The sequence below is a fragment of the Triticum aestivum genome, chromosome 2D (assembly GCF_018294505.1).
Source record: "Triticum aestivum cultivar Chinese Spring chromosome 2D, IWGSC CS RefSeq v2.1, whole genome shotgun sequence".
NCBI lineage: Eukaryota > Viridiplantae > Streptophyta > Magnoliopsida > Poales > Poaceae > Triticum > Triticum aestivum.
Window position 1 is genome coordinate 315636110 of NC_057799.1, and position 72089 is coordinate 315708198.

The window sequence follows — 72089 nt, forward strand, 5'->3', positions numbered from 1 at the left end:
TGTACACTCTGCAGAGGTTTGTGCACTTTTCCCCACAAGACTCGATCGCCTCCGCTTGATTCTCGCACTGCATGATGTTTGAGAAACGGATGACCGAGACACAGTCTTTCAGAAGCGTTAACTCTCTACTCTGGGTAGACCGTACCACCTACATCCCCTACATCTGCTAGTCTACCTCTTCAAGAGCTCACACAACTTAATCAACTATGCTAGAGCCCATAATAGCTTGTGGCTGCACACGGAAGTTTCTAGCATGAATAATCTCATGATCCCTTTGAGCCTGGGTGGCGGTCCATAGGATGATCACACGGGTACTCCGGGATATCCAAAAATACAGGCAGCACTGGGTTCTCCAGGTGCCTCAATCCACCCAGATGTGAGTTTTAGTTGCCACCTTAAGTAAACCATTAATTAACAATCTCACATCTGTCATGAATATCTCTCAAACCCAATCCACGTCTACGAGCATAGCATGGCAATATAAGCAAACGTAGAAGTAACTCCCAAGGGTTTGATAATAAAACAGGTAATAGGTACTACCTCAACTACTTCCCAATACCCACAGTTTAATTAGATCCTAACCATGCAATGTTTGAGGATTGATCTAATGCAATAAAAACTGGGTATGGAAAAGTATGATCAAAGTGTTACTTGCCTTGCTGATGATCCGCGTAACCTAGAGATTCGAAGTAACAAGCGGCGCACTCCGGGTACTCTATCGCAAACAAACAAGCAAACAATAAGTACTCATCTAATGCACAGGTAAAACTCGAATAAAAGATCCAACCAGAAATTTCAACTTAAGAACTCCGGTTTGCAAAAAGAATCAAATCGAACGAAGCAACGAAAATCAAATGGCGAAAGAAACAAGCTTTGTTTACTAATCTGGATCTAGGTCAAATTTTATAGTAGAAAAAACTTGTTTGAGTAGGTTAACCGGAAAGAGAATTTCGAGACGAAACTCTAGGCGCTTGAATCGCCTGATTCCGATAAACGAGCGAAAAGTTAAACGAAAACGAAGATCTGATCGGAAATCGCGATCTGGAATAATCTCGGAATATCCGACGAAAAAGAAAAACTGACGAACAGTTAAACGAACGAACGTCCGTTAACAGCGACAATCCGACGAACACATTCGTTAAAACGAACGGGTCGGTGAACGTTCACTAAATAATAAAACCGAAAAAAAATAAACCGATCTGAGAAAAAAACTAGGGTTTAGAAAAAAAATAAACCGAATCGGTTTTTTTTTAAAACCGGACTCGGCGGCAGCGGCTTCGGCTACCTCGGCGGGCAGCTCCGGCGGGGCTCCGGCGAGGCCGCGGAGCTCGGGCGAGGCTCGGGCGGCGGCAGGGTGACGGCGGGAGGCGGCGGCGCGGGCGCTCCTGCGGGCGGCGGCGGTGCGGGTCGGGGGCGGCGGGGGTGAGGAGGGGTGGCGGGGAGGGGGGTATATAAGGAGGGGGAGGGGGTGGCGTGGAGGAGGGGGCAAGGCGGCGGCGGCGAGGCGTGCTCGAGGCGGACTCGGGCGGCGGCGGCCGTGCGCGCGAGGGAGACGACGCGGGGAGGTGGGCCGGCCTGGCTCGGCTGGGCCTCGGCCCGGTCGGGCGCGGGTTTTTTTTTAAATATTCGCCGAATCTAAAAAAATCACAGAAAAATAAATAAAAATCCAAAAAATGTTAAAACAAAATTTCCCCGTCTAATTAAAATAATTAGAACAAGGTGAACATTTTCTTGGCCCAAAAATGGAGTTTTGAAAACGTGCAATTTTTTTAATGCAATTAAAATTGCAAATAAAATCCGAATAAAATCCAATATTTGATTTTAATATTTTTCCTCCAATATTTCAATTATTTTGGAGAAGTCTTATTTTCTCGTCTCATTGATTTTAATATGAAATATTTTTCGGAGAGAAAATAATTAAAACCAAAAATCCTCGTTTTATTATTTGATAAAAATCAAATATGAAAAATCGGGAAAATCCCCAACTCTCTCCGAGGGTCCTTGAGTTGCTTAGGGTTTATCGAGGATTTGCCAAAATGCAATAAAATATGCTATGCAATGATGATCTAATGTATAACATTCCAAATTGAAAATTTGGGATGTTACATATTTGAATCATGAGCATAATTGCAAGGTTGTTAGTATGAATTCTTTGAATATCCAAAATGCTAATGATGATTGCACAAGTCATGACAAAAATGTTTCTTATAAGCATGTCACTTTTTGCGGAGTGAATTGGGAGTGCGATTGTGCACCAAAAAGGAAGATAGATTTTCTAAGAAGCATAAATATTTAGAAACAAGAAAGTTGCAAGAGAGGCTAGATGATTGTGCTGAAAGATTTAATTTTTTCACCATCCTTGTGAACTTTGAAATGAACATGGTCATTTAAACCTCCAATGCAAATTATTTCATGATCAAATTGTGTCCAAAAATTGTGATAACTTGATTACCCTTGAGCATCATAAAGAGCTTAGTCTTCTTTTGGGGTATGAAGAAATGAAACGTATAACTAAGGGTATTCCAAAACTTAATCTCGAGAGATTTCTTGATTTTGATCTAGAAGAAATTTGTATGTTTTGTGCGGTAAATTGCATTGAGAATCCTTATATTGCCAACTATCTAAAGTCAAGGGAACAAATAGAATATGAAGAGAGTACTAATGAAAGGGAAAATGTTTCCCAAAACCCACCTAGTGTTTATTACGACGAATCAGGTAACGAGGAGGAGCTTCCTATCCAACCAATCTCATCAATAATAAGCTTGAAAAGATTAATTAGACCCACACATGATGTGGTGAAGAAAATAAAAGAAGAAATAAGAGAGGTAAAAAGGTATCTCTCCCAAATAATGTTGCTCCTATTATTGTTGTGCCTCATGAAAATGAATCAAATTTGTTGATGGAGGATGATGCTATTGAGTATGATTTTGTGATACATACTACTTTTTGTAATGATTATGATTGGAAAGACAATGATATCCCTTGTGATCTTGAAAATCTTTTTCGCACTTGCTTGGAAGAATATGGTAATAATGTTTGCTATACTATTGGTGCCATTCATGCTATTGATAGGAATGATTGTGATGATATTCAAAACCACAAGCTTGGGGATGCTATGTTTAATGAGTATGACATGTTTGAAGATTTATTTGCTGGAAATAATGCTTGTCCTAAGCTTGGGGATGCTTTGCTTAATGAATATGATCCTTTGATTCCTTCTACTTTCGATGAGAAAATTTATTATGATGATAGCATGCCTCCTATTTATGATGATTACATTGATAAAACTGGGTTTGGAAGAGTATCAACTCTAGGTAGTAGTGATCCCACTATTTTGGAGGGTGTTGAATCTTATTAAAATTTTGATGAAAGTGGATTTGGAGAGTTCATGACTTTATTTAGTGATACATCCACTATTTTGGAAGAGGTTTCAATTGATTATTACAATGAAGTTGCTATCTATGATGATTATTATGATGACATGTATGCCATAAAGAGTGATAAATATTATATGCTCGTGCATCATGAAAAGAGTGTTGTATGTGATGGTTATATTGTTGAATCCATTCATGATGTTTCTGAAAATTATTATGAGGAAGGAACTTATGCTCTTACATGTCTCAATAATATCAAGTTTCTTCTCTATGTGTTGATTGTTTTGAAGTTGCACTTGTTTTGCCTTCCTATGCTAGTTGATTCTTGCTCCCATAAGTTGTTTGCTCACAAAATCCCTATGCATAGGAAGTGGGTTAGACCTAAATGTGCTAGTCATATGCTTCATCATTCTCTCTTTATGTTTCATTCTTATCTTTTATGCGAGCATCATTGAAATCATCATGCCTAGCTTAAAAGGCATTAAAGAAAAGCGCTTGTTGGGAGGAAACCCAACACTTTTGCCTACTATTTTTGTGTGTTCACATGATTATGATACTGTATTGATCATGTTTTATTGCTTTTGTTTCAATAAAGTGCAGAGTAAAGCCTTTGGGATCATGTTGGCTGATAGTTGATTTAACCCTGCTGAAAAATAGAAACTTTTGCACTCACGAAAATAAGTCTCATTTTTAACAGAGGAGTGTTTTTGAGTTGATTCTTTTTGCAGAAGTTTAATATACAAATTTCTCACGTGGTCCTAATTATTTCATAATTTTTGGAGTAGCAGCAGTATTGTTTGAGTACAGATTACTACAGACTGTTTTATTTTTGACATATTTTGTCTTCAATGCATAGTTTGCTTGCTTTCTAGTTTCTATGGCTTATATTGCTCAATATAAATTGTGGAAATGATATGCTACAGTAGGTATTGTGTAAGAAAAATTATGGATCTTGTCTTTGACATTACCAAAACTGAAATGGTTTGCTCTTTATCATACTAACCTATCTCACAAAGTTCCGTTAAGTTTTGTGTGATTGAAATTTTTAAGTTTAGCGTGAGATGTCGATATGAGGAGAATAAGGGGTGACAAGACCCTAAGCTTGGGGATGCCCAGGGCACCCCAAGGTAATATTCAAGGAAGATCCAAGCAACTAAGCTTGGGGATGCCCCGGAAGGCATCCCCTCTTTCGTCTTCAACATTATCGGTAAGCTCACTTGGAGCTATGTTTTCATTCGTCACATGATTTGTGTTTTGCTTGGTGCATGACACGTCTCCATCGTATCTACTTTTCCAAACACTTTTGCCCTTGTTTTGGACTCTAACTTGCATGATTTGAATGGAACTAACCCGGACTGACGCTGTTTTCAGCAGAATTGCCATGGTGTTATTTTTGGCGGAAATAAAAGTTCTCGGAATGACCTGAAACTTCACGGAGAATATTTTTGGAAGTAATAAAAAATACTGGCGAAAGAATCAACACCAGGGGGCCCACACCCTATCCACGAGGGTGGAGGGCTCGCCCACCCCCTGGGGCGTGCCCCCTGCCTCGTGGGCCCCCTGGGACTTCACCGACCTCAACTCCAACTCTATATATTCATGTTCGGGGAGAAAAAAACCAGAGAGAAGGATTCATCGCGTTTTACGATACGGAGCCGCCGCCAAGCCCTAATCTCTCTCGGGAGGGCTGATCTGGAGTCCGTTCGGGGCTCCGGAGAGGGGAATCCGTCGCCGTCGTCATCATCAACCTTCCTCCATCACCAATTTCATGATGCTCACCGCCGTGCGTGAGTAATTCCATCGTAGGCTTGCTGGACGGTGATGGGTTGGATGAGATTTATCATGTAATCGAGTTAGTTTTGTTAGGGTTTGATCCCTAGTATCCATTATGTTCTGAGATTGATGTTGCTATGACTTTGCTATGCTGAATGCTTGTCACTAGGGCCCGAGTGCCATGATTTCAGATCTGAACCTATTATGTTTTCATGAATATATGTGAGTTCTTGATCCTATCTTGCAAGTCAATAGTCACCTACTATGTGTTACGATCCGGTAACCCCGAAGTGACAATAATTAGGACCACTCCCGGTGATGACTGTAGTTTAAGGAGTTCATGTATTCACTAAGTGTTAATGCTTTGGTCCGGTACTCTATTAAAAGGAGGCCTTAATATCCCTTAGTTTCCAATAGGACCCCGCTGCCACGGGAGGGTAGGACAAAAGATGTCATGCAAGTTCTTTTCCATAAGCACGTATGACTATATTCGGAATACATGCCTACATTACATTGATGAACTGGAGCTAGTTCTCTGTCACCCTATGTTATAACTGTTGCATGAGGAATCGCATCCGACATAATTATCCATCACTGATCCAATGCCTACGAGCTTTTCACATATTGATCTTCGCTTAGTTACTTTTCCGTTGCCACTGTTACAATTACTACAAAACTGCTACTGTTACTTCCATACTACTTTGCTACTAAATACTTTGCTACAGATATTAAGTTTTCCAGGTGTGGTTGAATTCACAACTCAACTTATAATACTTGAGAATATTCTTTGGCTCCCCTTGTGTCGAATCAATAATTTTGGGTTGAATACTGTACCCTCGAAAACTGTTGCGATCCCCTATACTTGTGGGTTATCAGTGCATCATTTTATTTTGTTAGGATTTGCTTGCTGTTATTAGAATAATTTTTTGCATCTTTTATTTCAATAAAAGTGGCAATGATAGCCTTTGCCATGTTTATTTTGCAAGTATACATGTTGCTGTTTGAAAACAGAAAGTTTACCGCTGTTGCAAAAATCGAAAAGTCAGAATGTGATAAAATGTTGAAACTTTTTGCACAATAAGCTGTGATAAATTTTATACAGTGTGGTAGAATTTCATAATGTTTTAAGTTGAATAAGTATTGATACTCTTGCATTCTTTACAGATTGTACTGTTTTGGCAGATTGCTGTTATGTTTGCATTGTTTGCATATGCTTGCTTGTTTAATGAATTTATTTGAGGATAGGAGTATTAAATATGCAGAGGCATTTAGTATGCAATCTTGAATAATAATTTTAGTGATTTGCTATAGTAGATATTGATAAGGTTTTTGCATTAGTTTATACTAACTTATCTCATGAGTTCTTTTTGAGTTTTTGTGTGGATGACACTTTTGAGATTTAGGAAAACCGTGATATGAGAGGAATTAAGGAGACACAAAAGCTCAAGCTTGGGGATGCCCAAGGCATCCCAAGATAATATTTCAATAAGTCTCAAGCATCTAAGAATGGGGATGCCCCGGTAGGCATCCCACCTTTTTCCTTCAACAATTATCGGTTAGCATCGGTTGAGCCTAAGCTTTTGCTTCTTCACATGAGTTGTGCTATTCTTAGAATGTCATTTTATTTTTGTTTTACTTGTTGTTTTAATAAAATACTTAGATCTGAATTTTTTTAAATAAAATAGAGTCCTCAAATAGTTGCCAATGAGGCTAAGTAAGTGGCATTCACATCCTGTCAACGAAGCTCTTTTCTTTGGAATTGCTCTTGTGCTTCACTTATATCCTATGAGTAAATTGTTGAATAAATTGAATGTCATGAAGTTGAAATCATATCATGCCTAGTGGTAGCTTCACATTGGGTTTAGAAAGTGAAATCTTTTGAGGCTTGACAATCACAATTTTGGTCATACAAGCAATTCACGAATAATTAGTATAAGGAAGAGAACTTTCACATGCAAATACATCATCCTGGAAATCTTTTGTGATTGTGAGCCCCCATCAAAATATTATATGCCAAAATTGTTGACGTTGGACAAGGAAGACAACGTAATGATTTATGTTTATTCATATTCACATAGAAGTTATATTGTCATAGATCCTTCAACATGTGGTGCTTGCCCCCCATCTTTGCTAGCCAAAAATTCCGCACCAAGTAGAGATACTACTTGTGCATCCAAAAACCCTTAAACCCAAATCTTATTTTCAAGAGTCCACCATACCTACCTAAGGATTGAGCAAGATCCTTCAAGTAAGTTGTCCTCGGTGCAATAAGGCAATAAAAATTGCTTCTAAAAGTGTTAGATCATTCAGTGTAAGAGAAAATTGAGCGTTGTACGAACTTGTGATGGCAAAGAATAAAAGCGACAGACTGCATAATAAAGGTTGCTATCATAAGGGGCAATACAACGTGACGTTCTTTTGCACTAAGGGGTTGAGCATACAAACAAATAAGCGCATGGCAACCTCTACTTCCCTCTGCGAAGGGCCTATCTTTTACTTTTCAGTATTTACTTTTATGCAAAGAGTCAAAGTTTATCTCTCTATTCCTTTTTTTCTCTTTTGGAAAGCATCATATGGTGAGGAAAGATCTAGGAACATATGTCCAGTTGAATATGGGTAGCATGAGTTATTATTGTTGACATCACCCTTGAGGTGAATATGTTGGGAGGCAAAACAATAAGCCCCTATCTTTCTATGTGTCCGGTAGAAACATTTTGCTCATGTGTATGCGGTGAGTGTTAGCAATCATAGAAGACTATATGATTGTTGAGTATGTGGAGCTCTTACTTAGATTCCATTGAATAAGTTGAATTGCAATTGCTTGTTAACTAAGAACATAGGTTGTTGGGTTTCAAGATAATTCATTGTTTGAACCTTAACATGTGAAGTGGTTGCTACTTTGACATGAGAAATTTTATGAGAAAGAATTGTTGTTATGATGCTAGGAAAAGTGATTGAAATTGTCACTGATCAAACTTGTGCACTTTGCTAGCATTCACACTTCATAAATTATTTCTTTTATCATTTACCTACTCGAGGACAAGTAGGAATTAAGCTTGGGGATGCTGATAAGTCTGATACGTCTCCGTCGTATCTATAATTTTTGATTGTTCCATGCCAATATTATACAACTTTCATATACTTTTGGCAACTTTTTATACTATTTTTGGGACTAACATATTGATCCAGTGCCCAGTGCCAGTTCCTGTTTGTTGCATGTTTTTTGTTTCACAGAAAATCCATATTAAACGGAGTCCAAACGGGATAAAAATTAACGGAGATTTTTTTTGGAATATATGTGATTTTTGGGAAGAAGAATCAACGCGATACGATGCCCGAGAGGGCCACGAGGCAGGGGGGCGCGCCCCTGACCCTCGTGGACACCCCGTAAGGCGGTTGGAGCCCTTCTTTCATCACAAGAAAGCTAATATCCGGATAGAGATCGTGTCCAAAATTCAGCCCAATCGGAGTTACGGATCTCCGGGAATTTAAGAAACGGTGAAAGGGCAGAATCAGGGAACGCAGAAACATAGAGAGACAGAGAGACAGATCCAATCTCGGAGGGGCTCTCACCCCTCCCACGCCATGGAGACCATGGACCAGAGGGGAAACCCTTCTCCCATCTAGGGAGAAGGTCAAGGAAGAAGAAGAAGGAGGGGGCTTTCTCCCCCTCTCTTCCGGTGGCGCCAGAACGCCGCCGGGGCCATCATCATCACCGCGATCTACACCAACACCTCCATAATCTTCACCAACATCTCCATCACCTTACCCATCTATCTACAGTGGTCCACTGTCCCGCAACCCGCTGTACCCTCTACTTGAACATGGTGCTTTATGCTTCATATTATTATCCAATGATGTGTTGCCATCCTATAATGTCTGAGTAGATTTTCGTTGTCCTATCGGTAATTGGTGAATTGCTATGATTGGTTTAATTTTCTTGTGGTTATGTTGCTGTCCTTTGGTGCCCATCATATGAGCGCGCGCGTGGATCACACCATAGGGTTAGTTGTATGTTGATAGGACTATGTATTGGAGGGCAAGAGTGACAGAAGCTTCAACCTAGCATAGAAATTGATGCATACAGGATTGAAGGGGGACCAATATATCTTAATGCTATGGTTGGGTTTTACCTTAATGAATGTTAGTAGTTGCGGATGCTTGCTAATAGTTCCAATCATAAGTGCATAGAATTCCAAGTCAGGGATGACATGCTAGCAGTGGCCTCTCCCACATAAAACTTGCTATCGGTCTAGTAAAGTAGTCAATTGCTTAGGGACAATTTCGCAACTACTACCACCACTTTTCCACACTCGCTATACTAACTTTATTGCTTCTCTATCTAAACAGCCCCTAGTTTTTATTTACGTGCTCTTTATATTCTTGCAAACTTATCCAACAACACCTACAAAGTACTTCTAGTTTCATACTTGTTTTGGGTAAAGCGAACGTCAAGCATGCGTAGAGTTGTATCTGTGGTTGATAGAACTTGAGGGAATATTTGTTCTACCTTTAGCTCCTCATTGGGTTCGACACTCTTACTTATCGAAAGAGGCTACAATTGATTCCCTATACTTGTGGGTTATCAAGACCTTTTTCTGGCGCCGTTGCCGGGGATCAATAGCGTGGGGTGAATATTCTCGTGTGTGCTTGTTTGCTTTATCACTAAGTAATTTTTATTTGCTGTTCTTAGTTGTTCTTTATCTTTAGTTATGGATATGGAACACGAAATACCAAAAAAAATAGGTGTACTTGTTGCTCATGGAGATGGGGAACCTCCTAAAACCCTCGATGCTTGTTATGTGAAAGATATTATGTACTACTTTGATAATCCCGAGAAAACCCCATTCAATTATGTAATGGGAGACACGTTGGATCAACGTGAATATTTTAGGGATTATTGCTTGACTCAAAAAGGGAAACTATTATGGGATCAAATTCATATGTTGAAGTGGTATGCTAGGCAACTATGCTTGAGATATGATTATACTTGTTGCTCTAGGATGAAGTCTCCACACCTTCCCTTTTCATGCAAATTTAATGATAATAAAACATTGGCTTCTTATGCTAATGGTATATATGATTACTATGATGTGGAACAAATAGAAGAAGTTGTTGCTTTTATGGGTGCTTATGAAATTGAATCTTTGTTCAAAGAGTGTGAAAATCTTTATGATGTTGTTTATAGACCTGAAAATTTAGCTATCCTTAAATATTGCTATAAGAATTATGAATTCAATTCCGATATTAATGAATTTATTGAGAAAGTCTCCGCTGTCCAAGAAGAGACTAATATTTTGCAGGAGCCTATGGAAGAAGAAATTAATGACATTGTGAGCTCATAGGATGAAAAAGATGAGGAGGAGAGCGAAGAACAAAAGGAGGAAGAGCGGATTGATCACCCGTGCCCACCTTCTAATGAGAGTAACTCTTCAACTCATACATTGTTTAATTTCCCTTCGTGCTTACCGAAGGATGGTTGCTATGATGACTGTTATGATCCCGTTGATTCTCTTGAAATATCCCTTTTTGATGATGCTTGCTATGCTTGTGGCCAAGATGCCAATATGAATTATGCTTATGGAGATGAACTTGCTATAGTTCCTTATGTTAAACATGAAATTGTTGCTATTGCACCCACGCATGATAGTCCTATTATCTTTTTGAATTCTCCCGACTACACTATATCGGAGAAGTTTGCACTTATTAAGGATTATATTGATGGGTTGCTTTTACTGTTGCACATGATGATTTTGATGAATATAATATGCATGTTCTTGCTGCTCCTACTTGCAAATATTATGAGAGAGGAACTACATCTACGCCTCTTTATGTTTCCAACACGAAAAAATGGCAAGAAACTGTTTATACTATGCATTGGCCTTTACTTTGTGTGCATGAATTGTTCTTTTATGAAGTGCCGATGCATAGGAAGAGAGTTAGACTTCGTTGTTGCATGATATATGTTATTTTGTGCTCACTACTAAAATACAAATCATTGTTAATTAAAATTGGCTTTGATATACCTTGGGATCCGGGTGGATCCATTACTTGAGCACTATATGCCTAGCTTAATGGCTTTAAAGAAAGCGCTGCCAGGGAGACAACCCAGAAGTTTTAGAGAGTCATTTATTTCTGTTGAGTGCTTTAATATAGTTTAAAAACAAAAAAAAATAAAGAGGGGAACCCAAAACTTTTCAAAAAGGGAAGTGAAAGTGAGAGAGACAAGCATTGTTGAAGTGGGAGCTAGCCTTGAACTTTGTTCATGCTCACGGAAACTTTGTGAATCTTGATTACAGAAAATTTTCAAAAAAATAATTATCCCCTTGTTCAATTCCATTGTATTATAAAAATAATGTGCCAAGGTTTGCCTTTAGGATGTTTACAATGCTTGTTGGTTTGTACGGTGCAGGACAGAAACTTTGGCTGCAGTGCGCGATTTTTAATTTTTTTACTGGAACGTCAATTGGTTCTGATTATTTTTGAACTGTCTTTATATACAAATTGTTTATTTTTCCTAATTGTTTCAGAATTTTTCAAGTACCAGAAGTATGGTTAATGTTCAGATTGTTACAGACTGTTCTGTTTTAGACAGATTCTGTTTTTGATGCATAGTTTGCCTGTTTTGATGAAACTATCGACTCCTATCAGTGGATTAAGCCATGGAAAAGTTATATTACAGTAGCTACAATGCAAAAACAAAATATGAATTGGTTTGCAACAGTACTTAGAGTAGCGATTTGCTTTATATACTAACGGATCTTACCGAGTTTTCTGTTGAAGTTTTGTGTGGATGAAGTGTTCGATGATCGAGAAGGTCTCGATATGAGGAAAAGGAGGAGAGGCAAGAGCTCAAGCTTGGGGATGCCCAAGGCACCCCAAGTAAATATTCAAGGAGACTCAAGCGTCTAAGCTTGGGGATGCCCCGGAAGGCATCCCCTCTTTCTTCAACAAATATCGATATGTTTTCGGATTCGTTTCGTTCATGCGATATGTGCAATCTTGGAGCGTCTTTTGCATTTAGTTTTCATTTTTCTTTTATCCACCATGCTGGTATGAGATAGTCCTTGGTTGATTTATAGAATGCTCTTTGCACTTCACTTATATCTTTTGAGTATGGCTTTATAGAATGCTTCATGTGCTTCACTTATATCATTTGAAGTTTGGATTGCCTGTTTCTCTTCACATAGAATACCGCCATTTGTAGAATGCTCTTTTGCTTCACTTATATTTGTTAGAGCGTGGGCATATATTTTGTAGAAAGAATTAAACTCTCTTGCTTCACTTATATCTATTTAGAGAGATGACAGGAATTGGTCATTCACATGGTTAGTCATAAAATCCTACATAAAACTTGTAGATCACTGAATATGATATGTTTGATTCCTTGCAATAGTTTTGTGATATAAAGATGGTGATATTAGAGTCATGCTAGTGTGTAGTTGTGGATTAGTAGAAATGCTTGTGTTGAGGTTTGTGATTCCCGTAGCATGCACGTATGGTGAATCGTTATGTAACGAAGTCAGAGCATGAGGTATTTATTGATTGTCTTCCTTATGAGTGGCGGTCGGGGACGAGCGATGGTCTTTTCCTACCAATCTATCCCCCTAGGGGCATGCATAGTAGTACTTTGCTTCGAGGGCTAATAAACTTTTGCAATAAGTATGTGAGTTCTTCATGACTAATGTGAGTCCATGGATTATACGCACTCTCACCCTTCCATCATTGCTAGCCTCTTCGGTACCGTGCATTGCCCTTTCTCACCTCGAGAGTTGGTGCAAACTTCGCCGGTGCATCCAAACCCCATGATAGGATACGCTCTATCACACATAAACCTCCTTATATCTTCCTCAAAACAGCCACCATACCTACCTATCATGGAATTTCCATAGCCATTCCAAGATATATTGCCATGCAACTTCCATCATCATCATATACATGACTTGAGCATCTATTGTCATATTGCTTTGCATGATCGTAAGATAGCTAGCATGATGTTTTCATGGCTTGTCCTTTTTTGATATCTTTGCTACGCTAGATCATTGCACATCCTGGTACACCGCCGGAGGCATTCATATAGAGTCATATCTTTGTACTAGAGTTGTAATATTGAGTTGTAAGTAAATAAAAGTGTGATGATCATCATTATTAGAACATCGTCCCATGTGAGGAAAGGATGATGGAAGCTATCATTCCCTCACAAGTTGGAATGAGTCTCCGGACTTTACAAAAAAAATAAAAGAGGCCAAAGAAGCCCAAATAAAAAAAAGAGGCCAAAGAAGCCCACCAAAAAAAGAGAAAAATATATATAAAAAAATATAGAAAATGAGAGAAAAGAGAGAAGGGGCAAAGTTACTAAGGGAGTCATGGACTAAGGGGTCCTCGGGCGTCCGGCCTGCTATCCATGGGCGGGACTGATGGGCTGTGAAGACACGAAGACCGAAGACCATACTCATGTCCGGATTGGACTCTACTTGGCGTGGAAGGCAAGCTAGGCGATCAATTATGAAGATTCCTTCTTATGTAACCGACCCCATGTAACCCTAGATCTCTCCGATGTCTATATAAACCGGGGAGCATAGTCCGAATAGGACACATTCATTACCATATACACATAGGCTAGACTTCTAGGGTTTAGCCATTACGATCTCGTTGTAGATCAACTCTTGTAATACTCATATTCATCAAGATCAATCAAGCAGGAAGTAGGGTATTACCTCCATAGAGAGGGCCCGAACCTGGGTAAACATCGTGCCCCCCGTCTCCTGTTACCATCAATCCTAGACGCACAGTTCAGGACCCCCTACCCAAGATCCACCGGTTTTGACACCGACATTGGTGCTATCATTGAGAGTTCCACTGTGCCGTCATCAAAAGGTTTGATGGCCTCTTCAACCGTCAGTAATGGCGCCGTTCAGAGAGAAACCTTCCTCCCCGGACAAACTTTTGTGTTCGGCGACTTCGTACTGCGGGCCGACTCGTTTGGCCATCTGGAGCAGATCGATAGTCACGCCCCTGGCCATCAGGTCAGGTCCGGAAGCTTGAAATGCATCGCGGATACTCGTGGAGACTTGATCTTCGATGGATTCAAGACTGCGGCAGTCGCTCCCCCTCCCTTTGATGAACATGACTTAAATATGTCATCGGATCACACCCAGGAGATGGATCCTGTTGCTGCAACAGTCTGCGAACTGAAGCAGATCGTGCCCTTCGAGGCCATAAAGTCCATGGTGTTGGAGCCGCACATGGACTCGACATCCTACAATACTTGCGTCAATGGAACTCCAGACTCGTTTTCGGCTACACGTTCTAGGTCAGGCGCGCCTGCGGACACCGAGCTGGATCGGTTATCAATTTTCGAATTTAGCGCCGCAGACCTCTTCCAGCACTCACCTTTCGGCGACATGCTAAATTCTTTAAAGAACTTATCCTTGGAGGAGGACTCGCAGCCGAACTATGTTCGGGTCGAGCTAGAGACGGATGACGAGGAATTTTGCTTCCCACCCGCCACCCACTTCATAGCCACTGTCGATGACTTAACCGACATGCTCGACTATGGCTCCGAAGACATCGACGATATGGACAACGATGCCGATATGGAGCAAAGCCAAGACCCGCCATTCACCGGACGTTGGACAGCTACCTCTTCATACGACGTGTACATGGTTGATACACCCAAAGGATCTGGCAACGACAACGAAAAGCCAGATGCGAATAAAACCTCTGAGAAGCAGTCCAGGCGCCGACGCCCCAAGCGCCGTTCTAAGCCTCGTCGCTCAAAGGACGGCAACACCGGCACCGAAGAGAATAGTACCCCAGGCGATGCCAAAAACAATGAAGACCCTGTCGGAGCTACATCCGAACAGGAGGAACATGACAACAGGCAAGACAACCCTGACGAACAGGCCATAGAAGATGACTCGGAGGACGACAGCTACCGCCCACCCTCCAAAGAGGAGACAAGCCTCGGCAATGAAGACTTCATTGTGCCTGAGGATCCTCTGGAGCAGGAGCTCTTTAAGCTTCAGCTCATAGCCACTACGAGGAGCCTGAAAAAGAAGCAGCAACTTCAAGCTGAACAAGATCTGCTCGTCGACAGGTGGACTGATGTCCCGACAGCCGAAAAATACGGCCTCAGGCGCCCAACAAAGAGCTACCCGAAACGCAGACTGCTACCTCAATTTGATGAGGAAGCACCGGAGCACACATCTCCCTTGCGTAATGCGGAATGACCACCACGTAGTCGAGATAGGGCGGCCGACCGGCCACCCCACAGCCGGGATAAAGCGGCAACTCAGGCCAAACAGCAGCCTGCCCCACCGCCTCGTAAAAACAGAGACGGAAGAGTTCGGGGTCACACGTATGACCTCCGGCAGATCCTGGACGATAGAGCAGGACATACAAGATCGATCTATGGATCGCGAGGGCGTGCCTCGAGGCACGACGACGGCTACCTATTCGGACGTGATAAATCTAACCACGCCCGGGCCGAATACTGCACACGGACTCCGTCAGAGCTACGCCACGACGCGGCCTGATATAGAGGCACCGCACACCCTCTCTGCTTCACAGATGAAGTACTGGATCACGAATTCCCCGAGGGGTTCAAGCCTGTCAACATTGAATCATACGACGGCACAACCGATCCCGTAGTATGGATCGAGGATTTCATTCTCCATATCCATATGGCTCGAGGAGATGACCTCCACGCCATTAAATACCTCCCACTAAAGCTCACAGGGCCAGCTCAGCACTGGCTTAAGAGCCTGCCTGAAAATTCTATCGGCAGCTAGGAGGACCTGGAAGAGGCCTTCCTGGACAACTTCCAGGGAACATATGTCCGGCCACCAGATGCCGATGACTTAAGCCACATAGTTCAACAACCTGGAGAATCAGCCAGAAAGTTCTGGACTAGGTTCCCAACCAAAAAGAACCAGATCATTGACTATCCGGATGCCGAGGCCTTAGCAGCCTTCAAACACAGCATCCGTGACAAATGGCTAGCACGCCACCTCGGCCAAGAAAAGCCGAAGTCCATGGCAGCTCTCACGGCACTCATGACCCGCTTTTGCACGGGAGAGGACAGTTGGTTGGCCCATAGTAACAACACAGCTAGCGAGACAGGCCCCGCCGAGGCCAAGAATAGCACTAGCAAGCTCCGGCGCAATAGACACAAACGCCGAAGCAATGGCAACAACACCGATGACAACACGATCAACACCGGATTCACTAGCTCCAAGTCTGGCCAACGGAAGAAACCCTACAAAAGGAACAATGAAGGACCTTCCAGCCTGGATCGCATACTCGACCGTCCGTGCCAGATACACGGCACCCCGGATAAGCAAGCTAATCATACCAACAGAGATTGTTGGGTTTTCAAGCAGGCTGGCAAGTTAAATGCCGAAAACAAGGAAAAGGGATCACAAAGTGAGGACGAGGACGAAGAGCCCCGGTGGCCAAACACTAGGGGGCAGAAGAAATTTCCCCCTCAAGTCAAAACGGCGAACATGATATACTCTACGCACATCCCCGAAAGGGAGCGTAAGCGAGCACTTAGGGACGTCTACGCGGTAGAGCCAGTCGCCCCAAAATTCAATCCGTGGTCATCATTCCCGATCACTTTCGATCGTCGAGATCACCCAACCAGTATCCGCCATGGCGGTTCAGCCGCACTAGTCCTCGACCCAATTATTGACGGGTTTCACCTAACACGAGTCCTGATGGACGGTGGTAGCAGCCTCAACATGCTTTACCAGGACACAGTGCGGAAGATGAGCATTAACCCCTCATGAATCAAACCAACAAAAACTACCTTTAAAGGAGTCATACCAGGCGTAGAGGCCTGCTGTACGGGCTCAATCACACTGGAGGTGGTCTTCGATTCTCCGGACAACTTCCGAAGCGAAGAGTTAATCTTCGATATCGTCCCCTTCCGCAGCGGCTATCACGCACTGCTCGGACGAACCGCGTTTGCCAGATTCAACGCAGTGCCACACTATGCTTATCTCAAGCTCAAGATGCCCATCCCACGCGGCGTCATAACAGTCAATGGCAATACGGAACGCTCCCTCCGAACAGAGGAGCACACCGCCACCCTAGCAGCAGGAGTACAGAGCGGCCTTCTCAAGCAGCACCATAGTACGGCTGCCGAGCCCTCGGACATCATTAAGAGATCTCGTACTACACTGCAACAGGATGGCATGGCTCGTCAAGAGCTCAACTAGCAATCCGGCCTCCGTCCCAGTCACAATGAGGTAGTAGCATTCGTACCACGCGTACACAATTACGCACTCAAAATTCCATGGACATCGACGAAGGCACAAGATAGCCCGGGGTCTATAGTTCGGCCAGACAGATCCTAGACACACATACTTTTACCTTTTTCTTGTTTCAGGTTCCTTTTTCCGCGGGCCTGATCGCAAGTCCTTTAGAAGGATTGGCATACAACGGAGGCAAGCAGCACAGGTGTGTAGGGTAACCTTTATACGTTCTTCTTGACGATATCCAAAGTTATTTCTCAGGACCCGCACGCTGCGCCCTACTGATCCCGGCATGTTAATTAGCCCGGATACTTCTCGCACAATCTGTACAAGATACGCCTTGACGTATCCATCCAGTTATAATAAAAATGGTTCGTGGCCCAGTTTCTGTGGTTTTTGCTTCTTACTTCGTTTTATTTCGATCCGCTTATTTGCGGCATCGATACTCTTCTGTACGTTTCATATTCGCCAGGGGCTACTTGTCGCCCCACAATACGGCTATCGGTGTCAAAACCGGCGGATCTCGGGTAGGGGGTCCCGAACTGTGCGTCTAAGGCGGATGGTAACAGGAGGCGGGGGACACAATGTTTACCCAGGTTTGGGCCCTCTCGATGGAGGTAATACCCTACTTCCTGCTTGATTGATCTTGATGATATGAGTATTACAAGAGTTGATCTACCACGAGATCGTACAGGCTAAACCCTAGAAGCTAGCCTATGATTATGATTGTCCATGTAGTCCTACGGACTAAATCCTCCGGTTTATATAGACACCGGAGGGGGCTAGGGTTACACAGAGTCGGTTACAAGGGAGGATATCTACATATCCGAATTGCCAAGCTTGCCTTCCACGCAAAGGAGAGTCCCACCCGGACACGGGACGAAGTCTTCAATCTGGTATCTTCATAGTCCAACAGTCCGGCCAAAGGATATAGTCCGGCTGTCCGAGGACCCCCTAATCCAGGACTCCCTCAGTAGCCCCTGAACCAGGCTTCAATGACGATGAGTCCGGCGCGCAGATTGTCTTCGGCATTGCAAGGCGGGTTCTTCCTCCAAATACTCCATAGAAGATTTTGAACACAAGGATAGTGTCCAGCTCTGCAAAATAAATTCCACATACCACCGTAGAGAGCATAATATCACTACAAAAAAATACACTTCCGTGATGATATGTGTTTGTCACAGTAGGTCGCGTTTTTTGTCACGCATGTACATCCATGACGATTTTATGATAGAATCAAGATAGTCATACCTGTGCTGTCGTAGAAGTGTTCCATGACATTACCAAAATTATCATCACGGAAGTGTGCACTTCCATGACGATAAATTGCGCGTCACGGAAGTGCTTTCGTCAAGGGTGACCGACACGTGGCATCCACCATAACGGAACGTCGTTAAGCTATCGGGTCGGGTTTTGGATCCGATAACCCGTTAACAGCCCCGACCAATGGGGATTTTCCACGTGTAAAATCATCATTGGCTGGAGGAAACACGTGTCGGCTCATCGTTGGGACAGATGTCATCCACTCATTGGACAGAAGGCGCCTATGATACGTCGACACGTGGCACGGCCCAACAGAGGCCCATTCCTGTGAAAAGACCGGCCCGTTTGACTTGGTCAAAAGGTGGCGGGCCGGCCCATGGAAAGCCTGTTAACGGCCTGTTCGCATATAGCCCATTTAGAGCCCGCTAACCCAAGGTCCGTTACGCCCTATCTGAATTAGGCCCAGTAGCGTCATCTGGGCCATCCAATATGATTCCAGCCTGTTTTCACTTCTGGCCCATGTATGGCCCATGAAGTCTTTCAGCCCATATGAGGCCCTATGTAACTCTTGGCCTATTAACGGCCCGTGGTGAAACTGGCCCGTAATGAACAGTGTATCACTTTACACCCATTAACGGCCCATGGTGAAACTGGCCCGTAATGAACAGTGTATCACTTTATACCCATTAACGGCCCGTTATTCCGTTGGCCCGTTTCCAGCCCATGTTATCTTTCGGCCTTCTCAGAGCCCATTTATTCTTGGGCTCATTTCCAGCATTCATTTACTTACGGCCCGTTACTGTCATTTTCTGCTTGTGGGCCAAATTCAGCCTGTGGTTACAGTCAGCCCATTTGTGGTCCGTTAATACGTTGGGCCGTTTTCATAGCGTCATCAAATACGGCCTATTAACGATGGCCCATTATGGTCGGCCCATGAATGGACGATTCCAACTCTAGCCCGTTTACGGCCATAATGCGGCCTGTTATTGGCCCATGTTTGGCCAATCGATCATACGGCCCGTATAAGGCCCATTGATGATACGGCCCGTAGAAGGCCCATTGTTTCTACGGCCCGTAGAAGGCCCATTGTTTCTACGGCCCGTAGAAGGCCCATTGTTTCTATGGCCCGTAGAAGGCCTACTGTTTCTATGGCCCATAGAAGGCCCACTGTTTCTACGGCCCGTAGGAGGCCCAGTGTCACTACAGTAAATATTAGCCCATGGTTATTGTGGCCTAGTTTTAAAAAATAGGTTATTGCAGCCACTAGCAAACCACGGAAAAAGAACTACACTGACTACAAGCAAACAAATAAACAAGACAACAAGGAAATAAATAAGCAAGCAACTTATGCTAGGCTATCACGGCTATTACACATATTACATCCACTAGGCATCAAAGTTCGCCACCAGTGCAAATATAGGGAACAAAGCAGCATATAAATGCCGCAGCAAAACAAGTCCAGAACTGAAACCACTTCAGAAGAGTTCAAGAAACAATATCCTAGGTACCCATAATGCTGGCAAGATGCTTAGCAAGCTTATTAACTTTCTCTTGTTTGGCGCTTAAATCCTCCAGCGCTTGCTGTTGCACAAGAAAGTACGCATCTGAATTCTGCAGGGACTTCCTCAGTCCTTCGGCTTCTTGCCGCAACACAGCTGACTGATGCCTTTCAGCTTGTAGCTGAGACTGAAGACGCCGAAGTGATTCAGGCAGCGAGTTCAAAGAGCTTGTGCCAGCGGTACTGGCCAGTAACTCGAACACTACATCAACGCAGGACTGTGGGGTTTTCTCACTGTCTACAAGATTGTTTTTATCACCTTTCTTGGAGACCAACAGGGTTGTCTCACTATCTTGAACCTTATCTACATTACTTTCTCTACCATTGCATAGTGGGGTGCTCTTCTCGAATATTCTGTTTGCATACTACAAGAGAAACAAGCAGACACATCACAGGTTTAGCTTGTAGTATACGAAACTCATTTTGGTAAACCGGTTCAGTAGTAAGGTGGACAGGATAACAGCATGAAACAAACATATATATATGTACTATGGTCACTGTATTGTCCATATCATTCTAGTTTATGTTCCCTAATCAAGATAGAGACACAGTTCAACTCATATATTTTTAAGACACAGCAGCATAGACAGAATATAAGTGTGAGAAACTACACAGCATTGGCAGCACTTGTAATGTGCATCACATGAGAACATAACTGTTTATACAACTTAAACTGAAATCAACATAGAGCAAGAAGTTAGAACAGCAATCCAGTTAAAGAAATAGGTTTAAAACATACCTGTTGCGCCATTGGAGTTTCAATTGGATCCTTCAAATTCGAAAGTAGTTGGTATGAGTAAATACAGTGATGCAACAGCAAAGGAGTATGGACCATAGCTATGGAATCTGACCTGAGAACAGTTGCTCTTCTGCTTTAAACGTGGAGTTTGGGTTAGCTGTGGTGGTCTTCGTGCTTTGGGCACTGTAGTAGCTTTACAAACTGCTCGTGTGGGGGTACTCTGTGGTGGACATGGTGCTTTGTCAACTATAAGTGGGTTACTATCCGCTGGGGTTGCGGTTAGATGGGTTGTAGCTGGTTCTCTGCCCAACGGTGTAAGTGTGCAATCTGGAAGAGTCTCGATTATGTGTGGTGGGGCTAGTTTGTGGGCCAGTACAACCATGGTTCTATCTGCATCGACGGGTAGCACTGTCTTTTGTGAAGAACGGGTTTTTGCTCCCTTAGATACTGCCATCACCCCCTCCAATTCAAATGGCTGATAAACAAGAAAAGAAATTGAACGTACAGACATTGTATGATAGACAGATGTGGTAATTCACATATATGTTGTCTAACCAAACAGGACAGCATGACACAATTTCACATATATGATGCCTAACTAAACAGGATAGCATGGCACAGTTTCAGATATATGATGGATAACTTAACAGGATATAATGGCATAATTCAACATATGATGAGTACCTAAACAGGATGACATGACAAAACTATATGATGTCTTTCTAAAATAGGTTGGGATGAAATAATTCACATACATGTTGTCTAAGTATACATGATGGCATGATATAATTGACATAATTGATTCATATACTAAGCAGTTGGCACTCGCATGTATGATCTCTAAACTAAGCAGATAGAATTCAATATTGTGCATATGATGTCTAAACTAAGCAATGCAAGACACCATATGCATCATATGAGAAATATAAACATTGCAACTTAGAGCATACACCTCAGGTGGGATATAGGACTGGTCATCTGTCTCTGAATCCTCCTCTGAGGAGCTCCCTGTAACCATCGAGATATATGCTTCAACAGGTACCATTGCCTGCTCTGAAGACCTTGTTTTCACTCTAGATTTTTCCATAACCGGCTCAAATGGCTGATACACATGAAGAGTAGTTCAATATACACAGATTGTTGACATGGAATACGTAATGAAGAAAAGATGGCATGAGATAATTCACATATATGATGCCTGGCTCCATGGCGGTGCATAATTCACATATATGATAACTGGCTGAAAAACATGGCATTGCATAATTCACATATCTGATATAGAAAGCAAACAGGAGGCATTCACACAAAGCATGTCTAATCTAAGCAGATGGCATGGCAATGCAAGACACCATATGCATGATATGAGCAATATAACCCAGCCAAGTTAGAGCATGCACCTCGGGGGGGGGGGCGAATACGACTGGTCATCTCTCTCTGAATCCTCCTCTGAGGAGCTATCTGTAACTAGCAAGAAATCTGCATCGACAGGTAGCACTGACTGCTCAGAAGACCTTGTTTTCACTCCAGATTTTCCCATGACCGACTCAAATGGCTGATGCACAGGAAGAGTAGATGAATGTATAAACATTGTTGACAAATGGAATACATTATGGAAAAAAATATGGCACAATACAATTCACATATACGATGACTGGCTAAACAGGATGGCATTGCATGATTCACATATATGATGCCTGGCTAAAGAAGATGGCATTGCATAATTCCCATATACTCCCTCCGTTCCTAAATATTTGTCTTTTTAGAGATTTCAAATGGACTACCACATACGGATGTATATAGACATATTTTAGAGTGTAGATTCACTCATTTTGTTCCGTATGTAGTCACTTGTTGAAATCTCTAAAAAGACAAATATTTAGGAATGGTGGGAGTATGATATATAAACCAAACAAGTGGCATTCACACAAAGCAAATCTAAACTAAGATGATGACATATAAGATGTATAATGTAAGCAATGCAACGCGCCATATGCATGATATGACCAACATCAGCATGCCAGGTTAGAGCAAACACCTCAGGTGGTAAACAGGCATGGTCGGCTCCTTCTGAATCTCCATCTGAACAGTTATCTTCCTCTGGAATACAATCTGGAAATGCAGGAAGGGGCACTTCGCCCACCATGGAGCGGCGTCTGCATGACATTATATTCACACGCAACGGTCTTCTCTTTTTCTCTACATGTTCAGTACGATTGTGTACAATATCTAACATGCATACTAAAAAATAGTTAGATTTTGTAAGGCCTAAGGGGTGCATGCAAAAATCAAGATTGATGGTAGCAAACGAGTGGATGGTTCCAAAACTAATGATAGCAGGTAGATTATAGCTTCAATTTAAAAAGATAGACAATGGATCATCTATTGTTTGTTGCCCACCCAACATGAACCACATAGAAGACCCCAGATGAACCAGATAGTAGACAGATACTATTCGTTGTTGGCTCGATAAGAGACCCATGGGCAATTCAAAACTCAAGATTGAACGATAAAGTAGCAGGTAATAATAACCGATGTATAATGTAAGCAAACACGAAAGACTGCGACCTCTCTTCCGGAACTGTGTAGTCCTCAGGTTCATCTGCTCAGTCGATGATGGTAATGCAGTTGGCGTGGCTGCCGGCAACGGGGAAGATGATCTGAGGCGGCGAAAGGAAGTCTGCAGGGGGGATCTCTGCTGCAGTGAACGCTTCTGTCGATGGTGCACCTGCAGGTGGGGTGGATGACGGCACGGCAGGAGCAGGACATAACACACAGAGTTTTCTTTGACGCCTATCTGAAAATGAAGTAAATCTGTAAGGGCTCCTTAGAATTGGAGGATTCTATAAACGCAGGGACAGGAAAAACACAGGAATAGGATAGGAATGCACGTGCAAAACAGAGCATTTGGAAACATAGGATTTCAGTCAACCTGGGTGTTTGGCTCACATGAATTGGAAGAACAGAGGAATGGAGAAACAAAGTGATGCGATGAGTGTACAACCTCTTTGGCATAGCCTTGTGGACCTCAGCATCATTGGATTGGACGTGGAGGATGGTGATGATGCTGGTGTGACTGTCGGAGGCGGGGAAGAAGATCCGAGGCCTCTGGAAACGGCGCCGAGGGTACTGCTCCGCTATGATGGACGGTTCCGTCGTTGGAGCAGCTCCGCTAAGGTGTACGGCAACGGGGCTGAAGCATGACAAGACAGACAACGTTAATCTGAAGTGGGACCCTAATATCATCTGCAATAGATGATGTAAAATACATCACCAAAAAGTGCTAGATGTAAAACGCATCAGCCGCGCCACGGCCGCTCCGACAGATGCTGTAAGTACTGTTCACTCTGAACTTAACTAAAGAAAATGAACTTCACAGTCGAAACTGAATTTTACTCTCGAAACTGATTGAACTAGTAACAGAGCATTGCAATAGATGTTTAGGGCGTTCGAGCACTAGTAGCAGAGAAGCAGTGATCTAAATCAGCAGACGCTCGAGCAGGGAACGCACTAGCAGAGAGCAAGTCATGCAGTAGCACCGCGAGCGAGTGCTAAAGCAGCAACTCCTGTAGCTGCCGGAGGTCGTGCAGCAGCAGCAGCGCAAGCGAGAGCAAGAGCAGAGCAGCAGCATGAACGAAAGCAGGAGCAGTGCAGCAGCGCGACCGACAGCAAGAACAGAGCCGCAGCACGAGCGAGAGCCGGAGCAGCTGTAGCTAGTGCCGTTGTGGAAGTCGCCGCCGAGGAAGCAACGACATGGGGGAGAGACGCCGTGGATGATGTGCCCGGCGACGGCGCCGTCAATGGAGACACGCCATGTCTGCTCGGTATCGAGCACCGGCAGCCCTGTGAGATCGAATAAAAGATAAAATGCAGCGGTGAGTGCAGAACCTCCTTGGTGGCGCCGAGTTGGCCTCGGCTTCATCGGAGGAATTGGTGAGGGTGCTGCGGTTCCGGTGGGGCAGGTCAAGACGACGCTGTGGGGATTGAGGTGGCGCGATAGACGAGGCAAACGTCGGGGCAGCTCCTTGGAGGTAGAGGACGGGGCGGCTGATCCGGCGGGACGACGAGATCGACAACGGATCCTCATCCGGTGCGGTGGACGAGGGACGGCGAGCCGTTGCGGTGGACGACGTAGTCGGGGAAGAGTCTCCGGTGGGCGGCGGTCGGGAGGCCGACGGAGGAGCATGGGGTTTCGCGGGTTTTGGCGGCCTCGGTGTACGAATGGGGGGCGAAGGGGGAGGGGGAGCCAAGCTTAGGGACGCGCTTATCCGAAATGTAGGGTAAGTTACCAGCGTACCCCCACCGGTTTTGACACCGCGACGTGGAGCTTCATTTCCGGCTGAGGGGTAGAAGGGGGATTTCGCGTGTCTGGGCTGCGGGAGTGATTTCGGATGAGGAGGGAGTTCTCGCGCGCGTCCAAATTTCAGGATAACAAGGCGCGGCGCGGGTTGAAGAAGCGGGAGTTTCAAAGCAGGTGAGACAAAAGATACTCGAGCTTGAAAAATTCGAGATAACAAGGTGCGGATTCCTTATTCAGTAGAACAAACTTAATGTGTAAAAAAACAATTCATACAAGACACAAGAGAGTCATGTCCCCTTTTACTATATTGCTATAGATGCCATTGAAAAAACTACAGGAAAAATGTAAAAAAATTGGGAGAACAAGATTACCCTGCACAGTACCAAATCGATTTGCACTTCCCTCAACAACAACAAAAACAAATCAATTCCCACCAAAGAAAGAGTAATGTCCCTTTTTATATGATTACAGATGCCATGATCTCGAATTTCAAATTTTGAATCCACGTTATGTTGAATTCGAATATATCGTTAGGTGATCTTGCGGTTTATAATTGATGTAGTCGTATATTTTGATCTTCCATCATATATGAACATTTTACTCCACCATGTGAACATATATATTGTCGTCTTCCATCTGGACTAAATTTGAATCAATTTTCCTTATTTGAATACGATTGTTGTCAAGTTATACAATAATTTAAATATTATCTTGATAACAAAAAACATACATATAGAAGTAATCATATTTCACTATGAACTACATGTACCATACGCTCTCCAATTCAAATATTTGTATCCATTTTATGTTGAATTCAAATCATAGTACATTATTGGTCTAGGTAGCGAGATGTTTGGGATAATCTAAACCCTGTTTTCATACGTATAATTTTTGGCTGAATTGGGACAAGTTTTGGTATAAGCCTCTTGCAAAACCGGAGATTCTCTCAACAAGCCTCGTGGTACCGAGAGGGAACGTGTCACCTTTGTGTGCGAAACGATATACGCTGCCTCCCCCTGATTTTATTTACAGAGGCAACATAGAACTATATGAGTGCCCTGTTAAATTTTGGAATTATTTCGGGTTCATTTGGCCTTTTTATACATTAATTGAGTTTCTGGGCTTTTAATGTGCATAATCTAAATATGAATTGCATGCACATGCTCCGGTGCACCAAAGTGGGTTGAAAAATCACATGTGTGTCCTTGGTTGAATTTCTAGGTCCCATGGAAGAAATGAGAATGAAATTCAAACATCTGGGCGTCTTGACTCGGCCGAGAACATCGAGAAACTTTGATTTTAAATTCATGTAAATCCAAAACTCGCATGGAAATCATGAAACTTGGCATGGTGTCATGTCATGGCACTAACATGTTGTGGTAAAAAATTGGGCCGATTTGGAAGCTCGTGGTTCTAAGACGAAACGTGCCACCTTTGAGTGTGAAACGATATACACTGCCCCCCCCTTGAGTTTCTTAACAAAGGCAACATAGAACTACATTAGTGCCCTGTTAAATTTTGGAATTATTCCGGGTTCGTTTGTCGTTTTTTATACATTAATTGAGTTTCTGGTCATTAAATGTGCATAAGTCAAATTTGAACTACAAGCACATGCTCTCGTGCACCAAAGTTGGTTGAAAAATCACATTTGTGTCCTCGGGTGAATTTCTAGGTCCCATGCAAGAAATGAGAATAAAATTAAAACATCTGGGCATCGTGGCTTGGCCGAGAACATTGAGAAACTTGGTTTTAAAATTCTTGTAAATCCAAAACACGTCTGAAAATCATGAAACTTGGCATGGATGTCATGTCATGGTACTACCATGTTGTGGTAAAAAATTGGCCGAATAGGAACAGATTTTGGTATAAGCTTCTTGCAAACCGAAGCTTCTCTCAAGAAGGCTTGTGGTTCTGAGAGGGAACGTGCCACCTTTGAGTGCGAAACGATATACGTTGTCCCCCTTGAGTTTATTTACAAAGGCAACATAGAACTACCTGAGTGCCCTGTTAAATTTTGGAATTATTCCGGCTTCGTTTGGCCTTATTTACACATTAATTGAGTTTTTGGTCATTTAATGTGCATAATACAAATTTGAACTACAAGCACATGCTCCCGTGCACCAAAGTTGGTTGAAAAATCACATTTGTGTACTCGGGTGAATTTCTACTCCCTCCTTCCATCTATATAGGTCCTAATGCGTTTTTCGAGGCTAACTTTGACCAAACGTTAGAGCAATAATATATGACATGCAACTTACACAAAGCATACCTTCAAATTTGTATGTCAAAGGAGCTTCCAATAATATAATTTTCATAGTATACATCTCATGTGCTATTGATCTTCTCAATAGTCAAAGGCTGTCTTGAAAAACACATTAGGCCCTATATAGATGGAAGGAGGGAGTAGGTCCCATGCAAAAAATGAGAATAAAATTCAAACATCTAGGCATCGTGGCTCGGTCGAGAACATTGAGAAACTTGGTTTTAAAATCATGAAACTTGGCATGGTGTCATGTCATGGTAGTACCATGCCGTGGTAAAAAAAATTGCCGAATAGGAACAAATTTTGGTATAAGCTTCTTGCAAATCGGAGCTTCTCTCAAGAAGGCTCGTGGTTCTGGGAGGGAACGTGTCACCTTTGTGTGCATAATTCAAATTTGAAATACAAGCACATGTTCCAGTGCACCAAAGTTGGTTGAAAAATCACATGTGTGTCCTCGGGTAAATTTCTAGGTTCCATGCAAGAAATGGGAATGAAATTCAAATTCTGGGCGTCGTGGCTGGGTTGGAAACATTGAGAAACTTAGTTTTTTAATTCCTGTAAATCCAAAACACGCATGAAAATAATGAAACTTGGCTTGGTGCCATGACATGGCACCAACATGCTGTGGTAAATTTGCAGTCCGATTTGCGAAGGCGCACACATTAACAATCAATAATGTCATTTTGGAACAAGTGTTGTCACGTTACAATCGGAAACACAAGTATTATTGAAACCGTGGGCGTTCTACTTACTAGTACCATTTACATGCTGCCACGCGTCCCCATTTTTTATTAGCTAGGAGGCGTCGTGCAGGGTAGCTATTTGAGTACGAGAGGCGTGCGATCAGACCCCTACGCGTGCTTATCGGGAGGAGAGCCCTTTGACCTCCATCTGCCGTCCACCTCTCTCCCAAGGTCTCCATTAATGGCGCCCGAGCCTCTGTTTAATGGCGTGGCTATGTCTCACTCGACTGAGATTTAAGAGAGAAAAAAGAAAATCTGAAAGCACGGATCTTGATGTAAGATCCGACGGACCTATATAGCATCTACTGCAACTTATAGCAAGACTGATGAATATATAAGGACGATTAATTTTTTTTATCAAAGAAGGGCTTGCCCCTTCCGACTTTCATTACTGAAAACCACCAAAATTCACAAGAAGTTCACCACAACTCCAGCCTAACACGAAGGACTAAAAGCTACCAGATTGAAATCACAACATCCCAAGAGGCCAACAAAGGCCAAACATCCACGCTAGAACCCAACATTTCACAACTGACGACACAATCCACATCCTAAACCGATTATTACATCAAAACAAACCAGGAAACTGAAGGAAGCCCAGCAGCAACTAGAAGAACAGCAACGCCAGGGTCGCCACAGCAAGAGTTTTCTTCATTCCAGCCTCGCAACATTGATCTTCCACAGAAAGATAAGGACGATTAATTGTCTTACATAATTAGAAAGATAATTAAAAATCCACATGCGGCTACGCCCGAAATACACAAGGGCAAAAGAAAAAGGAAGACAAGGATCTGGCTCGCTGATCTCTACTTTCTTGATGCGTTGCTGCAGGCCGCGGGAACTAGTCTCCGCGGCGAGCGGAGATGAGCTCTTTCGTGTCCTCAAGACGCTGCTTGAGAACATCCACGGATTCCTCCACCAGCCTTTGGCGCTCGTTGCGGAGCATGTCATTCTCGTCCATAAGTTTCTTGACGATGACGCCGGTCCTCTTCAACAAGGCACTGGTCTCCTCCTGCTGGTCTGCACTTCGGACGATCTTCTCCCTCAGCAGGTCACGCTCGGCCCGGAGCCTCTCATTGCCCTCCCTTAGTTGCCGGATGACGCCGGTAGCCTTTTTAAACGAGGCTTTCATGTTGTCCTGCAACCTCGCCCAGCCGGAGATCTGATCCATCTGGCTATGGACGATCGCATGCATGCGCCTGTAACAGTCGTCGCCTGCCCGCGAGAAATTTTACCAGGCCGCCGCGGCACGGCAGGACATCTCTGCTGCATTCGTGGCGCGGCGGGACATCTCTGCTGCTTTCGCGGCGCGGCCGGACCAGTCTGCTGCATCGACGGCGCGGCGGGACCTCCGTGCTGCTTCAGCTGCGCGGCGGGACCTCTGTGCTGCTACTTCCACGCGGCGGGACATGTCGGCTGCTCTCGCAGCGAGGCGGGACATCTCTCGTGCTTCCGCTTCCATGCTCGCCTCTCCCTGGTGGCAATCTCTCGACCCAGAACTCACGCTGGCCATGGCAGACGCAAGGGAAGGATGCTGAATGACTTGTTTGTTTTTGTGGATGAGGAGTTGAGGAGGAATGTGCAGTCATCTTGGCATACTAGTATTTATAACCGAGTACTAATACGCTCCTAAGTGGGAAACCGTTTAGGTTGTGATCGGTGTGAACAGGTTTGCAATTCAATATAGCGTGGTACTAATACGCTCTTAAGTGGGAAACCGTTTAGGTTGTGATCGGTGTGAACAGGTTTGCAATTCAATATAGCGTGGAGTAATTTGGAATGTGACGAGACGCAAGCTCAAAATTTATTGACGGTTCTAGTTTCGAAGTGCGGCACTATTACCGGATGGAGTACTTCTTTTTCTACTTCCTCCTTTCCGGTTTTATAGGGCTTATCTCAAAATTTTAGTTTTTCCATTTTATAAGGCTCAATTTGGTTGTTCCCCAACACATGTTCAGATTCCAAGGTGCATTAAATCATTGCATGCAAGTATTAAGAGAAAATTGACCAATGCATGTACTTTATGCATGCATGCATTGCGATTAATGCATTGATAAACATAATTTTTTGAGAAAAACAAGAGCATTAATTAGGTGCTTTTGCAAACTACAAAAAATATTCCACCACTCACCATCTTGGTTGGTGAGATTTTTTAATTAAGCCCTATAAACCGGAAAGGAGGGAGTACTGTTGTGTACGTGCAATAACTGGCACCGTCGTATACATATCTTACGGTTAATGGGGCGTTCGACATGAATAGCCGCGTGGCGAGCTCTAGGCTAGTCTTTTTTTAGACGCATTAAACCTATCTCTCGGGACTTCTCGCACGCACCATCGTGCCACCCACAAAAACTTGTACTCTGAGTTTAGTAGTACGTTATACAGGAAGAGAAGAGGTGCACGCACGCACTCGTCCTCTCACACACGCGTCTGTTTTTTCTCGAAAAGGAGGATGATGACCCCCGGCCTCTGCATCTGGGAGTCACACACGCATCTGTAGCTACGAATAGTAGTGTTCTCAACCATCCGATTGGCTCTATCATGGATGTACCTATATACTAAAACATGTCTAGATACATCTATATTTTGACAAATGGAAGGCATGTATTGTGGAACGGAGGGAGTGCTTGTCATCAAAATGCATAAAAAAGGACGTATCTAGAACTAAAATACGTCTACATACATCTCCTTTTATCCATTTTGATGACAAGTAGTACTTCTTACCCAAAGGAACTTTATATCCAACAGACACAAAATATTCGTTCGACCGTTGGAAATTACTGATCTGATGTCGAAGTAATTGCTGCATCGCCACCAAAACCCACCATTTCTTAAGCTAAAGTAGACCAAGGTAATCCCTATATTAGCATATTACTAAGATAAACAGAATGCACTGTAGAAACATTTAGGACGTGAGCTTGTCAATCTGAATGTGGAGGGACACAAGCTTAGCCCCAGCCAGCAGCTTGGGAGGAACTGTCAAGAAGGTCAGCTCCTACACGTCGACGTCGCCGGGATCCTTGCTGCTTGTCACCTCCATTTCCACCTTGATGATGTCGGTCGTGCCTTTGGGCTCCCCCGGCGGGCCGTTCGCCCACATCTTGGCCACGTAGTGCGGCAGTGGGGACGCCCCCGCTCTGATGCAGATGACCGACACGGCGATAGGCGCGCCGATGTCGAGCACGCCGCCAACCAAGAAAAACGCGCGGCGGTCATCCTCCGCGAACAGCAAGAGCCGTGGCTCTGATAGTGGCACTTGCAGCTGGAGCAACTTGCCGTACTGGATCCTGTGCACGGGCATGGGATGTGCGGTGCTGATGTGGTGGTAGAGCGCCGGCGGCGGGCCTTCGTAGCCGCAGACGGGCACGGGGCATTTGCAGGGCACGAGCAGACACACGCTCTGGTGATCGGCGAGCTTGTGGTAAGTGACGTAGAGCCCACAGCCTTCGTGCGGGCACTCCACCCTCACCGACGAAAGGACGGAGTCCACCGCCGTGTTCCGCACGTCGAAGCCACCTCCGCGCTCGCACTTCTGGCACTGCCGCTGGTTCCCGGGGCGCTCGACGCGGCAGTCCGCGCAGGCCAGGTGCCCTCCCTTGCACTGCAGAAATCAATCAAATAGCACATCAATCAAGAAACATGCACCTTGCTCAATCAGCCGAACGTACGAGGTGTATTTGAACCTCATACACTGGAGGCGTCAAGGGGCGGAGGCACAAGGGGCAGTGGAGCACGGTGAGGTCCATCGAGACCTTAGAGAACTCCATCGTCGGGTCTTGTTCGGTCTGCATGATCTCGCCCTCCTCGTGCACAGCCATCTCTCGACTTGGGCCGGGGTATTACAAAGCTTTACCGTCACATATTTTATACTACTTCAAGGTGCATTAAATCAACACATGCAAGTATCAAAAGGAGAGTCACGGCATGCATGCATGCGTTCTAATTAATGCATCGGTAAACGCAAATTATTGAAATATATCGAGTGCAGTGCTTTGATGTGTCGCGTCAACTCGTACATCAACGAGAAGTTTGATTATCCTCTCCCTCGCGGACTTAACTGCACCTATCTTTGGCTGTATGACAGGTTGGCCACACACCTGTCGGGCCCTCCTATCATACACGCAAAGGCAGGAGCGTCCCTCCCTCGCCCATGAGCGTGGTGGCTGGCAAGACTAGGAGAAGCTTTCGCTACACGCTCTCCCTCCCGCACGCGGTGGACATGTAGCACTTCAATTGGTGTCAGATGGCCAGAAGCGTACTGTAGTACTCCTCCGGTGCAGTAGTACTCCATCATTGTTCGACTTCCCGAAGAGGCGAAGAGCCAAGCGTAGCCCGGACACTCGTGTGGCAGTTTTATGTGTAGAGTAGTCTAGGATAGCGTGTACCGTGCCTGTAAGCTTAAAATCGTTGGGGTTGGCTCCATGCTATGTGGCCGTCTCGAAGTTTTTAAAAAATATATGAAAATAGTCTTCTGGACCTACCTGACACCCTGGTGATTGTAGTTTGCACGCTCATCTGGGCAAGACGGGAATATATATTTTAATTTTTTTTCGAAAAGGGGGGACTCCCCGGCCTCTGCATCAGAACGGTGCATACGGCCACATATATTTTAATTTGTGGTGGGTAAATGTTAGAGGTTGCAGCAAATATATTGTACACTGCGGGTCTTTCAGCCAAGTTTAGAGGCAAGCATGTGGGGCCAGTGCTATGATGTGTCGCGTCAACTCGTACAACGAGGAGAAGCTTGATTTTACTACACGCCTTCTCCCTCACCCATGCGCGCGGTTGCTCGCAAACAAGGACAGGCTTTTGCTTAGTAGTACTTCTACAGCAAGCTATCCGTCCCGCTCACGGTGGACAGACATGCAGCAGTGGATTCGACACTGTAGAAGCAGTAGTAGTAACATCATTGTTCGTCTTCTCGAAGAGGCGAAGACCCAAGCGCAAACCGAACGTTGCAGTTGCGAACATTGGAGCCCGCATATAGCCAGGCTCTTGCATGAGACAAAATTGCTATATGAGCCCACTATTGTACTAGTACGTACAACTACTTGCTAGTATAGCCCTGTAAACCAGAAAGGAGTATTTGCCCTTCTAGAGGTTTCAACAAGTGACTAGACTACACCGAGACGGAGTACATATGGAGCAAAATGAGTGAATCTGCACCGTAAATAAATACGTACTAGTTCTATCGTTTTCCTCTCCGAGGTGCACAATATTGAGTATACTGACTAGTCTCTTTTTGACACGCATTTACGTTTTTTACACAGTACAGACGCAAGCGCTCATATACACGTGCATACACTCACCCCTATGAACGCACACACGCACGGCACTATCATCTTGAAATTTACGAAGTCACCATAGGCACCTCGTCGTCGACGGGTCCATAGGTGCTTGAATGCCAAGGAGGGAGAGGGTAGCGGTTCCCGAGACGTTGAGCGGTCAATGATGCATCCTCAATTACATGCAGAGGGAATTAATTGGAGAAGCAGAATAGAGCCAGCACGATGTGAATGCAACAGAGTTTGGACTCTCATATAATAAAGGCACCCCACCACTCCAATCCATCTACTCCCAAGTCTCTGCGCAACACTACTCACCCAATCCAAGACCAAGTGACTAGAAGCCACAAGCATCTACTCCCAAATCATCCAAGGCGCCGGCCTGCGGCCCCGCACCGCGCAGCGTTTCCAGACGGTGCTAGCGACCGCAGGCATCGTAGCCCTCGCCGACGCCGGCTTCGCCTCTCGCATGGACGACATGATGGTCAACTCCATCCGCAAGTTCACCGCCGTCAAGAAGCGCGCAGACGACCTTGCCGTACTGCTCCAGCCCGCGCGCCCAGGCTCCTCATTGCCTGCCACCCTCATCGGCCTCCATGGTGACGAACTCTTTCAAGCCCTGGTGGCCCTGCAGGTGCCGGAGGTCGCGACAAAGAATGTGCACCTCGAGGCCGTGCTCGCCGCGCAGCGCCTCGCCATGCAAGAAACCGTCGACCTGCACATCCACGTCTACGAGGAATTCGTCTACATAGGCCACTACAAGGCAAGCGAGGACAGAAAGACGTTGGCCTTCTTCCAGCAGCTGGAATCTTTGGACGCCATTGTTCAGAAGCACGTCGACCTGGCCACGAATGCCGCTGCTACTTAGGCGCCGTTCGGTGGGCCGGCGCCCTGAGTCGAGGAGGTGGACGTCGTCGATGGATGCATCTCTTCTTGCCTCCTGTAACCAGCACTGCATCGCCTCGTGGCCTTAATGTTTTATTAGTATAGTACTCCCTCCGTACCCAAATATAAGTCTTTCTGAAGATTCCAGCAAGTGACTACTACATACGGAGCAAAATGAGTGAATCTACACTCTAAACTATGTCTACATACATCTGTATGTTGTATTCCATTTGAAATAGTATCTAAAAAGGCTTATATTTATGAACGGAGGGAGTATATGGCATTTTTATTCTAGTCGTAACGTTTTCACTGTGAGGTGGGACCGCAGTTGAGCAAACCCACCCCGCCCACCGGGCGTCGGCCGAGTTTAGAATTACTAGAAGAGAGAAACGAGGGAGGAGACCTAGCTGTAGCACGGACGCTGTTGTCAGATGGGACTCGTGTTTATAGAATAGGAGTACTGAGCACTCGTGCCTCTTTTTTTTGAGGGAAAAATTAGTCGTATGTCTAGTACCACTAGTTGGGTGCGTGCGACCTATAGTTGTCATCACTTTTAGGTCTCCTTTTCGAACCGCGGCTACGCTTCACAGTACATATTATTTCACGCATTTAACCTCCTATATGTACTCCTAGGCTATTTCCACGTGTTCCCATTCGCCGACATGTGGGACATAGAGCATCTGGGTCGTAGTGCATGCACGACTCGGAGGATATGCCGGGGTACTTTACATTTCAGACCTCACGAATTACATGCAAACCCCCCGCAGAAGAATAAATAAATGAATGAATTCTACATGAAACCGGATTATTTTCGTGGAAACCGGAGCACGTTCATTAAATTTTGGACATAACACGTTTATAAAAATGACCGGACCGAAACTAGTCTAAGGGCCTCTTTGATTTTTCCCGCAAAAAAAGGGCCTCTTTGACTCGCAGGATACTGAAAACACAGGAATGGGGAAAGTATGATGGCGATGAACCGAGACGAGGAGAACTCTAACTAAGTTAGAGGTTAGAGTTAGATTCTAACCCTGAACTAACTCTAAACCAAAGAGGTGTATGGATGGCAGGGTTAGATTGACAATAAATGCTCTATCTCAATCATTTGACTACTTTGGACCCTATTTCCTGCCGGATTTGGAGGATGCTTGGATACGTTTTAGTTCCATGACTAAAAGTAGTGGGACTAAAACTTGCTAGCCTCACCCATGCTTGGATCCAAATACTAAAGAGACTAAAATCAAGTTAATGAGCATTTATTATCCTCCAAACCCTCCAATCCAGAACTCGCCTGTGTTAAAGGAGAGGAGTTAAATGAGGAGAGAGAGGACTAATCCACATTTTAGTAGGGGTACCCCTGACTAAAAATTTTTAGTCTCAAGACTAGTTTTAGCCCCTCTTTAGTCAGGGGTGCTTTGAACTTTAGCCTCTTAAAGAGACTATTTTTAGTCAGACTAAAATAAGTCCCTTGGATCCAAGCACCCTCTTGGTGTTGCCGGCTCTTCTGTGGCCTCCTCCCGCTCACAATTGACATAAACGAACCATCTATACAAATCAAGCATGCAAAACATGATAATTTTTACTTTGTCCATACAAATGAGATATCCCACTTAAACATACAAGTCGTCAATCAAGCTTCACAAAATAAAAAAATCTTCATGAAACAAAGAATGAGCTAACTCATCACAGAAGTCATGCACGATAGGGAGGGAGCCCGGAGCCCCTCACGCACCAAGGGAGGAGCTCGCCATCGTCGCTCTGGAGGAAGGCTCTGTAGAGCCCAAGCCCCGGGAACCCCTCCGATGCCGGCCCTTGCGAGTTGAGGTCGACACCGGCATGGGTAGCAGGGCCGCTTGCCGTCGACTGGGAACTTAATCTTTGGGCCATTAGAAATAATGCAAGCCTGTAACTAAAATACCTAGAAAGTGTTGGAAATATACCCTAGAGGCAATAATAAAATGGTTATTATTGTGTTTCCTTGTTCATGATAATTGTCTGTTGTTCATGCTATAATTGTATTAACTGGAAACCGTAATACATGTGTGAATACATTGACCACAACATGTCCTTAGTAAGCCTCTAGTTGACTAGCTCGTTGATCAATAGATGGTTATGGTTTCCTGACCATGGACATTGGATGTCATTGATAATGGGATCACATCATTAGGAGAATGATGTGATGGACAAGACCCAATCCTAAGCATAGCATAAGATCGTGTAGTTCGTTTGCTAGAGCTTTTCTAATGTCAAGTATCATTTCCTTAGACCATGAGATTGTGCAACTCCCGGATACCGTAGGAATGCTTTGGGTGTACCAAACGTCACAACGTAACTGGGTGGCTATAAAGGTGCACTACAGGTATCTCCGAAAGTGTCTGTTGGGTTGGCACGAATCGAGACTGGGATTTGTCACTCCGTATGACGGAGAGGTATCTCTGGGCCCACTCGGTAATGCATCATCATAATGAGCTCAATGTGACTAAGGAGTTAGCCACGGGATCATGCGTTACGGAACGAGTAAAGTGACTTGCCGGTAACGAGATCGAACAAGGTATTGGGATACCGACGATCGAATCTCGGGCAAGTAACGTACCGATTGACAAAGGGAATTGTATACGGGATTGACTGAATCCTTGACATTGTGGTTCATCCGATGAGATCATCGTGGAACATGTGGGAGCCAACATGGGTATCCAGATCCCGCTGTTGGTTATTGACTGGAGAGTCGTCTCGGTCATGTCTGCATGTCTCCCGAACCCGTAGGGTCTACACACTTAAGGTTCGGTGACGCTAGGGTTGTACAGATATTAGTATGCGGAAATCCGAAAGTCGTTCGGAGTCCCGGATGAGATCCCGGACGTCATGAGGAGTTTCGGAATGGTCCGGAGGTAAAGATTTATATATGGGAAGTCCTATTTTGGCCACAGGAAAATGTTCGGGATTTTTCGGTATTGTACCGGGAAGGTTCTAGAAGGTTCCGAAGTGGGGCCCACCTGCATGGGCGGACCCACGTGAACATGGGTAGTGGGGGCAAGGCCCCACACCCCTGGTCAAGGCGCACCAAGATCCCACCTTAGAAGGAATAAGATCATATCCCGAAGGGATAAGATCAAGATCCCTAAAAAGGGGGGATAACAATCGGTGGGGAAGGGAAATGATGGGATTTCTTTCCCCCACCTTTGCCAACGCCCCAATGGACTTGGAGGGCAAGAAACCAGCCCCCTCCACCCCTATATATAGTGGGGAGGCGCATGGGAGCAGCACCCCAAGCCCTGGCGCCTCCCTCTCCCTCCCGTGACACATCTCCCTCCTCCCGCAGCGCTTGGCGAAGCCCTGTTGGAATCCCGCTACTTCCACCACCACGCCGTCGTGCTGCTGGATCTCCATCAACCTCTCCTCCCCCCTTGCTGGATCAAGAAGGAGGAGACGTCGCTGCTCCGTACGTGTGTTGAACGCGGAGGTGCCGTCCGTTCGGCGCTAGGATCATCGGTGATTTGGATCACGACGAGTAATACTCCATCAACCCCGTTCTCTTGAACGCTTCCGCTCGCCATCTACAAGGGTATGTAGATGCACTCCTCTCTCTCGTTGCTAGATGACTCCATATATTGATCTTGGTGATGCGTAGAAAATTTTGAATTATTGCTACGTTCCCCAACAGTGGCATCATGAGCCAGGTCTATGCGTAGATTCTATGCACGAGTAGAACACAAAGTAGTTGTGGGCGATGATTTGTTCAATTTGCTTGCCGTTACTAGTCTTATCTTGATTCGGCAGCATTGTGGGATGAAGCGGCCCGGACCGACCTTACACATACTCTTACGTCAGACAGGTTCCACCGGACTGACATGCACTTGATGCATAAGGTGGCTAGCGGGTGCCTGTCTCTCCCACTTTAGTTGGATCAGATTCGATGAAAAGGGTCCATATGAAGGGTAAATAGCAATTGGCATATCACCGTTGTGGCTTTTGCGTAGGTAAGAAATGTTCTTGCTAGAAACCCATAGCAGCCACGTAAAACATGCAACAACAATTAGAAGACGTCTAACTTGTTTTTGCAGGGTATGCTATGTGATGTGATATGGCCAAAAGGATGTGATGAATTATATATGTGATGTATGAGATTGATCATGTTCTTGTAATAGGAATCACGACTTGCATGTCGATGAGTATGACAACCGGCAGGAGCCATAGGAGTTGTCTTAATTTATTGTATGACCTGCGTGTCAATGAAAACGCCATGTAATTACTTTACTTTATTGCTAACCATTAGCCATAGTAGTAGAAGTAATAGTTGGCGAGAAAACTTCATGAAGACACGATGATGGAGATCATGGTGTCATGCCGGTGACGAAGGTGATCATGCCGCGCCTCGAAGATGGAGATAAAAGGCGCAAGATGATATTGGCCATATCATGTCACTTTATGATTTGCATGTGATGTTTGTCATGTTTACATCTTATTCGCTTAGAACGACGGTAGCATAAATAAGATGATCCCTCACTAAAATTTCAAGAGATGTGTTCCCCCTAACTGTGCACCGTTGCGAAGGTTCGTTGTTTCGAAGCACCACGTGATGATCGGGTGTGATAGATTCTAACGTTCGCATACAACGGGTGTTGACGAGCCTAGCATGTACAGACATGGCCTCGGAACACAAGCAAAACACTTAGGTTGACTTGACGAGCCTAGCATGTACAGACATGGCCTCGGAACACAAGAGACCGAAAGGTCGAACATGAGTCGTATAGTAGATACGATCAACATGGAGATGTTCACCGATGATGACTAGTCCGTCTCACGTGATGATCGGACACGGCCTAGTCGATTCGGATCATGTATCACTTAGATGACTAGAGGGATGTCTATCTAAGTGGGAGTTCATTAAATAATCAGATGAACTTAATTATCATGAACATAGTCAAAAGGTCTTTGCAAATAATGTCGTAGCTTACGCTTTAGTTCTACTAAGATATGTTCCTAGAGAAAATTTAGTTGAAAGTTGATAGTAGCAATTATGCGGACTGGGTCCGTAAACTGAGGATTGTCCTCATTGCTGCACAGAAGGCTTATGTCCTTAATGGACCGCTCGGTGTGCTGAACCTCAAGCGTCGTTTGTGGATGTTGCGAACATCTGACATACACGTTTTGATGACTACGTGATAGTTCAGTGCGTAATGTTGAACGGTTTAAAATTGTGGCACCAAAGACGGTTTTGAAACGTCGTAGAACATATGAGATGTTCCAAAGACTGAAATTGGGATTTCAGACTAGTGCCCACGTCAAGAGGTATGAGACCTCTGACAAGTTTCTTAAGCCTGCAAACTAAGGGAGAAAAGCTCAATCGTTGAGCATGTGCTCAGATTGTCTGAGTACTACAATCACTTGAATCAAGTGGGAGTTAATCTTCCAGATGAGATAGTGATGGTTCTCCATAGTCACTGCCACCAAGCTATTAGAGCTTCCTGATGAACTATAACATATCAGGGATAGACATGATGATCCTTGAGGAACTCGCAATGTTTGACACCGCGAAAGTAGAAATCAAGTAGGAGCATCAATTGTTGATGGTTAGTAAAACCACTAGTTTCTAGAAGGGCAAGGGCAAGAAGGGATACTTCATGAAACGGCAAATCAGTTGCTGCTCTAGTGAAGAAACCCAAGGTTGAACCCAAACCCGAGACTAAGTGCTTCTGAAATGAGGGGAACGGTCACTGAAGCAGAACTACCCTAGATACTTCATAGATGAGAAGGCTGGCAAGGTCGACAGAAGTATATTGGATATACATTATATTAATGTGTACTTTACTAGTACTCCTAGTAGCACCAGGGTATTAGATACCGGTTCGGTTGCTAAGTGTTAGTAACTCGAAATAAAAGCTGCGGAATAAATGGAGACTAGCTAAAGGTGAGATGACGATATGTGTTTCCAAGGTTGATGTGATCAAGCATCGCATGCTCCCTCTACCATCGAGATTGGGGTTAAACCTGAATAATTGTTATTTGGTGTTTGCGTTAAGCATAGACATGATTGGATTATGTTTATCTCAATACGGTTATTCATTAAAGGAGAATAATGGTTACTCTGTCTATTTGAATAATACCTTCAATGGTCTTGCACCTAAAATGAATGGTTTATTGAATCTCGATCGTAGTGATACACATGTTTATGCCAAAAGATATAAGATAGTAATGATAGTACCACATACTTGTGGCACTGCCACTTGAGTCATATTGGTATAAAACGCATGAAGAAGCTCCATGTTGATGGATCTTCGGACTCACTCGTTTTTGAAAAGATTGAGACATGCGAACCATGTCTATTAGTATATATGCATGAAGAAAGTCCATACAGATGGATCATTTGGACTCACTTGATTTTGAATCACTTGAGACATGCAAATCATACCACATGGGCAAGATGACTGAAAGGCCTCGTTTTCAGTAAGATGGAACAAGAGAGCAACTTGTTGGAAGTAATACATTTGATTTGTGCAGTCCAATGAGTGCTGAGGCACGCAGTGGATATCGTTATGTTCTTACTTCACAGATGATTTGAGTAGATGCTGAGAATATTTACTTGATGAAACACAAGTCTGAATTATTGAAAGGTTCAAGTAATTTCAGAGTGAAGTTGAAGATCGTCGTGACAAGAGGATAAAATGTATGTGATATGATCATAGAGATGATATCTAAGTTACGAGTTTGGCACACAATTAAGAAATTGTGGAAATTGTTTCACGACTAATACCGCCTGGAACACCATATTGTGATGGTGTGTCCGAACATCATAACTGCACCCTATTGGATATGGTGCATACCAGGATGTCTCTTATCGAATTACAACTATCGTTTATGGGTTAGGCATTAGAGACAACCGCATTCACTTTAAATAGGGCACCACGCAATTCCGTTGAGACGACACCATATGAACTATGGTTTAGAGAAACCTAAGCTGTCGTCTCTTAAAAGTTTGGGGCTGCGACGCTTATGTGAAAAAGTTTCAGGCTGATAAGCTCGAACCCAAAGCGGATAAATGCATCTTCATAGAATACCCAAAACAGTTGGGTATACCTCCTATTTCAGATCTGGAAGCAAAAGTGATTGTTTCTAGAAACGGGTCCTTTCTAGAGGAAAAGTTTCTCTCGAAAGAATTGAGTGGGAGGATGGTGGAGACTTGATGAGGTCATTGAATCATCACTTCAACTAATGTGTAGCAGGGCACAGGAAGTTGTTCCTGTGGCACCTACACCAATTGAAGTGGAAGCTTATGATAGTGATCATGAAACTTCAGATCAAGTCACTACCAAACCTCATAGGACGACAAGGATGCGTACTACTTCAGAGTGGTACGTAATCCTGTCTTGGAAGTCATGTTGCTAGACAACAATGAACCAACGAGCTATGGAGAAGCGATGGTGGGCCCGGATTCGGACGAATGGCTTGAGGCCATAAAATCCGAGAGGATCCATGTATGAAAACAAAGTATAGACTTTGAAAGAACTACTTGATGGTCGTAAGGCTGTTGGGTACAGATGGATTTTAAAGGGAAGACAGACAATGATGGTAAGTGTCACCATTAAGAAAGCTCGACTTGTCGTTAAGATGTTTTCCGGCAAGTTCAAGGAGTTGACTGCGATGAGACTTTCTCACTCGTAGCGATGCTAAGAGTCTGTTAGAATTATATTAGCAGTTACTGCATTATTTATGAAATCTTGCAGATAGGATGTCAAAACATTGTTTCCTCGACGATTTTCTTGAGGAAAGGTTGTATGTGATACAACCAGAAGGTTTTGTCAATCCTGAAAGATGCTAACAAGTATGCAAAGCTCCAACAATCCTTCTAAGGATTGGAGTAAGCATCTCGGAGTTGGAATGAATGCTTTGATGAGATGATCAAAGATTTTGGGTTTATACAAGCTTCATGAGAAACTTGTATTTCCAAAGAAGTGAGTGGGAGCACTATAGAATTTTTGATGAGTATATGTTGTTAACATATTGTTGATCAGAAATGATGTAGAATTTCTGGAAAGCATCCAGGGTTATTTGAAAAGTGTTTTTTAATGGAAAACCTGGATTAAGCTACTTGAACATTGAGCATCAAGATCTATAAGGATAGATCAAAAACGCTTAATAGTACTTTCAAATGAATACATACCGTGACAAGATTTTGAAGGAGTTCAAAATAGATCAGCAAAGAAGGAGTTCTTGGCTGTGTTACAAGGTGTGAGTATTGAGTAAGACTCAAGACCTGACCACGGCAGAAGAGAGAGAAAGGACGAAGGTCGTCCCCTATGCTTTAGACGTAGGCTCTACAGTATGCTATGCTGTGTACCGCACCTGAAGTGTGCCTTGCCATGAGTTAGTCAAGGGGTACAATAGTGATCCGGGAATGGATCACATGACAGCGGTCGAACTTATCCTTAGTATCTAGTGGACTAAGGAATTTTCTCGATTATGGAGGTGGTAAAACAGTTCGTCGTAAAGGGTTACGTCGATGCAAACTTTGACACTAATCCGGATGACTCTGAGTAGTAAACCGGATTCGTATAGTAGAGCAGTTATTTGGAATAGCTCCAAGTAGCGTGTGGTAGCTACATCTACAAGATGACATAGAGATTTGTAAAGCACACACGGATCTGAATGTTGCAGACCCGTTGACTAAAACCTCTCTCGTAAGCATAACATGATCAAACCCTAGAACTCATTGAGTGTTAATCACATGGTGATGTGGACTAGATTATTGACTCTAGTGAACTTTGAGTGTTAATCAAATGGTGATGTGAACTAGATTATTGACTCTAGTGCAAGTGGGAGACTATTGGAAATATGCCCTAGAGGCAATAATAAAATGGTTATTATTGTATTTCCTTGTTCATGATAATTGTCTGTTGTTCATGCTATAATTGTATTAACTGGAAACCGTAATACATGTGTGAATACATATACACATAGACCACAACATGTCCCTAGTAAGCCTCTAGTTGACTAGCTCGTTGATCAATAGATGGTTATGGTTTCCTGACCATGGACATTGGATGTCATTGATAACGAGATCACATCATTAGGAGAATGATGTGATGGACAAGACCCAATCCTACGCATAGCACAAGATCGTGTAGTTCGTTTGCTAGAGCTTTTCTAATGTCAAGTATCATTTCCTTAGACCATGAGATTGTGCAACTCCTGGATACCGTAGGAATGCTTTGGGTGTACCAAACATCACAACGTAACTGGGTGGCTATAAAGGTGCACTACAGGTATCTCCGAAAGTGTCTGTTGGGTTGGCATGAAACGAGACTGGGATTCGTCACTCCGTATGACGGAGAGGTATCTCTGGGCCCACTCGGTAATGCATCATCATAATGAGCTCAATGTGACTAAGGAGTTAGCCACGGGATCATGCGTTACAGAACGAGTAAAGTGACTTGCCGGTAACGATATTGAAGAAGGTATTGGGATACCGACGATCGAATCTCGGGCAAGTACCGTACCGATTGACAAAGGGAATTGTATACGGGATTGATTGAATCCTCGACATCGTGGTTCATCCGATGAGATCATCGTGGAACATGTGGGAGCCAACATGGGTATCCAGATCCCGCTGTTGGTTATTGACCGGAGAGTCGTCTCGGTCATGTCTGCATGTCTCCCGAACCCGTAGGGTCTACACACTTAAGGTTCGGTGACGCTAGGGTTGTACAGATATTAGTATGCGGAAATCCGAAAGTCGTTCGGAGTCCCAGATGAGATCCCGGACGTCACGAGGAGTTCCGGAATGGTCCGGAGGTAAAGATTTATATATGGGAAGTCCTATTTTGGCCACAGGAAAATGTTCGGGATTTTTCGGTATTGTACCGGGAAGGTTCTAGAAGGTTCCGAAGTGGGGCCCACCTGCATGGGGGGACCCACATGAACGTGGGTAGTGGGGGCAAGGCCCCACACCCCTGGTCAAGGCGCACCAAGATCTCACCTTAGAAGGAATAAGATCATATCCCGAAGGGATAAGATCAAGATCCCTAAAAAGGGGGGATAACAATCGGTGGGGAAGGGAAATGATGGGATTTCTTTCCCCCACCTTTGCCAACGCCCCAATGGACTTGGAGGGCAAGAAACCAGCCCCCTCCACCCCTATATATAGTGGGGAGGCGCATGGGAGCAGCACCCCAAGCCCTGGCGCCTCCCTCTCCCTCCCGTGACACATCTCCCTCCTCCCGCAGCGCTTGGCGAAGCCCTGTTGGAATCCCGCTACTTCCACCACCACGCCGTCGTGCTGCTGGATCTCCATCAACCTCTCCTCCCCCCTTGCTGGATCAAGAAGGAGGAGACGTCGCTGCTCCGTACGTGTGTTGAACGCGGAGGTGCCGTCCGTTCGGCGCTAGGATCATCGGTGATTTGGATCACGACGAGTACGACTCTATCAACCCCATTCTCTTGAACGCTTCCGCTCGCCATCTACAAGGGTATGTAGATGCACTCCTCTCTCTTGTTGCTAGATGACTCCATAGATTGATCTTGGTGATGCGTAGAAAATTTTGAATTATTGCTACGTTCCCCAACAGAAAGGTGAACTGAATCTTTGGGCCTCTAGAAATAATGCAAGCCTGAAACTGAAATACCTAGAAAGGTGAACTGAATCTTTGGGCCTCTAGAAATAATGCAAGCCTGAAAGTGAAATACCTAGAAAGGTGAACTGAATCTTTGGGCCTCTAGAAATAATGCAAGCCTGAAAGTGAAATACCTAGAAAGGTGAACTAAATCTTTGGGCCTCTAGAAATAATGCAATCCTGAAACTGAAATACCTAGAAAGGTGAACTGAATCTTTGGGCCTCTAGAAATAATGCAAGCCTGAAATTGAAATACCTAGAAAGGTGAACTAAATCTTTGGGCCTCTAGAAATAATGCAAGCCTAAAATTGAAATACCTAGAAAGGTGACCTGAATCTTTGGGCCTCTAGAAAGATTTATAACCTCCTCAAGCAGCATCAAACAATTACATGTGTGCACCACAAATCTATACCAAGTTTGATCAGGATCTACTTTTCCAAATCAGAATTAGTGCTAGAGCAAGCAAGATCAATGATATGGCCGTGAGACAGAGAAGGAACGAACAAACTCACCCCTCTCGCGACCTCCCTGGTAGATGCGCCGCCGCCGCGCAGGACAGAGGGAGAAAAACGATTGTTGAAGGGGGAGCGGGGCGACCTTCGAAGGCCGGAGGGAGATGGCGGCCGGAGTAGGCCGGCGGAGGCCGGAAGGAGAGGGCGGCTGGAGGAGCGAGAGGGCGAGCGGCCCTATGGGGAACAGAGAGGAGTCGTGCGAGAGGGGGGAGCGATCTGGTGCGGGCAGGGGAGATTTTTTTAGTTCTCTTTTAGTGGGCCCGAGGATAACTAACCCAATTAGAACCTCTCCACCGGGCTAGTTTTTTAGCTGGGTTAGAGCAAACTAGCTCAAACTAACCCCTCTTGTTTCGATAATTTGAGGCTATTTCAACCCAAACTAGCTCTAACTCAGGGATCCAAACAAAGAGGAGTGTTACTGTACATGCTATAGTGTGGACCATAGCACATTGTTTTTTATGGCCATATCACCACATTGTTTTCTACTGCTGGTTCACTGGGCTACCGTGGTTCGCACTGCTGGATCACTGGGCTGCCGTGGTTCGCACTCCTCCGACCTGAGTAGTACTGTAGTATAGTACCAGTATATACCGCATCATTCTTTGCTCCTTCTTACTACTCCGACATGTGGGAGAGCCAGCATCCGTGTCGACGTGTCATGCACCAGATTAGAGCGCGGAACGGAAGGGGGGCATCACCCCGGTCGGAGCGCCAGTAATTCATGACTATAGTGAGTGGTCATATCACAAGTCTTTCCAGCAGTAACGCACCGTCAAATCGCACAACCCCACTCGCTCACCCTCCTCGCCTCTCTGTCAAACCGCCTACCCGAAAACTGCCGCGCGTACTGCCCGGGAAAAGCCCCGCCCTCAACTTTTCACTACGCGAAAATAGTTCGAGCTTGTTCGTTCTATATAAATACAGTACTTACTGTATGTTTATTCACCCGTGGGGTTGTTCAATGAATGGAGGGGCGGGGAGCACAAGTGAACAATACTGTAGTACTACTAGTAGTAAGTAGGAGTCGTATAGTAGTCACCTTAAATAGAGAGTTTCTTTTCTTTAATGCCACGTACACAAATTGAAACGCTTGTTGTGGAGAGAAAAAAGATAATCACTCCACTATATATGGACGCAGGGGCCTGAGCGCTTGCTTTACTAGGGTTGCTCTCTTCATTCTCTCATCCTCTGCAGATATAAACAAGACAGCGGTAGCGACATTTTCTCTCTGCTCACCGCTAGTCACAGATCCGGCCGGATCCCTTTGGCCGGTGTGTGTAGAGGGCTAAAAGGTGCATCGTTCACGCGGTCATCATCGCCGAGGGAGGAAACCCACAGCTGCCGGAGGGGCCCGATCCTCTGTCTGTGCCGTTCTCTCCGACACAGCGCCGGCTCGGGAGGTCCTCCGACCCTTCTTCCTCCCTGCCGTATTGTCCGCAGATCCGACCTGCCGCCGTTGACATCCCGGCGACCCTCAGGTATAAGTTCTTCGAAAGCGGCCTTGCTCTACTGCCCCAGCTCCCCACGTGTCTGCATGTGCATCTTTTTCTACTCCCATCAGCTCTTCCAAAGCCACCTAAATTTTTAGTATTATTAGAGGTAAAGCTACTTCATGCATTCAAATCTAGGGCTTTGTTCAAACAACGAAGAAAGGGGGGGAGGTTGTAGCATGAATCTAGGACTTGATTCAAAGAGGAAATAATATGGTGAAAGTAGTAGAGACCGGATACCCAACCGGTCTCTTGGTTGAAAAGGGAAATAATGGGAAAACGCAGTACAAACTGGATAAGGAACAGATCTATTATTGGTTGAAAAAAGGATAGAAAGTGGCGGCTAGTGGACAAGTCAACAGAGTATGTCCAGGATTAGATTTGCTGCCATCACATAGTAAAAGGTCTCCAGGATTAGATCTGCTGCCCTCACATAGTAAAAGGTCTCAGGATTAGATTTGCTGCCCTCACATAGTAAAAGGTCTCCGGGATTAGATTTGCTGCCCTCACATAGTAAAAGGTCTCCAGGATTAGATTTGCTGCCCTCACATAGTAAAAGGTCTCCAGGATTAGATTTGTTGCCCTCACATAGTACAAGGTCTCCAGGATTAGGTTTGCTGCCCTCACATAGCATGAACAAACTCGGCATCACCACTTTATGCCTCCTTATAGGTACATTGTGCTGATGCCTCCACTGTCGCATGTCCTTATACCAACCTTTTGCTGTTGTTAATGTAAGGGCGCATGTAAAATGAAGCGATCACACTGTTACCTTAGGGACATGTCTAACCAGTGTTATTGTTAATATAATGCCTCTAGTGATAAGATGCAATTAAACTGTGTTACAAATGGCACTCCTGCTGTTTTCCCCAGTATGATAAGTAAGTTGCTCCTTTACGCTGCTGAGTGTCCTGGTGTCCCCCCGGTCCCATGCCCTTAAACCAACTCTTTAGCTGCTGTTGATTTACTGTGTCTGGTAAACAAGCAATGCCACCATTAAAGTAATCCCATATTTGAGGAATCTCATTGTTGATCGTAATGCTTCTGGTAACATGAAGCATTGCTGACATTTTAAAATTTCTACTGTCCTTGCGTGATTGCCATGAACATAATTAAGATGCTTCTTTCATTTTGTATATGTTTCGTATATTCTTATTGACCAGCAACTCTTTACTATCTACCTTTTTGTGCAGATAGGGATATCCATTTCACCTTGTTGCTCTTGTGACCTTTTGGTGAACTGCACAAAACACTTTTTTTTGGAATGAGTGTCTTGTGCAGTTCAACTAAAATGTCACATGGGCAACATCTCTCAATTTTGGTGGAACTGCACAAAATGGTGATTGGAGTTTCCAAAATCTCCGTCAAGTTCTGCTGGTAATCTTGTGCAACATTTTATTAGCCTTTGCAAGATGGAGCCGTCACTGTCACCACAATGGCACTTTATTTTAGTGGAACTACACAAAAGGATAAGAAAATTATAGTTGCACCTTACATGAGCCGGACAGCCAACCTTAATGTTCCTCAATTTTAGTGCAACTACTAAAGAAGAACCTGCCGGCTCACAAGAGCAAGTACTTCTTGCTAGCTGAATGATGCAATCTTTGCTTCATTTCAGGTGAATTGCAGAAAAAGGCGCATGAATTGAATCATGGAACTCCAGGCAGACCTCATCCAAGTAGAGATGGAGGTTGAGTTCAAGTAGGCCGCTATTAAAGCGAAATCATGCTCTCCTGTCTCCTTGTTTGTGTTGTGCAAGCATGTTGTGCAAATAGGAATACTCAACTACAGATGTTGTGACGGTCAAGAGCATTCGCCAAGTTCTTCGATTGTATGACATGGCTAGCCAAGATGGATTTAATCCCAATATTCACTTTATCAAAAGGCTCTAATGGGTTGGTTCTGAATCTTGCAAGCTGGGAATCAGTGAGATGTGTAGGCATCTTTGTTGTACTTATTATTTGAATCTTATTTGTTGGTTCTGAATCTTGCAAGCTGGGAATCAATGAGATGTGTAGGCATCTTTGTTGTACTTATTATTTGGATCTTATTTGTTGGTTCTGAATCTTGCAAGCTGGGAATCAATGAGATGTGTAGGCATCTTTGTTGTACTTGTTATTTGGATCTTATTTGTTGGTTCTGAATCTTGCAAGCTGGAAAACACGGCATGATGATGCAGAGGACAACAACCATAACAAACAGTTCAAACTTGGTAGTATTATCTTTGTGAAAGTGTGACAAATGTGCTGATCGTGTGCGTCCTGAGAATAATAATTCTAATTGTTGTGCATGTTGATCCTGTGGCACTGATAGAACGAGCGAATGCATTGCTTGTTTTAAGTATAAATTTCTATTAAAGCTAATTAAATTTAAGTAAAGTGACCACTAACTCCTGTTGTTACAGTACCAATACAGACCCGCTCGTGAACCGACGTGTGGCCGAGGGTGCATCTTCTGCCGGGCGTGCAGCGGACGAGGGAGGGGTAGTAATTGTTGTCGCCTGTACACACTCAGCTTACTATTGAATCCAGTTCCCCAAGAGCTGAAAAACAAACTGCTGCCGCTGCCTACACAGTCGTTCACTCGAAGAGACTCCAATGGCGATCCGAGGGGTGAGCCTACTGGATATGGACTTCAGCAAGGAGTTCCCCTTTGAGTTCGCCGTTCAATCCTATGGCTGCACCAAGTTGAATGTGATGTACACCAACGATACGGACTCGGTGAAGCTCTGCCTTGCCTCAATCCTATGGCTGCACCAGGTTCTGGAGCATTCGCCCGTTTCATCGGCAGCGCCGACTGCACCTTCGCTACGGTGGAGAGAAGGAAGAACGCGACGATTCGGCCATCTGGTGCAACAAGCTTGTCGACATCCAGAAGCAATACAAGATCATCAGCAACGGGCAGGAGAAGGACTTCGTGGTTGACCTCGCTGAGACCATCATCGACCCCTGATACGCCAACATGAAAGAAGACGACCTGAACACGTGGGAGGTACCTCTGAATCTAGCGTACATAACCTACGCAGCCAAGGACGCATACGCATGCTACGACATGTACAGGCAGATCTTGGACATGAGGGCGTGTCTTCTTCCCGTAACCGACGAGTACACGGACAGTCGCAGCATCATGATCAAGGATGCCAGGAAATTCTAGATGTTGTACTTTATCTGTTTATAAGCACCTTTATCATCTGAGTGTTTCATGCATTAGCCTATGTGTCGTAATTATCTGTTTTGTCCGAAATATTTCTTTTAAGAACCCATTAACCTGATTGCTTTTTTAGTGGCTATTTGCTTATGTATTTAAACTAGTTCACTTGTCCGTAAAAAAACTAGTTCACTCGGCTGCCGTGCTTTGAATCTCCTTCCTCCCAACATATTCCCCTCCTCAGGTGGACCCAGGAGGTCTCTGAATTTTCTCCCACTTTCTTTTTCGATGTAAACTGAGTTTTCTCCCAGTACTTTCCCCTAGAACCAACTCAACTGTCCCACGTCTAGCCTGAAAAATAATAATACCCCACGTACTATTAACTCATCAAATTAAAATGATATTTTATTTCGTAAGTTGAAAGTTCTTACAAAATAATAATAATAATTGTTTATATATAACTTGGCAAGTTAACTCCTAGTGATTGCATACATAAGCTTGCAAAGATTTTACTGACGTGCAATCATGTGTTTATGTTTTTATAACATTTCTCCATCTAGCCCAACATGATATTTTCACCCAGCCCAGCAAGTCCGCGGATTTCGAGAAAAATGCAAATGGGATTTAAACGGGCTGCATAGATGCTACATCATTGTTTCACCCAGCCCACCAAATGGACTAAAAAACAAATGGACTGGCTGACATGTGGGCCAGTAGGTCGAAGCCTAAGAAGGCGTTGGATTTACATCCAACGGCCGGCATTCTTCTTCAATCTCTCGCCTTCTTCCCCCAGCGCTGCCGGAATCGCCTGCTCCAGCCTTCGGCGTCCAGCGGCGTTGTTTTGCGCTCCTCAGCGAAACGCTACCCCGCCGACGGCCAGGCCATCCCTCCACTCCGCACCTCATGTTATTCTCTGCCGAGTGTAGGCCCACCCCGCACCCGAACCAGTCAAGTTTTGCACTCCTCTCCGTCTGCGACTCCACTGCCGTGTCTTCCCCATCTCCGGGTCGTTCCAGTCTGGGGCCTCGCCGTCGTCCACCGCCTCGGTGCGCTCAGCGCGGCGTGGTCAACATACGAGAGTCATCGGAAGAGGACTGTACGTGGAGAGCCTGACGGCTGGGACCCACGAGGTCCATGGTCGCACGCAAGGAAAGTTCCTCCTTATTACGCACTGTACGTGCACTGTACGTGGGAAGGGCTTCTGTATTTCGCAAAAAAAAACGTTCCCCCCGCTGACAGGTCGGACCCACCAGCTATATCTTCGCACGCAAGGAAGTGCCTCCTTATTACGCACCAAAAAATGAATACCCCCTGCTAGCTGGGACCCACCATAGTGGGTGGTTGACTTGTGGGCCTACTAAGTTGACGAGGACGGAGGGCTTTGTTAACTTAGTCAATATGAACGATTCTAGCTCCAGTGACCGTACGATGTCCATCCAACGGCCAAAGTGCTTCTTCAACCTCTAGTCTTCTTGCTCCAGCCACCCAAAGCAGCGCCGGTCATGCCGCGTGCTCCTGCCTCTCGTGGCCGGCTGTGATGCCGCAGAGGCCTCACCGCCCCTACTACTTCCACCGCTGGCCCAGGGTATCCCTCTACTCACCCACACCCCCTGTTATTCTGTGGCGACGGCAGCCTCACGCCGCAGCCGAACCAGTGAACCCTCGTACTCCTCTTCGCATGGGCATCCACTGTCATGTCTTCCCCGGCTCCGCGCCGTCCCCTTCCTAGGCCTCACCATCGTCCACCGCCTTGGTGCTCTCGGCGCGGCATGGTCAATGTGGTCAACGACCGACTTCCATCAGAAGAGTACTGTACGTGGAGAGGCTGACAGCTGGGTCCATGGCCACAGCCCAGTTTTTTTGTGATTTGCCAAGTCGCTTTGTCAGGCCTGTTGGGCTGCAAATCTTTCAAGATGAGGAGAGCTTCATTCGGCTGGCCGAGAAAATGGCCTATCAGTAATGAGAAATGGGTTGTACATTTTTAAAACACATCAAACCGGCAATTAGTTTCAAATATCTTTTTTTCATTTCGAGATTTTAAATTACATTAATTTTTATGCGTGGAGAATTTGTTGGATTTTATATTGATATACATTTATTTTTTAAATCAGTTTGAATGTGAGTCGAAATTTCGGGATTAAAAACAGTCCGGACCGCACCGAAATATGCAAAATTTCGTATAATTTTTTAACCGTGGCCACAATATGGGCTGTAATGCTAACAAAAAGAATATGGGCTCCAAAAAAACCTTAAGAATTAGCAAATGGGCTGTAAATTATTAGAAATAATGGCAGATGGGCTGTATGCTGTTTTCCACAGATTTGAGGCTTTCCTAAAAAAAAGGTTGACGCACAAGCAATGACTGTTGGATGTCCATCGAACGGCCGTCGTGCTTCTTCAATCTCTGCTCTTCCTGCTCCAGCCGCTCAAACAAGCGCCGGCGGGACTGCCAGCTCCCTCCTCCCCGTGGCCGGCTGTGCTGCCACGCAGGCCTCACCGCCCCATCGTACTCCCATCGCTGACCTAGCCATCCCTCTACTCACCCACACCTGCTGTTATTCTCCGGCGATGGCAGACGAACCAGTAAACCCTCGTACAGTCGTACTCCCCTCCGCGTGGGAAACAACTGCCGAGTCTTCCCTGCCTCCATGTCGTTCCCTTCCTAGGCCTCGCCGTCATCCACCGCCCTTGTGCTCTCGGCGCGGCCTGGTCAACATGGTCAACGACCGACATGCATCTGAAGTGGACTGTACGTGGAGAGGCCGACAGCTGGGTCCACGGCCGCACGCAAGGAAATGCCTCCATATTACGCGCAAAATAATGATTCCTCCACCTGACATCACGGACCCACCGAAAGGGCCTCTGTATTTCGTGAAAAAAACGTTACCGCCGCTGACAGCTCGGACCCACCAGCTATATCTTCGCACACAAGGAAGTGCCTCCTTATTACGCACAAAAAAATGAATACTCCCCCTGTTAGCTGGGACCCAGTATAGTGGCAGGCTGACTTGTGGGCCTACTAAGTTGACGGGGACGGAGGGCTTTGTCAACTTAGTCAATATGCACGATTCTAGCTCCAATGACCGTACGATGTCCATCCAACGGCCGTAGTGCTTCTTCAACCTCTGGTCTTCTTGCTCTAGCCGCCCAAACCAGCGCCGGTCGTGCCTCGTGCTCCTGCCTCCCGTGGCCCGCTGCGATGCGGCGGAGGCCTCACCGCCCCCTACTACTCCCACCGCTGGCCAGGCCATCCCTCTACTCACCCACACCCCCTGTTATTCTCCGGCGACGGCAGCCTCACACCGCAGTGAACCAGTGAACCCTCGTACTCCTCTACGCATGGGCATCCACTGCCGCGTCTTCCCAGGCTCCGCGTCGTCCCCTTCCTAGGCCTCGTCGTCGTCCACCACCCTGGTGCTCTGGGCGCGGCGTGGTCAACATGGTCAAGGAACGGCTTCCATCGGACGTGGACTATACGTGGAGAGGCTGACAGCTGGGTCCACGGCCGCAGCAAGGAAGTGCCTCCTTATTACGTGCAAAATAATTATTCCTCCACCTGACAGCGGGGACCCACCGGACGGGCCACCGTATTTCGCGAAAAAAACGTTTGCCCCTGACTGCTGGGACCCACCAGCTACATCTTTTTTAGGGTCAACGACAGTGGGAGAGGCTCCCACTGACTTTTGTATTACTCACAAAGAAACCAGTTACATCATTGTTACAAGTGGGTTTTGTGGCCCCCCGGCCAAAAAAACTCTATGAGGCTACGAAGGCAAGTATAACAATTGTTGTATGTATGAGTCTAGGAAAGGACGCAACTCCTCCCTACAACTGTGAACCAATAGGGTCAGAAGTTCTTTGAATCTAGCCAGCCATGAACCAAAAGAGTGTGGAACCCCTCTAAAGTGTTGATTGTTTCTCTCCTTCCACAAGCTCCATGTAGCCATCAAGAAGATGTCCATAAACAGTGGTCGCCGCCAGTGTTCTCTGCCAGCATGCAGCAGAGCGAGCCTGTTCCCATTGCTTGGCCAGAGCATCCCAACCTTAGCCCAGCATTGTTGGCTGAACGGGCAAGTGAAGAAGAGGTGTTCCACCGTTTCCTTAGGGGGGTTCTGGCAAAGCATGCAAGTGTAAGTGTTGCCCGCCACGACAAAGTGCCTGCGTCTCAGCATGTTCCTAGTGTTTAGATGATCAACAAACAACAGCCAGCCAAATATTTTGAATTTGATCGGGCTTTTAGCTTTCCATAGCCAGCGGAAGGCATCATCAGCAGCTATATCTCTGAAGTAGTGATCGTAATATCGCTTGGAGGAGAAAGCCCCACCAAGGTTGCATTCCCAGGCATCAGTGCACCCCTCATCAAGAATCACATGCATCGTTCCTTGCTGGATTTCTCTAACTTCCTCTCGAGCTTGTGTGGACAGCGGCAGGTGGAAGATCAAGCTTGGGTCCGTAGCAGTGAGAATTTTTGCAACCGGCTCATCTTCATTTAAGCAAAAAAGAGAAAGCTCTGGGACAAATCTCCATTAATGATGTGTCACGATCGTCAAACCAGACGTCTTTCCAGAACAGGGAGGAAGATCTGTTGCCCAGAGTGACTTTGGTGATCCCACAGAAAATATCACTGAGCTGCATTACGTCACGCCACCAGAAAGAGCCAACAGGGTCCATCGCATGCGGAACTCTATCCGTGTAGTAAGTATCCCAGACCATAGTCACCCAGGGGACGTCATGGTGATTGTAAAACTTAAACAGATGCTTCAGAAGCAATGCAACATTCTGTGTCTTTATATCGATGACCCCAAGCCCACCTTTGCATTTTGGTCTACAGACCAACTCCCAGGCTGCTAGGGAGTTATTTTTGACACCATCTTCAGAGTTCTTCGCCCAAAGACAGTACCTGCGCAGCTTATCAAGGTGCTCAATCACTTTGGGGTGGAGTTTGATTGTACACATGGCATAAATTAACATCGACGTCACTGCTGAGTTAACCAGAGTGAGCTTTGCCCTAGAGGACAACAAAGACAGAGCCGTGGACATTTTCCTCTCCACCCCATGCACAAGTGGCATGAGCTCAAGCAGTATCAGTCTGGTCGTGCCCATGGGGAGGCCAAGATAGGTGAACGGCATTGAGCCAACCAAGCAACCAAGAACTTGAGCCAGTTGCAATGCACGCTGTTGATCAAGATTGATAGGGATGAGGGTGGATTTGTGAAAGTTGATCTTCAGACCAACCGATGCTGCGTAGTCCTCAAGGATTGTTTTCATGCGGGCAACTTGATCAGGGCAGGCTGGCATCACCAGGATGGTGTCGTCCGCATATTGCACCACCGGGTAGTCACTGTCACGATTTCATGGGATGGGCAGCTCAAGCATCCCACGAGCATACGCGTCATTGACCGCGGCTTGTAGGAGATCAGCAGCGAGGACAAAAATCAGTGGAGAGAGGGGGTCGCCTTGCCGCACCCCACATTTGCACTGAAACTTTCTGCCAGGGACCCCATTAAGGAGGACAGACGACCCTCCAGATCCAAAGATTGTTTCCATCCATCCTAGCCATTTGTCATCGAACCCCATGTGTCTCATGATCTCCATCATTGGGATGTGCTCTATGGTGTCGAAAGCTTTGGCGAAGTCCAGCTTGAGAAAAATAATCTCACGCGACGACCTCTGGCATTGGTGAATATATTCAAACGACCATGCAAGACAGTCTTGGATGGCTCTCCCCTTAATGAACCCATACTGGTTCCTGTGTATGATTTTCAGAATAACTTTCTGCAGACGATTGGCCAAGATCTTTGTGACAATTTTCAGACAACAGTTTAGCAAGGTTATTAGCCTGTAGTCGATTGCGCTTTCCGGAGATGAGGTCTTTGGTATCAAGGTAATGTATCCCTCGCTAATGCTGGTGATATCAAGGGTGCCCTCATGGAAATCCTGACACATCTTGTAGAAGTCCTCCTTAATAATTTGCCAGTAACTCTTAAGAAAACAACCATTAAAACCATCGGGGCCCAGAGCCCAGTCTGTCAGCATCTCCTTTATCATTGCATCAATTTCCTCCTTAGAAAAGGGAACTGACAGCTCTTCCAAACCAGGGATCCGTCTGATGATCCGGGGCAGGTCGAAGGGCATGGTAGTTGGCTTGGAGGTGCCCAATCGTTCCTTATATGTGTTGTACAAAACCCCTTCTTTGCCAATGTGATCACTCACCACCAGGTCTCCGTCCCTTAAATTGGCAATCGAATTCTGCCTAAACCTCTCAGTCGCTAGGGATTGAAAGAGTTTAGTATTTTCATTCGCAAATCTGAAATATCTAACAGTGCATCGTTTCCTCCAATAATCATTTTGATATTTCAGCAGCATATTGAGGTGCATTTTCAAGATTCATCTGAAGTTCTTTTCCTGTATGAATAGAGCACATTTGTCTTTAAGAAGATCCAACTGAGCGAGAGCTTCGTTGCTATTCTGAATCATGATTTTCAGCTTGGAGATCCCTCGACTCCAACGCTTAAGTTCATAGCACAGATTTTTCATCTTTTTGCAGATAAGCGCCGCGGAGTTGGGAGCATGGCATGGCTTGGACCAGGACCATTGAACTACGTCAGAGAAGCCCTCATGATTGACCCAGTAATTTTCAAATTGGAAGAGCTTGGACTTGGGGATTTTGGAATCAATGGTTACAACACACGGGATGTGATCAGATACTGGCTTGCCAAGAGGTAAGACCATCGTGTTCGGGAAGACAGTAGTCCAATTAGATGACGAGAAGAACCAATCAAGCTGCTCAAGCAAGGGGTCATCCTGCATGTTGCTCCAAGTATACGATCTGCCCTTGACAGGGAGCTCCATCAGAGATTGTGCACGGATAATTTCATTGAACAGGAGCATACCAGCAGCATCACCACCAGGTTTGTTTCTATTAGTTGTGGAACGAATGAAGTTGAAGTCTCCCAATAACAACCAATTTTCATTGCTGGGTATATTGAGATCGAAAAGCCAGGAACTAAAATCCGCCCGACGCTGGCCAGAGCAAGGGCCATAAACATTGACTAAGTTCCATGCCTCATTAGATTGCGTTGAAACAAAAGAAACACCCACAGCAAAGGAATCAGTAAACCACGGCGTACCCACAAACAGAGAGCTGTTCCAAATTGTGATAACGCCACCCGAAGCACCCATGGAAGGTGCAACGCAAACTTATCAAAACGCTTGGGACAGAAAGTTTTAATAAAAGCTAAATCGAATGATTCGCGCTTAGTTTCCTGGATACATAGCACAGAACAACCGCTAGTATCGATCGCATTTCTAAGGGCCAAAAGTTTGTTCTCAGAGTTAATGCCTCTGACATTCCACGATAACACGTTCCAAGATTTATTCATGACGGCCGAGAAGATCAGTCGTCGGAAGAGGAAGCCATCTGCTGGCCATCCAGCAGCTTCTCCACAGAAAGATCTTCAGGAGCAATCCCACAACGGCCACCCACCTGTTGGATTTCCTCGATAGAAGTAGGAGGCGGGCAAGGAACAGAGGCCACCTGTGTAGGAGCAGCAGCCATGGAGATGGCCTGAACAAAAGGCATCACACGAGATCTCACCCTCGATCTAGTCTGCTTGATGTCATTGGCCTGGTTGACTTTGAAGCCATCATACTTGTTGGACCTGGTGCTCCTTCTGACTGCAGTGGTGTCAAGAGGCACATGAGCATTACGGGAGTTGGTGACCGCAAAGAGGGACGAAGACGCAAGTTGCTGGAGAGCAGTTCCATGAGCAGGTACATCGACATGGGCTGGCTGAGAATCATCAGGTTCAGAAGTGAAATGTGCCGTGATAGCCTTAAGTCCAGGAGATCGATCAGCCAAGATCCACTCCTCCTCAACCACCCTAGCAGTGTCAGGTGTGTCCTCTTGCAGCAGACTGCGAGGAATAATGTTGGCTCCCAACTGGAAAGATGCACCAAAGACCATAGACATGAAATCCTGCTCAGGTACCATATTTGACAGCCACACTACGCATACAAAGTTCAGGTGATTCTGAATAACCCTGAAGGGGTTGAGAGGAAGCATGACATGCTCAGACTGCGCATCAGAAAGTGCCCGAGTATACATGCGTTTGAGCATATCTCCAATCCAAAGCAGAAAATCCTGATCAAGAACAACCATGAGATTAACTGACCCACCACCAGCTTTGAAAAAAGCTGAACGTGCCCGTGAGTTCCCAAGAACAAAACCATCAGCCAGAGCTTCAACCTCCTCAATTTCCTCCTCAGACGCCCAGACATCAGACAAATTATCATGAATGTTATGTTCTGGATCAACACCATCCATCAGCGACGGCCCATCATACTGGAAAAAGGTTTGGAAACTGAAACCTGAATAAGGAGGAGGAACAACTGGCCAAGCACGCCAACCATTTTCCTGAATCTGTTCCTATTCTTGTGCATGGGCATTCCAAGCAGCCTCATTCAGCGCCTCTTGTGCAGCCATCTCATCTAGCCTGGCCTGCTACATAAGAGTGCAAAACGGGAGCTGATACGGGTGTGGTGATGCCTTGAGGAGAGGAGGAGCTTCTTTTGTACCAACTAGATTGGGGATGGTGTTTCTGCCATTAAGAACATACACTCGGACAGACCACGAACGGCCAAGCCCGGCAGCAAACCAACACGAGTGATCAAAAGACTGTGCGGAACCTCAGCAACATCCTTAATATGACACTTAACTAGAACACGAGCTTTGTTCTGACCTGGGCACGGCCACACAAGCTGTTTACCAAAGTTGGAGACAGCCTTATGAATGTAATGCTCTGTCTGATAATCCATAGGGAAAGCAAGAAACATAAACCAAACTTCATACTCAAAAGCAGGCATGCGCATATTAAGACCTTCATCATGCGGGACTAAAGAGAACGTGGAATCATCGGTCAAGGCATGAGGTCCCTCCCGAATCGCAGCATCTCTGCTTTCCATATCCGCAAAAACCACACACCCAATGCCAAGCGGATAGACAAAATCATCTAGCAGATCATACTCCAGATCAACAGTAATAATGCGGCAGACTTCAGCCAGCCAGAACTCCCTCTGGTGATCAGGCACTGGGGGATGGACGGAGACGATGGCATACCTATCGTGATTGAGCGGAGGATCATCCACCACCATGACATGACGCTGCACGCGATGAGCTGGGCCTCTGTCAAAGGTCGATCCCACCAGAGCAAAGTCGAACGGGTGCACCGGGAAGTTTGCCATGTCTGCAATCCGTTGGCGACGAGCAGGAGCAGGAACCGCCGGCGGCGAGGAGCCGATGGTGGTTTTTGGTGGAGGTGGCAGTGGTGGCGTGCTCGAGGGGGGTGTCTCTGCAGTCGATTGGGGAGGCTGGCAGGCGGAATTGACTACACAAGTGGGAGGGAGTCGTATCGGCAACCAATGGGAAGGAGCCACGTTCGATAGGCATGAGATTTTCTGCTTCCGAACCCAAACCTTGTGTACCTGTGTATCCCGAAAAGTACGGGCCATACCAACTTCCGCAGGGTTATCTGCCATAGAAGATAGCGGGATTTTCCTAGGTAGGATCTCAACAGAAGTAGATGCATGCAGTCCAACATGTGTCCAACGCACTTTAGGCAACCGACCACATAGGTTGGGCTGATGGGCCCTACGGCCATGGTGTTGACAAAGCGGGCATCGGTGGAGCCCAGGGCAGTGAGCGGTCCGATGACCAGAAGCTGAGCAGGCCAGGCAGGTCAAACTTGATAAGGAGCGGCCCAATATGCATGGCACATGACGTGACGGGGTCGGATCAACTGATGGCACTGAATCTGAAGAATACCACGAACAATTTCCAGAGATGTCCCCGCACTTTTGGCAAAATATACCCGTGCAAACTAAAGGTGAGTGACCAAACCTATCACAATGAGAACAGTGCTTAAGCCGTTCAAAAATATAATCCTTCGTGGGTATGCTAGAGATACCCACCATTAACTTGACACTCTCATTATCATATCCAGCTTGCCAACCATCAAGAATATGAAAAAGCGTTTCTTCAGTAATATTATCCCACAATCCCTGATAAAACCGATGTCCATGAAAGGATGGCAACGTGACATGAGATCCGAACAAATTCGGTATATTGATGGCCCCAATACGAAAAGGATAGGGACGTTCCTGAGAATCCGGCCCCGATAAACTTCCAAAAGATATATCCGAGGAGGGGCCGGCGCCGGAATGAGTCACCGTCGACGAGTGAACCAACACCAATTTATGAAAAACCATGAGCGATGCTGGATCAATACCATTCTTGGAGTTGGAGACGAGCCATTTGGATTTAATTGCCGGGCCAGGCGAAGATGCCAAGCCATTGAGTTCAGTATCCGCATGCCAACCAACGGTCCGAGACCGAGAATTTGCACCTCAATGGAGGTGGAAATGACATATGAAGTCCGGCCAGATGCGATCTTGTAGGCCAAAAATGAAATGACCCACCCGACTGGAAGCCACTGAGAACCGAAAACAATGATCACTCAAATGCAGAACATTGAATCCATCACTGAGTCCTCCAATGCAAGATTGTAATGCCAATCCCACAGATTCAACCGAGAGAGGAAAAGAGGCCGAGGAGAAGGAAACTTCAAGGAAGAATTCCTTGGAGTTAGGGTTTGGGACGAAGTGGACCGTAGATCCAAAACGTTTACGCACCTGGTCCTCGACCATGAGGCCGGGGGAGAAATCCCAATGGAGGAGGCCGTCCATTGGGAGCGCCGGGAGGGGCAACTAGGGCCAGAGGCCGAAGTCGCCATGGGAGTCGCCATGAGGGGGTGGAGAGGTGGGAGGGGCCATCCCACCAGCTACATCTTCGCACGCAAGGAAGTGCGTCCGGGCAAAAAAATGATTCGCCCCCCTGACTGCCGGGACCCACCAGCTACATCTTCGCAGGCAAGGAAGTGCCTGACAGTCGGGACCCACCTGGTCGAAGCGTACGTAGCGTTGTCATTCTGGTCGCGAACGTGTACGTACATATATACTGGTGGACGTAGAGGCGCGCAGGTGTCGTAGTAGAAGCGTGTATGTGTCGTAGTAGAGGCGCGCACGTAGCATGTACACGTACGTACAGCCGCCAGGGTGCAAGAAAGAAAATACGGCCATGTATGTGTACATATGGGCGGGGTCTCGAATGCCTACTCGCGCATACGTACGGCCAGGGCTCGTGTACATGGCTGGGTCGGAACGGAGAAACAGCGTCGTCGTCGTGTTCATGGGGAGGCAACGGAATGCGTCGTGTTCATGGGGAGGCAACGGAATGCGTCGTATTCATGGGGAGGGGTGTGGCGTACCGCAAAACGGAGGAAACGGACCTCCTATGGTCGAAACGGGGGTCCTGTTGATCGGGAGGAGTGTGGCGTACCGCAAAACGGAGGAAACGAACCTCCTACGGTCGAAACGGGGGTCCTGTTGATCGGGAGGGGTGTGGCGTACCGCAAAACGGAGGAAACGGACCTCCTACGGTCGAAACGGGGGTCCTGTTGATCGGGAGGGGTGTGGCGTACCGCGAAACGGATGAAACGGACCTCCTACGGTCGAAACGGGGGTCCTGTTGATCGGGAGGGGTGTGGCGTACCGCGAAACGGACGAAACGGACGTCCTACGATCGAAACGGGGGTCCTGTTCATTGGGAGGGGTGTGGCGTACCGCAAAACGGGACTCCACGGGATACTTTTCATCTCCACCGTCGACCTCCTCCAGCCTCCATGGGCTACCGTCGACCTCCTCCAGCCTCCACGGGCTCCTGTTCATCCAGCCTCCACCGCGCGCTACTCCACCGGCTACTATTCAACCACCCCTCCACGGGCACCCCTCCACCGTCTACTGTTCATCCAGCCCTCCACACCACGGGGTCCTGTTCAACCACCCCTCCACGGGCACCCCTCCACCGTCTACTGTTCATCCAGCCCTCCACCACACCATGGGGTCATGTTCATCCAGAGGCAACGCCACCGCTCACTGTTCATCCAAACCCCCCCCCCCGCAACGCTCACTGTTCATCCCAGAGGCAGCATCGATCGGCTTCAGTTAGCAGCAGTAGCGAAGGAACCGCTCGATCGGGTTCAGTTAACAGCCATCAACCGATCGCTCGGGTTTAGTAACGCATAGCCTGCAGTGCAATCGCTCGGGTTCAGTTAGAGCCCAACGCCTCGCTCGGGTTCAGTTAGAGCCAACGCCTCGCACACACGCGCGTACGTGTAAGAGAGAAATGCGCATCGCTCGGCCCCCGACCTCCCACCGTAACCGGGAACTCGCCGAAATTTTCCTCGCCCTCGCTTCTACCACGGTTTTTTCCGTCATGGACGGCCCAAAGAATGTCATGCAGCTGCGTCTCCGGCCCGCCCAGGATGAAAAGCCCATTTTCTGTCATGATTTTTTGTCATAGAAGTAGGAGCCCACCACATCTATGATGATACCGGGTTTTGTCACAATTATCGTCATAGAAGTGTCATATGTATGACAGGAAAAAAATTCGTTCGGCCCAAAATGTCACAGATGTGTCTTTTTTTTGTAGTGTATCCCACAAATCTAATCTGCTGACACATTTCGTAGCATGACATCACGCCATGGCCCGGTCATTATTCGAACCGTTTTTCTCAACCAGCTATTGCACATATTGCGAGGCGGTTTTCTTGGCACGTCTTGTCGAAGCAGAGATCGTGTCCCCTTATCACGGGATTCTCATCAATACGGGTGTGGGTAACCCAACCACGCCATCAATTACAGCGCTTGGGGAATAAGCGAGATTACCAGGCAGGTGGGGAGGCGCATAGTTTCCTCCGCCCTTATAAAGGGACAAGGATTCACCTTTTTCACCCACGCCTTCCTCTTCCCCTGCCCACTCATACGCACTCGAGCTCCAGCGCCAAAGTTATCATCCTCTCCGCAAAGCCATTCCAAGCATGTCCGGAGCGGGGGGCAAGTGGATGGTCTCCTCCGTTACGGAGGAGGACATTACGAAGCTTCGGGGAACCGGATACCTAGCTGTAGACATCACGCACCGGCTCCCAGAAGCAGGGCAGATCGTCCCTACTCCAGAACCCCATGAGAGGGTGGTATTTCTTACCCACTTCGTCCGCGGACTGGGATTTCCCCTCCACCCGTTTGTCCGCGGGCTCATGTTTTACTATGGGCTGGACTTCCATGATCTGGCCCCTAACTTCATCCTCAACATCTCGGTGTTTATCGTCGTGTGTGAGGCCTTCCTTCGCATCAAGCCCCACTTCGGCCTATGGCTGAAGACCTTCAACGTGAAGCCAAAGGTGGTAGTCAGTCAGCAGGCGGAGTGCGGAGGCGCCATGGTGGGCAAAATGCCCAACGTCACCTGGCTCGAAGGCTCCTATGTGGAGACCGTGAAGGGGTGGCAATCGGGGTGGTTCTACATCACCGAGCCGCGACACCAACTGGGTGGCGGCCCCCGAAATTTGATCCGGCATCCCCATGCGGCTCACCTCCTGGAAAGAGAAGGGCCTGTCCTGGGGTTCGTCGCTGGAGCTGACCAGACTACAGAAATGTATCAAGAACATGATAAGCAAGAAAATCAAGCTTGTCAACGTGGTCCAAGTCATGCTCTTCCGCCGGATCCTCCCGTGTCAAAATCGAGAATTCAATTTGTGCGAGTTCGACTCGGCTGAGCACCAGACGCTGCGAGAGCTCTTCGACACGACGCACAAAGACGTCTGGAAGGTGCTGTTCAAGGGCGCCAAGGTACCTCCTCCTCTTACCGAGGATCGCGGACTCAGCGCAAAGCGCCCTGCCAATCCGGTAAGTCTTTTATATCTCACAAAATGTTTCTTTGCCCAGCATAATAGTGTAAGGGGTCTGAGCCTCCATGCCATTTTAACAGGACTGGGTAGCGACAGCGGAGCAGATCGACTGTCCAGCCCCCCTGCCCGAAGATCTAGCAGATGCTCTCCTAACGGAGATGCTGGTTCCAGCGCCTTATGAGGCCCCGGAGAAGAAGGCCAAGAAGAAGGCCACGGGAACCAGGAAAGGTCTCCGGCGCAAGGTCATATCGGACTCATCGTCCGAAAACACCGAGGCGCACTCCTCCCATGAAAACGAGGAGGAGGAAGAGGAAAATTCTCCCCCCCCCAGTTGGGGGAGACAAGAAAAGGAAGGCCGCCCCATCTGGGGAGGCCGAAGGGTCCAAGAAGGGAAGGACTCTCCTTCTGGACTGCTCCACGGCGGCCGCTTTTAGCAACGATGAGTGGCTGCCCAGGGACAAGCCCCTGGCGAAGTCGTAAGTATTCGGACACCATAATAGTTCTTGGTATGATTAATTTTATCGCTTCTTATCATGCCGAACATGATCGTGCAGTCCATCCAGAGCCCACATCGACGTATCCTCTTCGGAGGAGTCTTTGGGCTCGTCGGAGATGAAGAGCGATTCACTCCCGACCGCCTCCTCTCCCCACCCTACGGACGACGCCGAGGTGTTGTCCCAAAGGGCACTGAACCAAGGGGAGACAGTTCCGAAGGCGCCCCAAGGCGACATTCCAGACGCTGGGCGCAGGAGGGGAAAGACTCCCATGGGCAGTGGGGGCAGCAAGTCTAGCCCCCGGCCGAATACTGCACCGGAACCTCCAGTGGTTCCGAATTCTGTCAGGCGACCCCTCGCTAAGAGGGGTAAGCCGTCTGTGCCGACGGCCTCTGTCCATCCAGAGGCATCGGACAACTTGCTGGAAGCGCTTTGCGGCGCTTCCATTGATGAAGAGCACCGCACTATCATGAGTGCGGTGGTCAAGAAGGTTTAGTCCGCCAAAAGCGGATTGACTAAAGCCTGTGCCAACCTCCTAACAGGCTTTGAGGTAAGTAATCAAATTATGAGAAAATGTTACCGCATAGACGGTAGCCCCTGATGCTCTGTTTGGTGTTCGCAAAGAAAGGCCGAACAAAGGATCAAATAATAATCACAGGAGTCTAATCAAAATATGTCTATGTGAATAAGCAGGCTTCGCTGCTGGCCGCTGCCGCTCGCACGACGGAGGTCGCCGCACTGAAGCGGGACCTTGAGTAGTCCCAGGAAGAGCTCGGCCTTACCAAGAGGCAGCTCGAAGAGAACAAAGGTAAGCAATACCCCGTCTATTTATTGATAAAGAAAGAAGATGGTTGTTAAATCATAGGATTGTCATGAATTTGCTAGGGGCCACGACCGAAGTGGCGGCCCTGAAGAAGGCGCTACCCGAGGCCGAAGACAAAGCGGCCAAGGAGCACACCGAGCATGAGAAACTAGAGGCCCGAGTTGGCGAGGTGCAGCAAGAGCTCCAGGACTTTGTCGAGAAGTACAAGTCCTTGGAGCGTGACTCTAAGACGCAAGAGTCCGAGCTTGCAAAGGCCCTCGAGAACGCACAAAACGCCAAGGCCGAAGCCCAAAAGGCCCTCCAGGAAATTGAAGCAGTTAAGAAGATAGCAGCGGGTAAGGCATTCATTATGCAAAGCAAGCATGCAAAGGAAACTTTCCTTTTACTTACCTGAATTCGGAGCTCTCCAGGAGCGTTCGCAGATTTGCCCCACAGCGTATCGGATGCCGCAGAGTTCTACCGGGCCGAGGAAGGGAGCTCGACGGAGAAGTTGTTCTGGTCTTAGTATACTGGGACCGAACATCCGATGCCCCTGAGCGACCAGTTGAAGCAACTGGTCGAGCTGCACAAGGCGGCCGAACTGGCCATGAGGGGTCTCATAGTCCGGATGTGGCCTGGCGAGCCCCTGCCTGGCAGCTACTTTGGCCTGGTGAGGCGGCTTGTGAATGCCTGCCCCCGGTTTGATGTCATAAAGCGGTCCATCTGCATTGAAGGTGCGCGCAGGGCTTTCGCCCGGGCGAAAGTGCACTGGGCGAAGATGGATGCCGAAAAGCTTGTGAAGGAGGGGCCGCCAGAGGGCAAGGAGCATCGCCACCCCGAAAAGTATTATGACAGTGTCCTGAAGGGCGCTCGCCTTGTGGCGGAGGAATGCGCTAAGGATGTAATATTGGAATGAATGTACTCATGTGATCCTGTAAGATGAAAACAAGTTCATGTGCGCTATATAACGCTTGTTGATTTAAAATATTACCTTCTGTGCGGCCGTTTATAAAATTTGATAGTTGGCGAGTCGTCGGCTTCTGCCCCCATGTAACTAGTACTAAGGTGTTCGGGATAAACCTGATCACTCTTTATCCCAGTTTTGGGTCCTTCGAAGGAGGTGTTCAGCACAACGAACCAGGCAATCGGACTATAAAGCTTTATCACTCTCACTTATCCATAGAAGTCTACAATTTTAAATTTTGGCGAAGCCCCTAGTATTCAGAAGGCCGAACTTGGGGCGCTATGTACGCCTAAATCGGACAAGGCCAACTCCTCGCCTGAAGCGGAAAAAATCTTTAAGGATTTGAGACCTCTCGAACAGCGACCAGCTCTCGCCGCATCATGACAGTCAGTTTTCGGCTTTCTCTACTGAGGTGCTCGTCCGGAAGAACCGGGACACAATCGCAGTAGTTCTCCTAGTGCTACCTTAGCCGATATAGCGGAACGTAAGGTACCAAAAGATGGGAGCCGGGCAAACCCAACTATTGACCCAAGACATGATTCGGAGCTCATGCATATAATGATATAAGTTCGGGGTGCCGCACTGTCGAAAGTGTTCAGACTTTTCATGCCGTGTTATGGGGTACACTGAAGCCCCTAGCGCACTGGACGTATCAGAATGTACGAGTGCCATTTGTCGTAAATAAGCAGACAAGGAAAAAAAGAAATGCAATAATACGCTAACACTATACATTGTTATTTAAATAATACGTCAAAGCGTACGTATACAACTAGTGCAATAAGCAAAAAATAGGACTATTTGACATGTCCTATCCAAGGGCAAGCTGCGTATGGGTATGTAAAAACAGGTACATCGATCGTTATCAGAGACCACCTGGGAATTCCCTTGTACATCAGAGCTTCTTGCTTCCTTGGTATTTCCTTCCCATAATGGGTCCATCAATCGGACTGCCGGAAAGGGCTTCCAGAGAGTAAGGTCCTGAAAGAGAGCAAAATGATAAAGGTATACGGCCCCTGGGGCGGTTGAGCCGCATTGTGGGACGTGCCATAGCCGTGCCTCCGCCTATGCCCATGGTATCTTGAGTGCGTAGTTACGTACGCGCGGCACAAATTTCGCCGCTTGACTGGGACTATGACGGAGGCCGAATTGCTATCCGAGCTCTGAACGTGCCTGGAGATCCTGTTGCAGGTTAATCCGGACTCGCTTGAAGGTGTCCGGGGGCCTTTTCGCCGAATTGGCGGTTGGCCTCAGAAGGCTGCTTTGTACTTCAGCTGCGAGGGCCGCGGTGTGCTCCTCCGTGCGGAGCGAGCGTTCTGTGTTTCCATTAACTATTATAACTCCACGAGGTCCTGGCATTTTGAGCTTGAGGTATGCATAATGCGGTACCACATTGAATCTAGCAAATGCGGTTCGTCCGAGTAGTGCGTGATAGCCACTGCGGAAGGGGACGATATCGAAGATTAACTCCTCGCTCCGGAAGTTGTCCGGAGATCCGAAGACCACTTCCAGTGTGATTGAGCCCGTGCAACAGGCCTCTACACCTGGTATGACACCTTTGAAGGTGGTTTTAGTGGGTTTGATCCTCGAGGGGTCTATACCCATTTCGCACACTGTATCCTGATAGAGTAGTTTCAGGCTGCTGCCACCGTCCATAAGGACTCGAGTGAGGTGAAATCCGTCAATGATGGGATCAAGAACCAATGCGGCAGAACCGCCATGACGGATACTAGTGGGGTGGTCCCTACAATCGAAAGTGATCGGACAAGAAGACCATGGGTTGAACTTTGGGGCGACTAGCTCCGTCGCATAGACGTCCCTTAGTGCACGCTTCCGTTCCCTCTTGGGAATATGGGTTGCGTATATCATGTTCACCGTTTTCACTTGGGGAGGAAATTTCTTCTGTCCTCTTGTGTTCGGCGCCCGGGGCTCCTCCTCATCGTCGCTGTGCAGCCCCTTTTCCTTGTTTTCGGCATTCAACTTGCCGGCCTGTTTGAACACCCAGCATTCTCTGTTAGTGTGGTTGGCTGGTTTATCAGGGGTGTCGTGAATTTGACACGAGCGATCGAGTATGCGGTCCAAACTGGACGGGCCCGATTGCTTCTCTTGAACGGCTTTTTCCGCTGACCGGATTTAGAACCACTGAATCCAGCACTGACTACTGTGTCTTCGGTGTTATCGCCGTTATTGCGGCGCTTGTTTCTGTTGCGACGTAGCCTGCCGTTGCTATCTTTGGCATCTGAACTGCCAGGGTTTCTTGATGTATTGTTGCTGCGAGCCAGCCAACTGTCCTCGCCCACGCAAAAGCGGGCCATGAGTGTCGTGAGGGCTGCCATGGACTTCGGCTTCTCTTGGCCGAGATGTCGGGCGAGCCACTCGTCACGGATGTTATGCTTGAATGCCGCTAAGGCCTCGGCATCAGGACATTCGACAATTTGGTTCTTTTTAGTTAGGAACCGAGTCCAAAATTTCCTGGATGATTCCCCTGGCTGTTGTGTTATGTGACTCAAATCATCAGCATCCGGAGGTCGCACGTAGGTGCCTTGGAAGTTGTCAAGGAATGCGTCTTCCAAATTCTCCCAACTGCCTATGGAGTTTGCCGTCAGGCTATTGAGCCAATGCCGAGTGGGTCCTTTGAGTTTTAATGGGAGGTACTTGATGGCATGTAGATCGTCGCCGCGGGCCATGTGGATGTGGAGGAGGAAATCTTCAATCCATACCGCGGGGTCTATTGTACCATCATATGATTCAATGTTTATGGGTTTAAAACCCTCTGGGAATTCGTGATCCATTACTTCATCAGTGAAGCATAGGGGGTGTGCGGCGCCTCTGTGTCGGGCTATATCACAACGCAGTTCATACGAGTCTTGTCTGCTGTATTCGGCCCGGCCGGATTTGCTTTTAGTATATCCGGCGTGACGGTCATCGTCACGCATTGGGGCACGCCCCCATGATCCGTAGATCGACCCTGTATGTCCTGCTTTGTTTTCCAATACGTCTCGCAGGTCCTGCGTGTTGCCCCGGGCCTTGGTATTTTTGTTTGACTGGCGGCAGGGTGCGGGCTGGACTTCGGCCTAATATGCCGCTTTGTCTCGGCCACGAGGTGGCCGGTCGGCCGCATCATACGCTGGGAGCGTAGGTTTTAATGCTTCCTCCTCGAGTTGGGGTAGCAACCTGCGCTTTGGATAACTTTTGGTTGGGCGTTCGAGTTCGTATTCCTCGGCCGCTAGGACCTCAATCCACCTATCCGCTAGCAGATCTTGGTCAGCTTGAAGATGTTGTTGCTTTTTCTTCAGGCTTTTTGCTGTGGCTACGAGCCTGCGCTTGAAGCGCTCTTGTTTGACGGGATCCTCAGGCACGATAAATTCTTCGTCGCCGAGGCTCACCTCGTCTTCGGAGGGAGGCATGTAATTGTCATCCTCTAATTCTCCGTCTGCTGCCTGTTCCTTAGGGCTAGCTTGCCCATCCCCCGGCTCGAAATCTGGCTGGAGGGGGTTGTCTTCGTCTTCGGCACTACCCGCAGCATTGTTGTCTCTTGTGCCGGTATCGCTGCTTTTGCTATGGCGGGGCTTAGAGCGGCAGCGCTGACATCGGTGCATGGGTTGCTTCTCGGAGGGATTATCCTCCGTTGCCTTATCGCCATCGCCTTCTTTGGGGGTGTCCACCATGTATATATCATATGATGAGGTGGCAGTCCAGCGCCCTGTGGGCGGTGGTTCCTGTTCGTCTCCTGCATCGTCGTCCATACCGTCGATCTCTTCGGAGCCGAAATCGAGCATGTCGGTTAAGTCGTTGACAGTGGCTATTAAGTGGGTGGTGGGTGGGAAATGAATTTCTTCGTCGTCCGCTTCCCACTCAAGCTGACATAGTTCGGCCAAGGGTCTCCTAACAAGGAGAGAGACCTTAATGAATTTAGCACGTCACCCAGGGGTGAGTGCTGAAAGATATCCGCGGAGGAAAACTCCATGATCGGTGCCCAATCAGATTCGATAGGCACGAACGCAGGCGGTTCGGAGCCCGTGGCCGGGGACGAATCCAAGTGTCTGGCAGCACAGGTCTCATAGGGGGTGAAGCCAGTATTCGGCTCTATCACCACTGAGTGTGCGGCCTACGTGGCGGGGTCCATCCAGCCATCCTTGGTCGGCGCAATCTGCTCCGGATTGAGGGCCGGAGTAGCCGCAGGTGTGATCTCCCGAACATTATCCGACGGCAGAGCTAAGTCATGCTCGTCGTGACTGTGCGGCGCACCTGACATGGGCTCGAATCCGTCGAAGATCAAGTCTCCGCGGATGTTGGCAGTATAGTTCAAACTTCCAAACCTGACCTGATGGCCAGGGGCGTAGCGTTCGATCTACTCCAGATGGCCAAGCGAGTTGGCCCGCAGTGCGAAGCCGCCGAATACGAAGATCTGTCCGGGGATAAAAACCTCACCCTGGATCGCATCGTTGCCGATGATCGAAGGAGCCATCAAGCCTTATGGTGACGGCACAGTGGAACTCTCAATGAAAGCACCAATGTCGGTGTCAAAACTGGCGGATCTCGGGTAGGGGGTCCTGAACTGTGCGTCTAAAGTGGATGGTAACAGGAGGCGGGTGACACAATCTTTACCCAGGTTCGTGCCCTCTCGATGGAGGTAATACCCTACTTCCTGCTTGATTGATCTTGATGATATGAGTATTACAAGAGTTGATCTACCACGAGATCGTAGAGGCTAAACCCTAGAAGCTAGCCTATGATTATGATTGTTGTTGTCCTATGGACTAAACCCTCCGGTTTATATAGACACTGGAGGGGGCTAGGGTTACACAGAGTCGGTTACAAGGAAGGAGATCTACAGATCTGAATTGCCAAGCTTGCCTTCCACGCAAAGGAGAGTCCCACCCGGACACGGGACGAAGTCTTCAATCTGGTATCTTCATAGTCCAACAGTCCGGCCAAAGGATATAGTCCGGCTGTCCGAGGACCCCCTAATCCAGGACTCCCTCAACGGCAGCGAAGTCCGAAAACTTCTTATATATAAGTTCGGCACCCCGAATCTAGCATTATATGCATTGGCTCCGAATCATGTCTTTGGTCAATAGTTGGGTTGCCCGGCTCATGTGCTTGCTACCCTACGTTCCGCTCTATCGGCTAGGGTAGTAAAGGGAGAACTACTGCGATTGTGCCCTGGCCTTGACCGGATGAGCACCTCAGTAGAGAAAGCCGAAAACTGACTATCATGATGCGGCGAGAGCTGGTCAGCTGTTCGAGGGTTACAAAATCATTGGAGATTTTTTCCGCATCATGCGAAGGATCGGCGCTTCCCGATCAGATGCTGACAGCACCCTGGCTTGGACCAGGGGCTGCGCACTTGCTTAATTATAAAACTCCTATGGCTAAGTGAGGGCGTTCAAGCCGTACAGTCTGATTGCCTTGTTCGTTGCGCTAAACAACTCCTTCAAAGGACCATATAATTGGATCAAGATTGTTTAGAATCCATCCCGAACACCTCCGTACTACCTACGTGAGGGCAGAAGCCGACGACTGGCCAACCCTCATATTACAAATTGTACGGCCGCATAGGAGGACACAATTCAAAGCATAATAAATTATTTTACAAACACCGGCTTTGTTCCCATAATACAAGGCAAAGGTAACATGAATACATTTATTCAAATACAATATCCTGCGAACATTGCGCCGCCACAAGTCGAGACCCCTCTACGACATCCGTGAAATATCGCTCGGGTGTGCGGTGCTCCTTGCCCTCCGGCAGCCCGCTGGCAACTTAAACAGCGTTCATCTTCGCCCACCACATCTTGCAGCGAGCAAAGGCCACACGGGCACCTTCAATACAG